Source organism: Camellia sinensis, unplaced genomic scaffold (genome assembly GCF_055761805.1).
Source record: "Camellia sinensis isolate YWXY unplaced genomic scaffold, ASM5576180v1 Unanchor1, whole genome shotgun sequence".
Taxonomy (NCBI): Eukaryota; Viridiplantae; Streptophyta; class Magnoliopsida; order Ericales; family Theaceae; genus Camellia; species Camellia sinensis.
In genome coordinates, this window is record NW_028128987.1 from 7,734,840 (window position 1) to 7,806,928 (window position 72,089).

A 72,089-nucleotide genomic window follows, 5' to 3' on the forward strand; every position below is an offset into this window, starting at 1 on the left:
CTAACATTTTTGTTAGAAAATGAGCCTTTAACTTTTAAAAAAGCTATGTCCAGTCCTGAAACTCCTTTATGGAAGAGACTGTCAATAGTGAAGTTGAATCCATCTTGCAAAATCACACTTGGGAATTTGTGGATTTGCCACCAAGTTGTAAACCTCTTGGGTACAAGTGGATTTTCAAAAGAGAAATGAAAGCGGATGGATCAATTGATAAATACAAGGCAAGACTTGTGGTCAAAGGTTTTAGACAAAAAGAAGATCTTGATTACTTTGACACATACTCACCGGTTACTAGAAAAACATTTATTAGAATGCTAATTGCTATTGCATCGTTGTACAATCTAGAAATTTATCAAATGGATGTAAGAACCGCTTTCTTAAATGGTGAGTTGGATGAAGAAATTTACATGGAACAATTAGAAGGTTTTTATGTTCCAAGAAAAAAAAATGTGTAAATTGGTTAAATCATTATATGGTTTAAAACAAACGCCAAAGCAATGGCATGAGAAATTTGATAAGGCAATGATGTGAAATGGATTTAAAATTAATAAGTGTAACAAATGTGTTTATATTAAAAACATAGAAAAATGTTATGTTATAGTATGTCTTTATGTGGATGATATGATCATCATATGTAGTAATAATGACATGATTAAAACTACCAAGAAAATGTTGAATAAACATTTTGACATAAAAGACATGGGCATTGCTGATATAATTCTTGGTATGAAAATTACCAAAACATCAGAAGGATATGCTTTGTCACAATCTCATTACATTGAGAAAATACTTGACAAATTTAGTAAAGATGATGATTATCTTGCTAGAACACCTGTGGATGTTAATTTGTTTCTTTCAAAGAATGTATAAGAAAGTATTTCTCAATTAGAGCATGCCTAAATTATTGGAAGCTTAATGTACTTGATGAATTGCACTCGCCCAAATATAGATTATGCAGTAAGTAAATTAAGTAGATATACGAGTAATCCACGAGTAGAACACTGGAAAGCAATTATAAGGGTTCTAAGATATTTCTGATTTACTCGTAACATTAGGCTAAATTATACTAGATATCCAGCAGTATTTGAAGGATGCTATGATGCAAACTGGATATCGGATACTAGAGACTCGAAGTCCACCAGTGGGTATGTCTTTACCCTTGGTGGTGTGGCTGTATCTTGGAAATCTTCCAAATATACTTGCATAGCTAGGTCTACTATGGAATCAGAATTCATAGCTTTAGATAAAGTTGGGGAAAAAACAGAATGGCTTCGTCACTTCCTTGAAGATATTCCAATATGACCAAAACCAGTGCTTGCTATATGCATACATTGCGATAGTCAATCAGCAATAAGTAGAGCACAGAGTCATATGTATAACGGTAAGTCTCGACACATTCGTCATTGACATAACACCGTGAGACAACTACTCTCTAATGGAATTATTTCCATTGAATATGTAAAGTCTGATAACAACATAGCGGATCCACTAACCAAAGGGTTAGCAAGAGAGTTAGTTGAGAACTCATCGAGGGAAATGGGACGTAAGCTTATTAAATAAGACTTACTACAATGGCAACCCAACCTAGTTGACTGGAGATCCCAAGATCTAGATTCAAAGGGACAACCAAGTTGTGTATGACTCAGAAGGATCACTGGGGATTCAAACTCTTACCCATTTCTATGATGAAATAGTGATGTCTGCAGAGTTTTAGGTTAAGTAATACTTTTAATGATTCTTATATCTAGGTATACCTAGTGGAGTATGGTATGATACTTTTCATAAGAATCACCTATGTAAGTGTGAACTAGGCTGGTTCTATGAGATTTGTGAAGGGCTACAATTCTCTAGAGCACTCATGAAAGACCAAGTTGTTCAGCGCTAAAATGAACACAATAGTAAGAACTAAACTGTGTCTGGGGATATACTGTGCGAGTTCTATTGTTTTGGTTTACACAAACGGCTGAACATTTCAAGACATCATGTTCACTGGTTAGCTAGTAAATCTAATAGTGTCTCACAAGGGAAGGTTCAAAGCCAAAAGCTACCTATCATTTGCAGAATATTTCCAATTTGTGTACTCTCTGTAATTAAATCATATTGTTGCATTTTCTTTCTGTCAAATTCCATTCATGTAGGGGATTGTTGGAAAATTGGTTTTATAGGCTTATTTTCGGCCATCTTTGAGCCCAAATTGATTAGGCCTCAAATATCTTTTGGGGTGGGTCCGAAGAGGTGACGTGTTCCTTGCCGTATAGCAAGTCACAAGGTGAAGACAGTACGTCAAAACCATTTATGGGTGAATGAGAACTTGACGTCGTTTTCGAGTTCGTGGAATGGACAATTAAAGAATTAAATGTGGGTTTCCTTGAAATGGATTGTCCCACATTGAAACTTTAAGAGAGCTTTTGTAAGTATATAAGCTCTTAGTTTACTAACTTGGGGTAGGCCCCGAGGGGCACCCCAAGTTTGTAGAAGGGAGGAGTTATGGACAAATTGAACCTTAGCCCAAACCACCACATATGCGCGCCGCCGCCGTCGTCCGTCCGTCCGGTCGAGCCTAGCCGTGCCGGGCGCGGTTGTGGATCGGGTCGGTTCTAATATTAATTTTTTGGACAAAATTTATTTGAATTTTTTCCAAATTTCTTGTGGAAAAAATTAATATAAATTTTGCATCTTGTAATTTGAATTTGAATTCAAATTTTTGTCCATAATTTTGTACCTCTTTTCAGATACAAATTCCACAAACAAATTTTTCAGTCCAAACTGTTTTTCAATCAATTCATATCCGGACAGATTCATAATTGTCTAGACAGATTCAAAATCTGGACAGTTTTATAAACTGCAACAGTTGCAGATCTGTTCGAATTTTGAATGATATCTGTTCAAACAGTTTCACATCTGTTCATTCAAGAACTGCACTTGTTTGGACAGCCTTGGTTGTCTATAAATACTACCATTTCCAGCAGTCATTCTGATTTGAAAAATAGTCTGAAAATTACTTGTTTGCTCTCCAATTTTCTACTATGTTTGCATAAATTCTTCATATTAATTTTTAGGAAAATTAAAGAGAGTATAGAACACAGGTCCTAGTTCGCCAGACAAATTTGTTTGGAGTGCTACTACAAATTTGTAAAGATCATTATATCTTGGGATATAGACGTCATTATTCCGTAAGCACCGTAGCGGAACGAATCTGTCTTAAGGACAGAGTGTTACACACTCGACTTGATCTTTTTTTATTATTCTTCGATTCGGTAAAATAATTTTGGTACGTTATTTATTTTATTTGTTTGATTTGGTTTCAATTTATTTATTATACACAGAAGATTGTTCCTACAACTTTTACCCTTCAATATAATATGAACAAATTAACTAATTGGGACTAGTTAGTTGGTTAAAACTCTTACCTCGTACTAGATGTCAATATAATGCGTTCAAATCCTCTAGATTGAAATAGTAGAGTGATCTAGTGGAGTGAAAAGCTTAGGGCACGATACCTATCCCACTAAAGGTGTGAAGGGACGAGATCTTCCCTAAAAATATTTCCTTCATTTTAGTTTGCCCTATGAGAGAAAGAGTGAAGTAGTTTGCCGCCCCACCGACAGAGCCATTTGCCACCGAGTAAAACAAACACAACCCCTGCCCCTCAAAGCCATCTCTATCGCAGCCTCCTCCTCCTCTTCCTCCTTCTAATCATCTCTTTGTCCCGCCATCTGCCGCCCTTTCTTCTCTCCTCCGCCTCTTCTCTTTTCCTCTTCCTCTCTTTTATTTCTTCGGATGACAGTAATGCACCCTAACCAGACTCTGGTTGTCGGCTACCCCTCCTATCTACTGTCGACCACCTCTTCAAACACTAGGACCCCCATCATCGCTAAACCCAAGCATGAGAGAGAGAGAGAGAGAGAGAGAGCACCAGATCGCTGCCATTACTGTCCACCACCACCCTTTAAAAACCGTAGAGGATCACTCTAAAGGATTCGAACACCAATACAATATGAATAAATTAACTAATTGGGGATTTGTTAGTTGGTTAAAACTCTCACCTCTTACTAGAGGTCAAAGGTTGACGTCTTGTCACAAGTAAGAAATCACCTCCCCCTAATTAAGATCAGGTTTGGCAAATCCAAAATAATCCAAAAAGTCAAAAAGTTACACAAAAAAGTAAAAAGCCATTACTATTCACAAATAAAAAATATTTTATATATTTTTATAATACAAAAGTTTGATGGATGTTGTCAGCCGTACTTCTGAAGCAGGCAGGAAGGCCATTATACACTTTTTTTAGCCAAAAAAAAAAAATTACATATGTAAAGTCACAATTTGATGGTAATGTTAGGCCCTTGGGGGCCCACTAAGGGTTCCGTTTTGATAATCCGAACCGTTCAATATATAGAACTCGTCGAGTTATATATGCCTATAAAAAATCACGTTGATCGAATATCGTTAACTATATGATCAAATCAGTTTTGTATAAACAAAACGGATGGTGTGATAGCTAACTGTTGAAAAAAACCAATCCGATCATATAGCTATTGATATCCGATCAACGTGATTTTTTACAAGCATATAATACTCGACGAGTTGTACATATTGAACGGTTCAGATTATTAAAATGGGACCCATGGTGGCCCTCACGAACCGACCATCACTGTCCAAACACTTTGCCTCAAATAAGGCAATTATTTTCTGTGTAAGACATGCTGGGACATCAAGGCAGCTATACATCCACTTAACTTTCTTCCACTATATACTTTATTTATACAATTTTTTATTCCATATTTTTTCGTAAAAAAACAAAAAATTAACTCAAACATCCATCTTTTTTTTCTCAACTTTTTAGTTCAAAAAGATAAAAAGTACACTTATTTAAGACATTCCAAACAACCATTCTTCATATTTTAACTTTTAATTTAATATAATCCTTCACATTGAATTTTGACTCAGCATCCTCAAATTAATTGGATTTTTGATGTAATTTGTTTTCTATTAAACTAGGATTCGTAGGGCTAAGGAAAGTCATTGAATGTTTTGATGTTCGGAAAGTTTAATTTGCCAATTTTAGAGAGCGTGGCCCGCTGTCATACTTGAAATAGAATGGTTAAATATTGTCATTTCACTAGCTTTGCATAACTTTACAAGGCAAGAAGCAACATCTAGTCAAGAATGATAGATGTTATACTGATGATAAATTGAAAACTCAAAAACTATTTTTAAAATTGCAAAACCAAACATTAGTTCTTTATTCTCCGAACCTAAAAACTAAAGTTGATGAAATCTCATGTACTCAAATTGTAATTAAATATAAAACCCTAACCCTTAACCCCCTCACCATCTTCCCCCAAATCCTAACCCACAATATAAATAACAATAATAAATCCTAACCCACAATATAAATAACAACAATAAAAAAGAACGTAAAATTACATTGGACCAGACACAAGATTATATTATCAATACTAATTTTGTAAAATTTTAAAAACATAAAAGCAACATAGATGAATGAGAAGAAGATTTAGCAGAACAATATTTAAAACATCAACAAACAGCTGAAACAAGGTATTTTAAACATTTGAAAAAACAAAGCAAATGTTGTCCCCCAAATCAAACCATTCAGAAATTGACATAAATGTACTCCACATTGAGTCATTTTTCATTATTGAACCACGGAAAGACACAGACATAGGTCTTTTATCCACACGCACGCACACTTCTAAATTAACTAGATAGATATACTGCTTGGCTCTTTATTCCACTATGATCCTGTCATATCTGGTTCAAGCTCAAATATTACCCAACTCCAACTCCACCTTAGCAAGCGAGCATACCAGACATCGAGCGCTGATGCTTTCTGGAACAACATTTGGCCAGTAATAGCTTCCAAAGAACCAATAACGCGGTGAGGGTAACTGTGATGAGGATATTGACATGACAAGACTAATCGGACAGCTAGACAGAATGCTATCACAGTTTAGAATAGTGTGTGTACAACCCTTATTCCCACCCAACTGTCCTTGAGACAAACCCCCCAAAGCCAATGGATGCTCTTATTGACGTCTACTTATCTCTCTCCACCGATGGGATTTACACATACGGACTGCGCATTGTAGAAATGTTCACAATTTTGCTTCCTCTGGTCTGAAGAGTGCTGCATGACCTGCAAAATTACCCTGAATTTCAGGACTTATAAAAGAATACCACCATCTACTTGGATATATATATTTTATATATAAATTATGTGGAGATGCGGGCCAGATGTGATTTCGAACACTGTAGGAGAAAGAAGAGAGAAGAGAACAAGGGCCACAATCCTAACGCAAATGGTGTTCTGATTTCTGATGTGACCAACTCAGGGTACAAGGGACTTTTCCTGCAACTTCAATATATGTGTATATATGTGTAGTGTGCATACATCTATATGTATTAACTTGAGATATAGTTGAGTTAGAAACTAGGTTAAAAAAATTAGGGATATCTAAGATATAATTAAATTGGAAAATAAGTTTAAAATTTTGGGGACGTGTATATATCTATAATGCAGGAGAGAAAGACGAGATGAGAAAAGACCACAAAATAAATAAATGAGAGAGACAGAGCGCGAGAGAGAGAAGTATAGAGGTCATTTTACAAGCATTGCACTTCATTCTCAAAATCATGTGAGGCCTTTTGGTTATTTTTAGATTTTGCCATTAAACATATGCTTGATCTTTTAAACATTTTAGGAGTATACCGACCAAGTACTTTACATTAGTTGAAAACCATGAAGTTGCAGGGATTTCGATAGTTCATTAAAACAACATCAGTTGAATAGACTAAGTATAAGTTTGGAAGCCTAAAACAAAGTCTATGATTCTAACAATCTAGAAGTTTTTTGGGTCAAATGGAAACTGCCCACCATAGCATCGAGTGCCTTTGCTGACATTCACTCTAAATTAATATGTTGCTGGTCAATTTTTAGTTCCATGTGCAGCTTCTTTTTATAAAAATATTTTGGCAACTGCAAATTTTATGGGGATGGGTTGTAGTTTGGGTCAATGGGCTGTGGCATGGATCCATAGATCTTGTTTGGGTCAAATTTTATAAGTCACCAAGTGTCCAAAAGGATAGAACTTGGCCTCGAAGTTTGGCTTTCTATTAAAATGTGGTGTAAGGTGTAATGGCCTCAGTTTGGTGGGTTTGAATACTAAGAGAACTCGAGTTTGTGTTGTGAATTTGCTCAACTCTTGCTAGGAAAAATCCTTCTTCCTATGCCCTACATCAATCATTTTCCCTTATGTCTAATTTCGATGAAAACACATCTCAATGATTATGAGAAACTCTAATAGTCATATAATGATATCAAATATATCTACCAATAACTAGCACAAATTTTTAACTGTGTGTGTCAATTTTCAATGTCGGTTTTCTTTACATCAGAACAAATACAGTATCTTGATTTGGGGGTTGGGATTGATGACCAACATATTGTAAAGGTGTCTGATATCTAGAAGACTCAAACATTGGTGTCGTCCAAACATTTCGATCAAAGGAAATTTGGAATGTTTCCATGTCATAAAGCTTCTTTGTCAAAAGAATATTCATAAAATAATAAATATAGCATCATTGATCAGCTGATATGTTCGTTCTCATGGATTATTAGTTATTGAAGGTTGCTCTAAAGACAATCACACAACATAAGAGAGCAGTCACATGTGAACACACGCGCGCGCGCGCACAGACACAGAGAAAGAGCAGATACTCACTTGTTAACTAGCAAGAGCCTGCAACATGCCAACACTACCATGCTCCAACAAAAACTAAACAAAATTAACAGGACCGCCAAGTTGGAGTATCAATATGGTACCAGCAGGACGCAGGACATCCACAACAATCATTCTTGAGGACCTCAATAACAAAAATACATTGCATCAGATAAATATTCTACCAAATAAAATTTGACAAAATTGCAAATCAGGACATAAAATATCAATCACAACAGATGCAGTGTATACAGCATTAACTTACCATCTGATGCTCTCAAAATGATTCACACAGGGTGACGAGCCCCCCACATCGACTGTCCTTGGAATTGATCTGGCAGTGGGAACTGCTGACTTCCTTTCATGAGCTGCTCCAGCTGCAGTTGTTCATGGTGTAAATTTAGATGTTCAAAAGTATGGTTATCCTCCCAGCCTTTCTGTTTTTCCACAGGAAACTGCTTTGGTGGAACTTGTTTTCCAGGAAAGGGAAAGCTAATTGTCCCCACAGAGACATTGTTGTTACTGGTATGATGGGGACTTGACTGGGATGGATGATTAATAGATTGATTGAGCACTGAGCTATTCATTGGTAATGGCAACTTATATCCATCCAACCAGCTATAGTTATCTATGAGTAGATTATCAGCCACCAAATCTGACCCAGATATGAGCTCATTTACTGATTTAGGAGGAACAGCGCTAAAACCAGGTGGAGGGACAGCTCTAAAACCAGGTGGAGGGCCAAGATGCCTTACTGGTCTGTTTACTGGACTTCTTCTCGAACTTGCTGACAACGGTGATGATGTATTTACAGCAAAACTGCCAGAAGTAACCCCAGAAGAACCAATAATATCAATCTCACGTTGCATCACCATTTCTGACGCCTTTACCTGACTATAAGATATACCACTTGCATTGACATTGATAGATTGTTGGACTGGAAGAGAAAGTGAAGAATGGTGTGAAATGGGTGTATCTTCTGGCATTCCAGGTTTCATTACGTGCCCATTTTCCAAGATGTTCAAACCTTTGAAGCCATTAGCAAGAGAAGCTTGCTGGTCAAACCACATTGAAGAGTGTGATGGAATTGGTTGTGGATGCTGCAGTACATGGTTGGCAACAGAAACAGGTGGTTGTGAACTTGCATCAACAGCAGTCCGCTGGTGAAGATCGCTGTGCTGGGCTGAAACAGAACTGCCATGAAACTGAGAATTACCAGCAACAGCATTTTTGCTAGGCTCAAGACCCTCATTAGGCATCCACTTTGAAACAATCAAATCACTACATTTTTCCATCACTGTTGGCTTGAAAACAATCTCTTCATCCTCCTCTTCCCCTTCCACATATAGCTGTGCATTTGTCTGCGCAACAAAGGCATTGCTCATAGTCTCTATTGGAGGTTGGCGATTCACACCATTTAATTTAGGACTGCCCAAAAAGGGCATAAACATGAAATCATCTGATGTTTGAGGTTTAACACTCAAAATAAATTTCTTCGCCTTCAAACCAAAAATTATTGTTTTTTGCTCAACTTTAACTACATTTTCTAGAGCCTTTCCTGCTGCCAGAATCCTTTTAACACGAGCAATTTTCTCCTTGTTGCCATCACCTCCAACAGAATGTTTCCTTGAAAAATCCAAAATGGTATGTGCAGGTTGAAGGGGCAAGAATCCTCTCAACTCGAAGTCCTCCCACAAAGCAAGCCGATTTTCAGTTTCACCTTCCTCATACCTGCCCATATTGAAAAAGCAGGTCTCGTCTTCATCATCCATCACCACTAGCCCACTTGACAAAAGCTTATTTAAGAAAGATATACAATGATTCCAAAAAACTAGTCTAACAGTTGCTTGTTTATCTTCTCTATCACTGCCTGCTGCAACATCAGGAGAACAAGCCAACCATTCCACAAAAACTAGAATGCCAGGAAGGAGGTAACTTGAACAAGGATCACTCAACTCCACACATCTCTTCAAAATGTGCCCCACTAATTCAAAAACTGCAGCAAGTGCATTTTGAAGCAGAACTGTACGTTGTACAATATCCGCATAACTCTGACCATCACCATCCTTATTCACATTGTGAACCGTGAATATAAGAATGGCAATAAGGCGAACAATGACCAGACCATTCTCAACAGCATCTGTGCCAAAAGTCAGCTCTTCTTCTGACCCAGAAGAAAGAAGCTCATTCAAAGTACTGCTAACCAGAGAAAGAACTTCTGCAAACGTTTCCAAGCTGGAGGGAAAAGTCATCTATATAAGCAATTGCATGAAGCTTGTCAAATATAGCACAACAGTAATGTTCAAGATAAATACCTAGTGCGACTAAAAAGAATGCCAATTAGACGAACAAAGCGAATGCAGAAAGCTTTATAGGGGTCATGGACACTGGCTGCTTTTTTTGCAACAAGGCTGGCACCAACGTTGGCATCCTTAGGTTGGAGTTTGTCTTCTGCTTTCCCTCTTCCTTTGGCAGTTATCTGCGCAGGTGATTCACTGATCACAGAAGCTTTCATATCCCCATGCAGCTGAGAGTAACTCTGGCGATTCTGCAGAGAAAGCAGGTACATAAACAAATACAGTAATACACTATGAATCAGTTGATTTCACCATCAAATCATAAATTGACTAGCCCATAAACAAGAAACAAAAACCTAAACCTAAACATATATATTGATAAATATAAAAATGGCACATACACATACCAGCTCATATTGCAATGAGTAAATAAAAAATCTTACAGTAAACTCTCACATTATTTTTTTCATTATTATTATTATTATTATTATTATTTGGATAAGTAAGGAAATTATCACAAACAAACCTATAAAAAAACTGATTAACCAGTCATCAGTTCTGGCCCTATGCCAAATTTCCATTCCGTAAAAGGGATAAAATAAAAAATAAAAATAAAAACATAAAAATAAGGCATAGTTCCCCCACTCCCCACCAACCCAAATATATATAAATAAGTAATGGGAAAGAAAAAGGAGGGGGCGAATCAACCTTGCATCAAAAACTGTATTTTAGCAAATAAGAACTACTTCCTCAAAGTAAATGGAACAAAACATATCCCTTGAGTCAAACCAACTATAAATGATGTACAACCAAAATACATGGTCTCACAGCCAACTTCATCCGGACTCGAGTAATATATTGGATGCGTGATGAACATAAGTGAATTTCGCAAAATATAAAAGCAAATATTTCATAGGGAAAATTATAATGTGAATTTGTAAGTGTTTGCATTAAGCCAAGAACCTCCACATTTGTAGGGCTAGACCATACCACTATATACCATAAATTCTCAGACAACCAAAAACATGAACAGACCATAACACTGAAAAAGTAATCCAAACAAGTTTAGTAATAATACCTTTTCAAATGCGACAATCAAGTTATCCCTTGCAGTGGAAAAGGGACTATCCACTGCCAGACTCCGAAAATAACGGTATACAGCCGCTAATTCATCCCCAGAATAGGTAGCCAATATGGCAAGCTGAAAGAACAAACATTTTTCCCATCATAAAGATCAACCTCATTGTAGAACTAACAATCCAAGCATGGAGAAAAGATGATTGAAGGAACACACAAAATTGACAAAAATAACCCAAAAAGGAAAAAATGAAATGGAAAACCTGGTGATGGGGATTCCCGCTTGATGGCCAAAGAGATGCAGCTTGCAAGTAATAACTCGAAGCTGCAGCATAATCACGGCTTTTGGAATCGCCCTCCCCATACAATCCTTTGTAACGAGCAAGGTCACCCAGGTATATCAAACAACGATGACAAGATACAATACCTTTCTTCATCTCAATAGATCTATTGCCATCTTTCTCCATAACAATTTGATACCCTGAATCCTCAGAGAGATAACCAAGAGGAAGCCCATATTTTGATCTAATTTTCAAAATTAGATCATGGTAAAATCCAGTAGCTTCTGAAAGGAAAGTTTTAAACTGCAGACGTATTTTACTAATTCGATCAGGTCGCGGGGGACCCTTTACAATCTGAGATGTGCTTGAAGTTGTAGAAGCTAAAGCAGCATTGGTGTGGGCTCTGAATTCCTCGATTCGCCTGTAATGTAGCTGCCACAGAGCATATTCAATATTGTGCTGCTCAGAAAATGCATGATCCTCGAGTATTATTGCTTCATAGTTCTCACGCATCTGCTGCCAAGCATTTGGATCTGAGGGAACTCTTGCCTGGGCCGACCTACGACGCCTATTCTCCAACTCTATATTCTGTAGGAGTAGCATATGTCAGCAATTTGTGTGGGTATGATTTTGCAGGTACAGATGGCTCATACACACGAGCGCTCACACACACACACGAGTCATCAACGATAATGTTTAATATGGACCTTGGAAACCTAGAATTTCTTTCACAAAGGGATGCCCAAAATGCGGAGTTTATAGTTTACTGTTGCCATACATTGGTTCACCATAAAGAATCAAACTGAATTTCCATTGCATTCATGCTTGATTTTACACTACTATATATTATTGTTTAAGGGCAGCTTGCCTTTTGAATAGAAGGAAGGGGGATAACATATATGATTTCAGTTAATAGAAGCAAGAGGCTAGCTTCCACCTCCCACCACCTTCCATAAAAGACGGATCATGGAACATGGAACAGCTCACAGGGATCCTTCTAGATGACCTTCATCCTAACTTAAAGGACTAAGATGCATTTTGTTTGAATCTAACTAGATATTTCCTAAATCTTGAAAAAGAGTTCTCCTGTTTGTGCAGACAAAATTCACTGAGAAATAATTTTGCTACAACAAGAATCATTCCATACTACATAATAAACAGCTTCAAGATGTGGTTGGTGATTGGTTGATGTGAAAGGTACACAAACTTCCTTTCTTCCAAGTCCCCTTTCTCCTACATTTAATTCATTACTAGGAGCATCCATTTTGGACTTAGAACACAAAATCTCAATGTTGAACCCCAAACTAATTTAAGAGTAAAGAAATTCTCAACAATCTTAAGGCTAGTGCAGTCAAAACATTACCATCATCACAACACTCAAAACTTAACAATACACAAAGTGATTAATAAATATTAACAATGCTTCAGAAGTTTTTCAACACTTACTTCAAGTTTAAATTAATTATAAATGGTTTTTGACAATTACAAGGACTCCCATTATAGTTTCTGAAATTATTGCCCTCACCTGTCAGTGTTGCCAAGTAACAAAAATTAACAGAATATGTGATTTTAAATTTTTTCCCTAATACTTCTAAATATTTTCTTGAAGCCAATCAACATTAATCTAAAACAAGGTTTCAAGAAATGGATGTGGTTGCCACAATGGTAATGGTGCCAGTGATACGGTCATGAGGTGTAAAAAGCGTAGCATAATTGTTGTTGCAACTGGAGCAGTGAAATTTTTCATTTTTCACACATCTTTGAGAGTCACATTTGTTGGGGTTTAAATTAATTTTTGGAAACAAACTAAAATCATGTGATTTATATCTTCAAGTTATACAAGCAACATAACATACAACTTGCCATTTTTGGAGGTATTAGTATATTTTAGAGCAATGATATTCGCACTCCACTTCTAGGAACTCAAGGAACTCACACTCCCCTTGTGATAAGCCAAAAAAAAGAGTGAGGCTAAAAGTGGAGTATGAATATCATTGCTCTTATTTTAATAAACAAACAAAAATCATATGATTTATATCTTCAAGTTATACAAGCAACACAACATACAACTTGCTAGTTACAATTACATATAAAAGTTAAGTTCAATCTTTAATGCTGAGTGAATAAATAATAAATAAAAGCTGAAAGAGGAAATGGGCAAAAAATTGGTTTTTAAACATAGTAGACGTCACCACTATTACGTAATGGCATTAACAATTGTAATAGTATCATAACAACCCAGAATTCTAAACATCCCTTTTATCTTTTCAACCAACATAACCATCACATTCCCTTTCCCTTCCCTCCCCCCCTCTACCCCACAAACTAAAGAAATCATCCCCAACATCACGGGTCACTTGCCACCACATGATGTATACACACATAGACATACAAATATACAAGTGATCCACATTAAAATGAACCACTAATCCCATTAAGCAAATGTTGAACTCCAAAAACTCTTTTACCATCTCTTTCATGCTTGTATATGCATCTATAATGTGGAACATGTGTGCCACAGTATGCATGCATGCTTTACATGCTTGTGTGTGCTGTGAACCATTAAGAGCATCTCCAACGGTAATAGGTATTTTACCTATCTAAATATTACTATAAAGTATATATTTTATTTTGCCTATCAACTATTTCATATTTCTACTCCAACCATACTCTTTATTTTAGCTATTTATTTAAATACTATTAATTTTAGAAAATGCCACATCAGCAACAAAGATGGAGAGAAATGATCCTAATAATTAAACTCATTTTGCCTAGCCTTGAAAGCTAGCTACATGTAGCTAGTGAATATGAGTTGAGCTAAAATGCCTAATCATATGCCTAGTGCATTGGAGTTGAAAAAAATGAGTTATACTAGGCATTTTAGCTAACAAGCATTATATGCCTAGTGGGTTGGAGATGCTCTAACTACGTACTTATACATTCCTTTTCATTGAAGAATGTTGTCATTCCAACAGATAAAAATTCACTCACAAAAAGAACTTATCTAGACTATTACAGGGTGTATTCAATTATGTACAACCAAAATGAATGCCTGCTAAAAAAAGAAACTTTTGATATCCTATTATATCATAGATTGGTTAAAGGCTTCAGGAACCATGTGGAATATGATTACTATTTGCTGCAGTCCCAACAATCATGTCATATAATCTCATACATTTTCCAATAAAAAGTCTGAAGAGAATCAGTATCATCAACAGACCACTGGCTTCAGCCTTGATAAATGAATGGAGACCAATTTTTGGTTTAAAAAACAAAACAAAAACACACACACACTGTGCAGGCATGCATATGAACCCAATGCTGAATTGACTCTTATTATTTTATTTTTAAGCGTATAAAACATAACATAGAATCACTTCAGTATAAGAGAAAGCTACAAAAGAAGGGATTCACGAAGGGGAAAAAGTATCTAATGACAAGAATACAACATACCTTGTCATAAAGTTGTTGAGCCACCTCCCATGATGGAGTAGTAGACATTTTATCCATCTGTACAATCATCATCCACCAACTATTTTGGAGGATAACCTGCAAAATAACAGGATGAAACATCAACAGCAAAAAGATAACCCAAAACATTTTCGTCAATTTTAAATTTAGAAAAGGGATTTTCAATTATTTTCTTTGCAGGAATTCCTACTCCGTTCTGTGCAGGATAAATTTACAAAACAAATATAGAAACACATTCATTCTGAAGCCTCAATAAATTTTCAACCAACAGAATCACACAGATCGACCATGACTTCACACTCAGTTGACTGTTTCTCATTCTAAGATACATGGGATGTAATGGGTAACAAACTAATCACGAGATAAGTGGGGGATAAAATTGACAAAATTCCCAAACTAACCTAATTAAATAAGAAAAGGTATACATGGGGGGAGAGAGACAGAGAGAGCATACAGCTTGTGCTAGACACATATAAGTTAAATTCTAAGCAAGTAGATGAAACGGAAAAGCTAACCTTAGTAATCATGCCAACGACAACATTATACATGACAATACAATTCAAGGTCAAGTGAGCATTCTACATGATTAAGTCTTTACGTCCTAATTTAGTCGACATTTCATAATGATACCCTATGGTACACAAACTCGGGTGTAAGTATAGGGTGTGGGTGTGTATCTAAGAGTTGGACACTAAAAAAAATTGAGGATACATGGATATAAATCCAAATTTGGATAGGAATACAGGATACATTAAATAGTTATTTTTAAATATATTTGTTATAGGAAGGTGAGTTAAAAAAAGTTGACCCATATAACAGCCCATGTAATTAATAGAGATGTGGGAAAACACCAAAAGGCCTAAGTTTTTATTGTTGAACAAAGTTTATAAGTAGGTCCAAACTATTATTTTATTTATTGGGTCTGGCCAACTAGCCAAACCTAGCAAAAATGCTCACCAGTTGAATAACATGTAATCCCTCCAACTGCATTGCAGTCTCATAAAGACTGAAACCAGCCGATCAAACTCTCTCTCTCACACACGCGCGTAGCACGATCGACACTCAATAACCCAAAATCTCATGCTCCCTCTTGGTTCAAACCCTAGATTATGACTCTCTCTCTCTCTCTCTCTCTCTCTCTCTCTCTCTCGATTCGAACTCTATATTATGTCATTAATGTAGCCGACATTCAATCGTCGATAAAGCTATGATTCAAAAAATCTAGATCTCGAACCCAATACATATCGAAGTATCTCGACCTTCTTCTTTCTTTTCGATTAGCCATGTCCGAGAGAGAGGAGGCAAATCCGACACAGATCCCACACCCGCATCCATGTCATGTCATGTTGACACAGATACTTCCCCAAACAGTCGAGTCCATGTAACGGAAAGATGATACCAACAACTGATATCAAAATGCAGATGGTTCAACACCCCCTTATGTCAACTCACTTAGTCATCTTGTTTTACTTGGTTGTCTTCAAAGAAGCCGATAGATCAACTGGGAAAGCTACCATAGTTCATTCCTAATACAGTTGTTATTTGTTAGTGTTATCATTACAGATATGAAGTTCTTTACCACATTCAACTGCCCAAATCTGCTTCAAATATTAAAACAATGTGATTTTCAGGTTGAAACACAATACAGCACTTTTAAGTGATAACTGTGGATGTGCTCCAGTTGCTTTGTCTTACAAAAATTCAAATCTCATTGGTCAACCAAGTAAAAGCATTTGACCTAATAGCTTTCTTCTTCTCGACTGTCTAAATCACATCTACCAGTCCGGAAAGAGGGTAATATCTCAACAAAACCCCTATGTATGCACCAATCCAATTAGGGCAACAAAATCAAACCCCTTTCATGCCAACAAAGATCAATCCAAACTAGGTAGAGACGTAATATTATCAAGAAGCCCTCACTAATTAGCATAGTATATATGATTCTCTACCCGTTACTTAGCAAGTAGCAACTGGGTTTCATGGGTTTGGACTGATTAAAGAGAAACACAAAAAATAACCAATCAAAATCCTTGCAATCCAATTATTTTACTTGATGAAAAAAAAAAAATTTTAAAACCCAACAAAAATATCAATTAGTTGTTCATAACCAAGTCAATAGCTTCCCAATTAATGAGACCATGACTAAATATAACAAGGTCAAAACCATCGATATATGTGGGTAAAAAGTAAGACAAGAACTTTCCGAAACCATGAAAACAGATCGATGAAAGACATCGAGAATTCTTTCTTAATTCGAAGATTAAAATTAAATGGAAAAAATAAATAAATAAATAAATAAAAGAAGAAAGAGAAGAGAGAGAGAAGGAGAGAGAGAAACTTACTTGGTAGAATCAGATCTGGGGAGTGAATTTTCTTTGTACATGAAAGAAATCCGAATTAGCTTTAGCGAGAATCTATAAATACATACATCACAACAATAATCTGAGATGATAGAATCACCGACAGAGACACGAAAATTGGGGCAGAAGAAATCTAGGGTTTCTTTCTGGAGTTATTATAATTAGTGTTTTTTTTTTTTAAATAATAATAATTTGAGGAGGGGGATGACATGGGATTGGGATTGGGAATAGGGATTGGTTCCCAATCCAAGGCGGCCGCGTTTACCTTCGATGATGATGAGGATGACGATGCGAATTGGATTTCATAGGCTTTTCACGCGCTTTTCAATGCTTGAAATGGATACGCCGAGCTTTTCCTTTACTTTAAAAAATATAATATATTAATAATAAAATAAATAAATAATTTATGTAAACCACTTATTAAAGAGTATTCGTTGGATAAATTTAAATTTGAATTTTTCTTTAGGGCAAATTACATATACACCCTTCGAGGTTTGGCTAAATTACAGATGCCCCCTGAGGTTTGAGAAATTACGAATTCCCCCCTGAATGCTATATTTGCATAAGAAATTAGGGGGTAATTTGTTATGAAATATAAACCTCAGGGGGCAAATTGTTATGAAAATACAAACCTCAGGGGGCGGGATGTAATTTTCGAAATCTCAGGGGGGTATCTGTAATTTAGCCAAACCTCGAGGGGTGTATATGTAATTTGCCCTTTTCTTTACTTAAAGGTTTAGGCGGTGAAATACTTTATTAAAAAAGATAAATTTGAGCAAAATGGTCAAAATATCTAGGTAAATATATATATGATATATATTCTCTTAACCTCATTTCACCAAATCTAACTTTCTTCAGCTAGGTTTGGAAAGATGGTTTGTGGCTGTTTTAATCACAAAAGACAAAATAGACTATTTTAGTCATAACAAACAAAACATCATATCCAACCCATAATTATTACAATCTTCTCTCACAAAAAAAAAAAGTTTAAAAAGCTAAAAAGCCCTTCCCAAACTAAACTTTTTAACCTCGGCTAAAATAGCCAAAAAGCCAAAGAACCAACCCACTTCCCAAACGAAGCTTTCATCTCTCTCTCATGTCCCTCTCCCCCTCTCTTTCTCTAGGGTTTTCAAATTTCTTATTCTTCTTGTTCCGAAATCGTCTCCACCACCAACACCATCACCATCACGTACAGTCTTAGCCTCTTTGTTTGCAGACACAACTGGGGCACGTGTTCCAGTAGTGTATTTGTCTTTTCTTATAGATTTGCGTTTGGTTGATTCTAATGCTTGGGGTGCAGCCGGATTAGCTTTTTTATACCGACAATTGAATACTGCCACAAGGTATGCCATAACACATATGGCGAGATACATGACATTGTTGGAAGCTTGGATTTACAAGTATTTTGTTGGTGCTAGACCCCATCCCAATTTGGACTATAAAAAAGAGCAGTCTCATGTCTTTCGTTGGGTTTCTCGCACACAATATGGTTTGTCATCGTTTATTTTACAAAGGTTGCAAGAGGACCTTGGCAGATTAGGGGCTCATAACGTAAGTGTCAGTCTTAACTTCGCATATGTATATATTACTTGTTATTATGCAACTTCATTCATAACTCTCGTATAAATATTTGACTCTTGTAGGTTATTTGGGATCCATACCATGATAAGCGTATTGAGCATCCTTTTTTTGACGTTGCTAACTGTAATGGATGCTTAAAATGTATGCATATTGTTGAACCATACCATCCGAACAGGGTGTTGAGACAGTTTAACAGTGTGCAAACTATTCTCTCACAGCTCTTTACTCCAATTCAAGCCTCTAGAGGATCTATTGCAAAATAATACATCATTGTCTATAAATACTTGGATATGATTTGGGAGAGTTGGAAAATCACTTGTTGTCTGAGACAATTCGTAGAGTTCCAACCTTGCATCCATGGGATTGTATGCCAGGTTACTTGGAGTGGTTTACTTCCATTTCACACATGCAAGTTCAAAACCCGACACATCGTTCTAAGTATAACCCACGCTCCGAGACATCAACTGATTATCATCACCTTCAATTCATATGTTTCTTGTGACTAGTGTACACCAAGTTCTTCAATGGGGTATGCTCTTCACTGGACTGTTGGTCTTTCAAGACTTGTGTTATCTATTTCATAGCATTGCGTAACATATCTCGGGTGGGAGCTGCTTTATTGTATCCCATTTCGATCATTGAACGTACTTAAGGCACTGAAGAAAATATACATGGACCAACATCTTAGACTTCAGTATTTGTTGGCTTGAAATATGCTTTTTGAAATTTTAGTTTGTAACATATGTTAAACTTCATTACATAGGGTTTGAAATCTTAGACTTTATTACATGTTAGACACAAGTATAACAAAGGTCAAATAACACTTAGTATATGTTGGTTGTTTTGAGAAATATTTTGGGCATATATTTTGATGGTGGTTTTTATATGACACAAGTATGGGTTAGGTTCGTATATGACTTTACCATACTTTTTGGGGACTCAATGAATTAGTTTGATGGTGTTTGATGGTTTGGCAATGATGTTGAAGTCAATGAATTTGTTTTAATTAGTTTGATGGTTTGTTTGTTTGAAATGTTGATTTATTTGTTGTAATGACTAGGGAATAAACATAAATTTTATGTTTAGCACTAACTAACCGAACAAATCCTTTTCATTCAGCACTGTAAAATCAATTCAAAAAACTCGTTCAGTCCTATAAAACCGAATTAAAATGACTCGTTTAGCACTATAATGCCGAATAGAAATGATTGCTGACCCAATCACTTTAGCACTATAAAACCAAAAAAAAACAATTTGTTCAATATTGTATAGCCGAACTAATCTTCTGCATTGAGGACTTTTTTGCCGAAGTTAATTGATTCTGTTAGCACTATGAAACCGAACAAAAACAATTCGCTCTTTTCCATTCCAATTCAGTATAACAAAGGAAATAACACAACTTAAATCCATTCCAAATACATAAATTAAATCCATTCCAATTCACTTTTTTCCATTCCAATTCAGTATAACAAAGAAAATAACATAACTTAAATCCATTCCAAATACATAAGTTAAATACATTTCAATTATGTTTCATATCTCACTCATATGACATTAGTCCTCATCTAGGTCTACTGTCTCAGTTGTGGCTATGTTTGGACTGATGAGTGATTTGAAATGTTATACTTTGGAGCTATATGCAACCTCTCAGCCTACTGCATAAGGGTCATGGTACCTTTACCAGTTAGTTTCTATATGTGGAATAGGATGACCAGGCTCCAAAAAATAAATAAATAAATAAATAAAATCAAAAACATTAGAATGTACAAAAATATTGTCGTTGTTAAGTTCTAAATGTTTTAAGGAAGAGTAATGCTAGAGATCATGAAAAAATATCATGAAGATGATCATAAAAGATTCTCCACCTTTGGATTACACATACAATAAAACACTACACACTAATCAAAGGATGAAAAATCTTCATAATGCATTCATGATATTTTTTTCATGATCCCTAATATTATTCTCTAGGGAAAGGTGTTGAAACCAATACTTGAACAAAATGGTTGTTGTTGATAAAACCAATACATATCTCCTTATGAGAGGCAACAGACATCAATATTGACCTAAGAGGGAGGAATGTCAAACATTGTTGTATAGACAAGTGGACCAGAATGACTTGGTAGAAAGATGATATAAGATGACCCATATCAGGCATCGTCATCCATCGATTCAACCTAGGGTTTTGTTCAAAATATACCAAGATATTGGTAAGGTCATTGATTCTCTCTTATGATCCAAATAATTTCCTGTAGTGGTCACTATGCGTGTGCAACTCTGTAAGTAAATCTTTTCTCACTCGTAACCATTATTCTTCTCCAAAGCCCATCAAACCAATAATAGCTCGAAACCCACGATTGTCATCTACTGCAACATCCTTAACGTATTTAATATATTGTCTCAATTCTGAAGGGAATGCCTCAAAAAAGGAATTTGGATTCAATATCACAGCCCAATGCTAATGTTATACAATAAAGTAGACAACATGACACAATTACGTACCTCACTAGTAAGTCACGTACCTTTTCTATCTTCTTTGGTTGTGCCTTTTTTGTCTACACCTTTTTTGTTGTTATACTCGCCTTGGTAGTGACTCCGGGTGAATAACTATCTTGTGCTAATGCAACTAGTTCAAACACAAATGGCTCATGACAAATGAAGGTATCAATCTTCAATTTTGGTTGACCCCATGGATTAAACTTCACTTTCGGCTCAATAAAAAATGTACAATCAGGTTTGGCTAACTCCTTTAATTTCTATAACAAAAACCTCTTCACATCTATATCTACCTCTTCAAATCGTTTGGCAAACAATTCTAACTTAGGTGTACAAGTCCACTATTGACTTAAAAAGTGTGGGGTACTCAACATATCAAGCTTAGTCTAATAGGAATGAACAAAAGTGGGGGAAATTAGCTGATTTTCTTTCATGTAATCTGCTATCTCGTGCGCACATGGAAACTGTGAGTACGCTGAACGATATATCCACATGCAACAATATCAATACCAACAGAAGATGCTCGTTTGGACTTTGCCAATATGATCTCTAATGCAGTAATTGAGACATTACCATGAAGCTCCTTAAACTACGTAGGTTTGAAATCATGTTGCACAACTATCTTGCTATTCTCAAATGATAATTTTGTTTCACTATATTGCAACTCAAGTAAATTGTGTATCCTTGTCCAATTCTACTCAAAATTTCCTTGACTTGATCCAACATATCTTTTAAGTTTTGAATGTAAACTCTCAACCGTATACATGAAAACAAATCTTTATAAAAATAATGTTATAAAAAAATAAATAACTAATCAATTTAAATGCTCGTATTTACCTATTTGTTGTAGAATTTCCAAAGTGCATAAATGTGTCAGTCCAAGTAGCCACCAATTTCAACTTGTATGTATCCAACCAAGATGAGATAACATAATGAAGTGTATCTTGATAAGTACTGAACTCACTATATAACAAAGATAGTCGTTGCATGTATACTTCTTTAGAGGATGACAAGACCAACATATTCTAACTCATTATAAACATTTCACATTTATCCTTTGTCTCAAACATCTTTTGCAATTAGTAAGTACATTTTACTAATGTGCCATCTACACAACAAATTTGTAGTTCTAGGAAACACCGTATATATGGCATTCATAAGGGGACAATTCTCTATTTGTGACAATAAAACAAGGAAGAATATTTTCATCCATAACACTACGCAAAATACCAAGTGCCCATGCGTAGTTATCCTCCTTCTCATATTGGAGATACGTAAATGTAACTGAAAAGGTTATGTCTGTCGATGTCACACCTATAATCTCTAGAAGGGGCAACTGATATCAATTGGTCTTATAAGTACAATCCATCAACAACACTTTTGGAAATGCACATAACAAATTCAAAATAACATGATATGCAAAGAACAACCAGTCACTATCTCAATATTTGCACAGCTCCTATGTCACTCAATGTATTTGTTGACTGCTAATTAACCCAATAGTTATTCCATTTGAGATGCCCCAGCTTTCTCAGCAACTTTATATCTATGGCATATATTGTAAATTGTCTTAATTGTGGAAGCATTTACATCATCACGTTGTTTCAATGTAACCAATATCTCACTCAATTGTACTATACTCTTCGACATGTCTACCAACAAAGGGGTTTCCTCATATGACAACCTTTCAGCATAAGAATAACCTTCAAGATATTTCGTAGTAGAATGATTATGCACACCACAAACAATCATTAAGGTCCAGTCATCATTTGTGGCTAATTTTTTACCCTTCAATAGAAAAGGACATTCACATTTTTAATACTAGTCAGTTTTGCTTCTTTTTTTTTTTGTCTTAAGTCTGCTATTTTTTCGAGTGTCCCTATAAGATCCACTTCTCTCACAAGCTAGGTTTAGTCTTGTCTTCCTACCACAAATACCACCCTATATGATTTATGCACAACAATAACGAATCCATTTCTTCTCCCAACTTGAAGAGCCCATCAACTTACCTCATTTCGACTCTTGAATATCAAAAATAAATAAATTAAACTAATCAATTATTGCACATAAAAGAGGACAAAAAAAGGTACATTGTTTATAAAACAATCAAAGACTCACCTCATGAGTGACAAATTCATTACTATAATCCATTACAAATTCTGAATCAACCTTATTGCCTCTAGTCGAAGCATCACCCTAAAAACACATGTTGTCACGCCTCAAATTTTCAAGATCCGACCCATGAGAATAAACAATTAAATAAAGAATAAAAGATAATAATAAGTTAAATAAACATAAGGTCTCTCGTGCAAATGGATATAATAATGACATATATTACATTAATTATCTAATTACATACACTCTATATCAACATCTAAGTGATATGAACATTCTCAATGTAGAAATAAACAATGATCTCATATATTAATTGAAATGCCCACAAGCTCACATCATTTACAAAGGGTACAACCTTTACAATAATGGCACTCGGCCTACAAGTAAATAGCCCAAGGCCTACAAATAAATAGAGCAACCACATCCAGCTCCAAATACACATCCAAAGCTTCATCTCCAAATCTGGCATGACATAAATACTTGAAAAAGATTTCAAGCACATAGGGTGAACATAAAGCCCAATAAGGAACATTTCAAAAACTAATACAACCTCACAAGTAGAGATGATCATGATGTAATACATATATATTCAATTCAAAACATTTTCTTTCTTAAGATAAGTTTTCATTCAATTACTCCATTCTCCATTTATCAACTCTAATACTTAGTGAAACCTTACATACACACACACACACACATCTCATTGATCTAACCGTGGTCATCGCTAAGCACCACCCAAACCAATGCACTATCAGAAGTCGCACTCTACCAATGACCATTACTAAGCGTCACCTAATCCTATGGTTATCGCCAAGCACCACATATAGTAGTGTACAATATGAGTTACACTTCACAATCATGGCAATCGCTAAGCACCACCCCTGGTCATTGCCAAGCGACATTTCCAACCATCACAATATCATTTTAACTACTTAATTAAGATCAAGTTGTTTTTTTAATTATAACCAATGCATCAAAGCATTATCCAATTCTTATAAAATGTGCACCTTGCACCTCCGTTCAACAACGGGTTTTCATTCTCTTCAAAACCTCTGTATGTTATTAATAGCCGTTAACAAAACCATTTTCATTCCCAATGGGTACATCCTATTCATTAACAATATAATTTCACAAATTTCTCAATTCATTCTTCTTTCACCAATGACATTCTCATAACACAAAACTCATTTCGATTCTATCAACCACATCACAAGCTCAAAATTTTCCTAATTCCCAAAACATAAACACTTAAGCTGTGTTTGGTTGGAGGATTTAGGAAAGGATTTGGAAAAGGAAAAGAAAAAGGTAAGTGAAATGTGAATAAAATATAACTACATTTCACCTAATTTTATACACACCATTTCCCTTTCCCTTTCCCTTTCCCTTTCTCTGTCTAAATCTTTTCCCAAATCTCCCAACTAAATACAGCATTAGGATTTTTAGCAAAATTGGGGCTTTCATCTACAACCACCCATATGCAATTTTATATATACAGAAAATAAGTTTAATAGTTAGAATATCCATAATCAACACCTAATTCAATCAAACCCTCAATCCGCAACTCATGATTTCAAAATCAAAATAATAACTACATCAACAACAACTACAACATGGTTTTATACCCAAAATACCACATATACACTAGCAAACTCATGTTAAGTTAAAGAAATAGAATCCTACCTCTTGAAGAGAAGAGGAAAAGGTAGAAGCACCATCCGAGATCTAAATCAAAATTTGGCCTAGATAAAAATGAAGCCCCCGACAAGATCTACAAAACTCACGAAGGAGTCAAAGATCAAAACCAAGGCTAAAGGCCTCAAAATCAAGACTTAAGCCCAAGAATGTTAGGGCAAAAGTCTCTAGAAAAGAGAGAGAAAAGAAAATGGATCAAAAATAAATATTTTCAGGCACAAATTGCCTTATAAAGACGAATCAAATCGCGGCCGCGAACTTAAGACAGCTATAGACACCCCATTTTTGACCTCCCTTACGACTTGAGTGCCACCAATTGCTCACCTGATGATGAATTTATACATTGTTGTCGAATGCTTGAAATCCTCAGCAGATAGCCTCAGCTTTGAGCCTCAAAAACATACAAACCTTATGCCTTGTTTTGGACCAAAATAATAGTTTTTCAAGCCTAACCATTCAGGGACCTACAGACCCACTAGCGGCCTGCTGCCCCCTATTAGTAGCCTGCAGGCCACTAATGCAAAAACTAGATATTTTTGGCTAGCTATCTCTACAGATACATACATCATTCCTGTTGTGTTTGTATGGATATTTCTGAGGGTCTCTTATATATTTCTATATATAGATACCCTCTCTTATGATAATGGGTTAGAAAAAATTTTGGAGAAAATTTTGTGAAGCAAAGTGGGGAACTATTTCTCTCTCTACAATTCTCTTTCTCTCTCTCTCTCTCTTGCACCTTACATACTCTTAACTTATACTCTCCAAAGAAAAAGCTAAAGGGTTCTTTGCTGAGGTGCTTGGCTTGCATCTTAGCTCTTGAGGGTGTTGGATTGGTGGCTTGTAACTTCAAAAGGGTCATTCCTCTCCAAAGGCCATTAAAGGTAGAGGGGTGGCTCATCCTTCTTTGCACCTTACTTCTTAGGTCTTTACCCTTGTGTTTCCCACCTTTCCATTATATTTTGTTGAGTTTTTAATTTTCAGGGGCCAAAATCATGTTTTGAAGTCCCAAAAATGGACGGGTTAGCCTCCCCTCCTTGTGTTTGTTTACTAGCTTAAATTCTTCCATATTGTAGCTAACTTTTTCCAAGCCATGTGAATTTCAACACTGTTTTAGTGTATATTAGGACTATTTTTATATGTTACCTTCATTCATGCTTTGTACAGTAGGATTGTAGTACAATGGTCCTTATAGGTTTGGTGTTTTAGGCCTTAGTATTTGAGTTGATAGCATTTATTTCAAGCTTTCCATACTTGTGATCATCATTAATCACCTCTGCACCCCTCTTATTTCTTGGTTGTTGTTTTAAACCAATTGCTTGTTTAAGTTTGAGATAGAGGTATTGTGCTTAATGGTTTAATACCTTTGGGGGTTCGTTACCAACGGCATGGTGTCTCGCTCATGCCCAAAACAATCCTTTGTTTGACACTTCTTTCCATTAGTGGACTTAGTGCTCATTATTGGACTTAATGAATTAATGAATGGAAAGGTAATATAAAAAAGATTAATAAAATTGGGCTTAAAGAGGTAATAAGTTAATAACATAATTTGGTGTTCAATCGGACGTTAATTGAACACATGGAGACTTGAGTCATTTCATACTTGTTAGTGATGAAATGGTTCAAGTTTCCAAGGTCAACCACTTCCATTGATCAAATCATGATAGGAAGGAGGTTTTCGAGTCTTTCATTGTGCATTTATTGAAATTGTATCCCTTGGTTCATAAGTCATCACACAATGAAATTGCGCCGATTGATGGCTTGCAAATCGAGCCTACCTCTCCTTTGAGCTGTTTGATGATAAGGAGAGGTAGGGTGGATAGACATTCCCTGAGAATGCCTTGTTTGTGCTCTGTTTGTTATTTGTTGCAACAGGAGAAACCCAACTTTACGGGGCGGTAGGCCACTTTTAGGGGGCAGTTGGCCACCATTTCTAGCTTGCCGGCCACTTTTGTCCACCAAGCAGTACATTTTTTTTTTTTTAACAGAACAGAGCAGAGGCTGAGGCAAAACAGTACAAGTTCCTGGCTGCAAAATAGAACCCTCTTGGCAGCAAAACAAAGGCATTTTCGGGTGGAAAATCCACTTACATGCATAAGTCCTTTCATTGATCCTCGAGACCCGCTGAATGGTGGATTTGTAATTAATTATCTAGTTTCAATTCCCTAATTTTGGTATTGTAATAATTAGTTAGAATAACTAGTTATGTGTTGCATTTAATTAATTAGCTAGAATAGTTAGTTAATTTGTAATGTTGTAATAATTAGTTAATTACTTAGTGTAGCTAATTTATTTTGGGTATTGTAATAGTTAGTTAATAGGCAATTAATTAGCTAGTCCATTTATTCAGACCCTCCTGCGTAATGGCAAAATATGTAATAATGTGTGTATCTTCCAACCCCACGTCTTTCTCCTTTTTATTTATTTGCTTATGATGGATAGTGTAGCACATCACATTTCATTTAGCATTTTCCATGTTTGCATCTATTGTCTTGTATGCATTAGGCTCAGCGCATCATTCTAACAAAGCATTGTTAATTATTACTTCTTTGAAAACGTGCTTCAACTGCATGCTATCAAATTGATTTGCATGCCATACTAGTAGCCGAGCCTATTAATTGTATATTGCATGTGTTGCATTAAGCATATTTCATTAGTTAGGATCATGCATTTTTCTAACTATTTTCTCTCTTTTGGCACGCCTCCGGGAATTGGGGTAAGCTTTACTACTTTAGTATATCGCATGAGTGTGATTGGTGCCATGTCTAGCATGCTTGCCATGAGGCTAATTGCTTAAGTGCTATATCTGTTTGTATGCTTGTGGATGAAGGCTAATTGCTTGAATTTGAATAAATTGAGTAATGTACATATGAGATCACTTTTTCAAGCAGTACATATTCGAAACAATTTTCAAAACAAACATGAATCAAAGTGTTCCAATTTTTGTAAATTAGTCTATACTTATGTGCGTCACATAGTAAAATAGCCTAATAATCAGAACAAGAGCATATAATGTAAATAAAAATCATGTCATGATTAGTAGAGGCCAATCTTTTGATCGGGCGAGTGGGGTGCTCAATTCATAACCTTCCCCTCTCGTACCCAAGTTCCCGAGCTGAGACACTTTGGTGATGATGGATAAGTGGCCTTTGGCACGAGTCTTGGGTTTTCTAAATTTTCTAAAAATATTTAGGTGACGACTCTGTAATCTGGCAAAGCAGTCCATTTTTGACATTTTGATTCAAAATCGATTTTTCAAAAGATTTGTCGGATTTGGACTCTTTTGTGTTTATCTATTTCATATTGCACTTATGAGATCAGATTCTTTACCACAGGAGTCTGAACTGTAGGGCTATCGTATTTGAAAGGAGCACGAAAGTCAAGCTACAACAGCAGGCACGACTCAGATAACAAAGCGGGTCGTGGGCACGACTGTGAAGGTCCTGAGCCCTCATTGCAGGCCACACAATCCTTTGCGGGCCACGAACCTTATTTCCCAACCATCAGACCTGAAAGTGGGTTGTGGTCATGGCCTGGCCCAACCATCACTCTTTTTACTCGTGGGCGTAATGCCCATGTTCGCAGGAGTGACCAACCTAAATCAGGTTCACTCCTAAATTTCCTAGGATAGTTCCAAGGCAACAAAAACACTCCCAACAGCAAACAACAACAGAACCGAAATACATAAAAGAAATAACAACAAGACCCAAGCATTCACAAGCGTGGAAGGTAAAAAAGGTATCCATACAAACGGGTTCAAGCCATGTTTTAGAATTGGGATATTACATATGTCAATGTAATTTAAAAATTGAAAAATTATGTTCGATTGAATAGCGCCAAAACTAATGATTTTGTTCGATTCAACAGTGCCAAAAAAAAGAGGTCATGTTCGGTTCAACAGTATCGACTATCTACAAAATTGTTCGGAGCCCATATATTGAACTAAATGTATGTGTTCAGTATTGTGTTGCTGAACATAATCTTAACAGTTGGCACACCGGTACCGAATAGATTGAAAAAAACAAGAACGACTGAAAATGACCGAGAATGTTAATGCAAGACAAATAAACTTACCCATGGAACACCAACCTCATCAGAATTATTGTTATCATCCTCTATTGCTCTACAAGGTGAAATAACAGATGAAGAGTATACATTGTACTTCAAAAATGTTTTCTAGTAACAGGTTATGACAGTTTATGATGGTTCAGGAGGGTTTACGATGGTGATGAAGATGATATATTCAGGGTTTAAAATGGTTATTGGTTGGTTATGAAGAGTAACAACATTAGAGTTTAGAAAGGTGGAATATTTATAGTTGGAGGTGGAGATGAGGATGGGGGTGGGTGCCCAATATTGTAGAGTGTTAGCTCTTATTTGGTAGGTGAGTGTTTTATTAAATGATATTTTTTAATATAATTTTACTTCAGGGTATAATTGTAATAAAAAAAATAGAAATTGGGAGGTCCAACAAATTTAGACAGGTGCTAATAGCAGCACTCTAAACTATGGATGACTTACAAATATACCCTTAATATTTACTTAAATTACTAATTGTTGCTTATGATTTTAGAATTTACATCATGTTGTTTCAAATTTCTAATTGCATAACAAATGACATATTTCATTAATCAATCATTAAATTAATTAATAGTTTTAATGGTGTCATAAATAAACCCCAAGGGATTAGCCTCATGGTTAAGGATTGTGACTTAGGGGTGTGCTTCCTCCAAGATCTCAGATTCAAAACTTCATAGCCACGAACATATTGGAACCCCTGCAAGTGGATGATTAAATTGGTCTCCTGGATTAGTTGGTCCAATGGACAGGAGACCGAATTATTAAAAAAAAAATAATGTCATAAATATATTTCAATTAACAGTTTTTCTAATTTTATTTTTGTATAAGAGGATAGCTACACACTTCATTTTTTTCTTTTAACTTTAAATGACAAATTCTGACAAAAGAGTATTTGTAATATTCAGAATCATAGAGACAATTCGTATTTTAAACAAACCTTGAAAATTATTTAAGGATAACTTACAAATACTTCCCCTAAGATTTTTAAAAATAAAAAAAAAAAAAAATCTTTCTTACATATGATAAATTATATTCCATTCCTTGAGATTTCCAATCACATAACATATATAAAAATATATATTTAAAAATACTTATATTAACTTTTGTAGAGGGTTGATATCCAAATCCAGCCTAATAGAAATATGGGTCCAAATAAGATGGGTAAGCCCAGACGGATTAAGCCCAAAAAGCAATGGGAGCCGAAAACTGATCTAGTGTATCTAACAAAATAACTCTCAAAGTAGAGACTAACACCCAATAGAAGGATGACCTTCCGATCAAGGTGGATTGAACAACCAAAGATGAATACAAGTTAGCCACTATTGTAGTAACCTCTAACAGAAAGATGTTTATCCGGATCAACAGAGATCCAATGATCATCCACAATTACAAGTTTGCCTTTACATCAAGCAAGAAACCAACCGTTCGATCAACAAAGATCCGACTATCAATAACAATAGCAAGTTGTTCACTAGTAAAATGACCCCTGACAAAGAGCTGATCATCTGATCAGAATGAGATCAATGGTTGACAATAACATGCCAATCAATTATAAAAGGGAATCAAGTAAATAGGTAGAAGAAGACATATAACTAAGAAGAACCACACAAACATACCTTTTGCTTTATTTCCCTATTGCAATCATATATGACTAGAGTGCTGACTAGATCGTCAGGAGTGATTTCTAACTTTGATTTTCACTTGCAGGTGCAAGGTAAGACGCATCATCTCACTAATCCCGTGTGGAGACAAATTCATTATCCACAACTTTCATGAAATTAAACACTTTATTTTTTTTTCTTTCTTTTTCCTATCTCACTATCCTTATTTTTCATTTTCTCCAAACTAGTAGCACCACTTTGCATAACCATCACACCACTATGTTATACTCTCGATCAATATCACCTTCATTATCGTTTATAAGTATTTATAAGTATTTGGTATGTCGCCAAAGAAGATTGGAGAATATTGTGATAGTGTATATAGCGGGATTTGGTGATGGGTGGATGAAAATGAGTGTAATACGATAATTTTATCTTGATATTAGAGAATATTTGAATACTTTTATTTATTTATTTATTTTTTTTTTTTGTAGTCAGTTATAAGAAAAATTATGACAAGAGAATATTTGGCTCCATTTGGTTTAGTTTCTTAAAAGAGTTTTGAGTTGTATTTTGAAAGATAAGTTATATATATATAGATATATATGTTAGTTAAATAGATGGGTGTGAAAGAAAATTTGATTGATTGATGTGCAGAATGTAAGAGAATGAGAGATCAGAAGAGAAGTTATTTGATGGTGTAGGAGCATTGCTCGACGCCATTCATCTAAAGATAAGACAAGTGTCCAATTGTCTCCTAATAAGACACAAAAAGGTAATGGGTCTCACTGATTCAACCAATGACAACCAAGTTGGAGCACCACATTATCTTGTCCCAGGGGCAAAGAATAATTTTTCTAGAGGAGAGAGGAGAGAGAAAAATTGATTGATTTATTTATTAATATATAAACAAAAAAAAGAGAAGGAGAGAGGAGAGAGAAAAAAATAATTTTGAAACGAATTTTGAAAAGTGGTTAACCAAACATGTTTTTTGATTTTTTGATCCAAATGTTAATTTAAAAATTAAACTCAACACTATTTTTGTAATTTCTAAAACATAAAGAAATTTTTTTTTTAATAAATCTCAAAAAATATATTTATAATTTATCCTTATAAAAAAATCAAAGTTCAATATAAGTATATTTTTTTATTATACAATAACATACTATTATGAGATTACTATTTGTATGTAGCAGTTAAATTGTGATATATGTAATATTAATTCTTTATTATTAGTCGGTAATATTGAGTCAATAATCATCTTTATTATTAATTAATAATCAACTTGGACTTGTAAAATAGACTACACACATATGACACTAATTATATTGAGTCCACGAATTAATTAAAACTAGTGATTAGCTCACGTGATATGTGCGCGATTAAATAAGTAAAAATAAAATAAAATATGTGTGCCACTTAAGTGGTAAAAGTATTCTTTAAAAAACTCAAGATCTAAGATTCAAGTCTCACTCTTGCCATCTATCTAATTTTTTTTTGTTTTATCTAGAAAAATTAGGGACACGTTGCATAAGAATAAGCCTTTTTGACTGATTATATTCTCTTTTATATAGAAAAATGATGGACATGTGACATAAAGATGAGAAAGTAAAGATTTGGATATCAAATTTAGCCTTCACTTTTTCCTCTTTCTTTCTTTCTTTCTTTCTCTCTTTTTTTTGTTTGTTTTGTTTTGTTTTGTTTTGTTTTGTTTTGTTGTTGTTGTTGTCACAAAAGGGCGCCTAAGCCTAACAAAAGAAACAAGTAATGCTACGCTTCATTAAAGAAATATCAAGAAAAAATTCATACAGATTCTCCATCTTTAGATTAGTTTGTGATGTTTTATTATATGTTACGCAATCACATACACTAAGTCATAACCTATCAATCATAGAACACTACAAGACAAAACTAAATTTATACTATTTGCAAACTAAGATTTCAAAATTAAAACATACTTACAATAAGATAACCAACCTTTTTTTTTTTTTGTTTTATTACTTACTACACTAGATTATTTTTCAAAATTTCATGAGATTTTTCCTTGTATTTCTTTTATGAAACCTGACATTATTCGAAATAAACTGTTTGTATCCTTTTTGGTGGCAATTCTTCCAATTTTTAATGCCACGTGGCAATGGAAGATGGGGGAGTCAAAGATTTTATAGGACCCACCATCAAGGTTAAGTAAAATGGCAATTAGAATTGATTTATTTTAATTAATTAAATTAAACAAGTCATTGGGTTAATTAATTAATTAATTTAGATTTGATTGGATTGGATTTGATAGGATATGATAGGCCTTAGTCGTTTTTAAGATTGGGGAGGTTGTTGAGATTTATCTCCTATTTTGGTGCCTTATCTTTTAGTTGATTAAGTGAATGATAATAATAAGGTTTACATAAGATTTGAAGATCTTGCATATCAATAACAAAGCTATAAAGGTGGAATCATTTTTCTAAAATCAAGACAAGTGGGTTTTTTATGGGACACTTGGCAGCTTGTGGAAGTATGAAGGATCAACACACATTATAATCAAGGAATTAGTTTTCCAAGTGAGGCAATGTTGGTTTTGAATTTATTGAGGATAAACATGCACAATAAAGAGAAGAGGATTCTGTGCAATAACCAAGAAATCTTTTCCCCAAATCAAGCAAAATAAGTTCAAATTCAAATTTGAAGGGAGATGTGGCGGCTTTGTAGAGCTCAATGGACCAAGTCGAAATGATGAAGATAGGCATTATTTATAATGGTCAAAGTTGTTCCAACTCTTGGGGGATCAAGCTAAGAATCAAGGACACATGTCATCAGGAGAGGTTGCCACGTTCCCGACAGTTGAGCAGAAATAAGGGCTTCCCCAACCTTGTATAAAGGTCTTTAAGTACAACATTCAAAGGGTCTCCGACCAAACAACTCGACCAAGAGTCTTTCAATACATTTATCTTAGTTTCATAGTTTTACTTATCTTAACTTCATAGTTTTATCTATCATAGTTTCATAACTGTAAATTAACTTGGCTTCTTAGCTTAATTGGATTAGTCAATTGTACTTCATTTGTCAATCAATGAAAGTTCATTTCTAGTTTAGCCTATTTTTAGCATCTAGAAAATTTAGTAAAAGTCCTCTTCATTGGGGCAAGATCTGAACTATAGTAGCGGTTTCTCTAAATCACAGACAGTTATTTCTCTGTGTTAGAAATCAAAAATGGTCAAACATTCTTATACCTTGAATTAGGTTCACAAATTCTAGTACGACTGCATTCGATTCATCAACAAGTCTGCGTATTTGCACATCCTACTGGACTTTTTAGGTGACAAGCAGAAATTTCTAAAAGGTGTAAATAGAAACAACTAACTATTAGAAGAGCTAAGGGATCTAAGTCCCTCAACATCATTTGCTAATAAAGGTAGAACTGAAGATGGAGGCAATTGAAGAATTTGCCTTGGACCTTCATCTTCCTTCTTTCCTTAGCAAAATAGTCAACCCATGAGTTTCAATCTCATCACATCATTTGGATTTTGCAACTCCAACTCTGAGATTATATCGTTTGGGAACAGGCTATTTTAGTAACTTTTTGACTTTTTATAAAAAGATATGCAGAAAAGTAGAGAGAGTGATATGACAATTTATAGTGACTTTTGACTTTTTCACTAAAATACTTAGTCCCCAAATGAGGCCATATTCTCTTTTATCTCTTGATGAACGAACCTTTTATTAATAAAAATTGATATTTGATAGTGGTAAAGAAGGAAGAGATTTTCGAAAAGCAAAATTTTATAATTCAATAAAGAATTGAACTTTATTTAAATGTAAGTCTAACTATACTGTCAAAATAATCCTTGTCGGTTAAAAAATAAATTAGCAAGCAAAAATGTTTGTTAAAAAAGGGGCATTAAAATGAAATTTTTTTTATGCCTTTAAGGGCTTTTATAATGAGAAATCCAATGGTGTGCATCTCTTTAGCGGTGCATATCATATGTATTTTATCATAAAAATGTGTAACCTTGCAATAATTTGTTAGACAATCTTCTGTGTAAATAAAATAATTTGAAACTATTCAAACAAAATAAAATAAAACTTACAGTATTTATATTGTAGAACTGAATAAATAATTCGAAGACCAAGTCGAGTGTGTGACACTCTGTCCTTAAGACAGATTCGCCCCGCTACGGTGCTTACGGTTCCTAGGATACAATGATCTTAACCAATTTGTAGTAGCACTCCAAAACAAATTGTTCGGCGAACCAAACCTGTGTTCTAACTCTCTGAATATTTATTCTAAAACTAAAATGAAGAATAATGCACTAAAAGAAATCTGGACAGCAAAAAACAATATTTGCAGACTCAATTTCGGGTACAGACTGCTGGAATCATGGCTGTATATATAGGCAAAAAATAACAGTCTCGAACAGGTGCAATTTAGGACATGAACAGATGCAAAACTGTATCAACAGATACTGTTTTGAAAAACAAACAGATCCGGATAGATATACCAACTGTTGTTGAAACTGCCTGGACAGTTTTATAACTGAATCTGTCCGGTGGTTCAAACAGATTAAGGTGTCGTTTGGGAAGTGGGTTGACTTTTTGGCTTTTTTGGCTATTTTAGCCTGGGCTAAAAAGCTTGGTTTGGGAATGACTATTTGGCTTTTTGGCTTTTTTGACTTTTTTTGTAAGAAAAGAATGTAATGATTATAGGTTGGATGTGATGTTTTTGTTTTTTGTGGCTAAAATAGCTTATTTTGTCTTTTGTGGCTAAAATAGCCAAAAAAAACCTGATTTAGCTCTTCCCAAACGGTGCCTAAGACCTGTTTGGACTGTTTAACAAATCTGAAACTGAATAAATCAGTTCGGCAGTTACAGTAGGAAATTCGGACTGAAGGAGGCACACCATTTGGACAAGAATTTGAATTCAAATTCAAATTCGAATTAAAAAATTTAAATTAATTTTTTCCCGCAAGAAATTTTGGAAAAGATTCAAATAAATTTTGTCTAAAAAATTAATATTAGTACCGACCTGACTCACAACCCACACCCGCGCCCGGCTCGGCCGGACGGACGGCGGCGGCGCGTGCGCGTATGTGGTACACTTTGTCCATAGCTCCTCCCTTCTACAAACTTGGGGTGCCCCTTGGGGCCCAACCCAAGTGTTGTAGGCTAGAATTTATATACTTAACAAACCTCTCTTAAAGTTTCAATGTGGGACAACCCATTTCAAGGAAACACACATTTCATTCTTTAAATGTCCATTCCACGAACCCGAAAACGACGTTATGTTCCCATTCACTCATAAATGGTTTTGACGAACCGTCTTCACCGTGTGACTTGCCACGCGACAAGGAACACTTCACATCTTCAGACCCGCCCCAAATGACGTTCGGGGCCCACTCAATTTTGGGCTCAAAGTTGGCCCAAAATAAGCCTTAGAAAACACCATTTTTCTAACAATCCCCCACATGAATGGAATTTGACGGAGAGAAAATGCAACAACATGATCTAATTTCAGAGAGTACATAAATTGGAAATATTCTGCAAAGGATAGGTAGCTTTTGGCTTTGAACCTTCCCTTGTGAGACATTATCGGATTTACTAGCTAACCAGTGAACATGATGTCTTGAATTGTTCAGCCGTTTGTGTAAACCAAGAGAATAGAACTCACACAGTATATCCCCAGACACAGTTTGGTTCTCACTATTGTATTCATTTTGGCCCTGAACAACCTGGTCTTTCATGAGTGCTCTAGAGAATTGTAGCCCTTCACAAATCTCATAGAACCGGCCCAGTTCACACTCACATAGGTGATGCTTATGAAGAGTATCCTGCCATACTCCATTAGGTTTACCTAGATATAAGAATCATTAAAAGTTTTACTTAACCTAACACTCTACAGTCATCGCTATTTCAACATAGAAATTGGTAGAAGTTTAACTCCCCAGTGATCCTTCTGAATCATTCACAACTCGGTTGTCCCTTTGAACCTAGATCTTGGAATCTCCAGTCAACTAGGTTGGGTTGCCGTTGGGGTAATTCTTATTTAATAGGCTTAAGTCCCATTCCCCTCGATGAATTCTCAACTAGCTCTCTTGCTAACCCTTTGGTTAGTGGATCCGCTATGTTGTCTTTAGACTTAACATATTCTATGGAAATAATTCCATTAGAGAGTAGTTGTCTTACGGTGTTATGTCGACGACGAATATGTCGAGACTTACCGTTATACATATGACTCTGTGCTCTACCTATTGCTGATTGACTATCGCAATGTATGCATATAGCAGGCACCCGTTTTGGCCATATTGGAATATCTTCAATAAAGTGGCGAAGCCATTCTGCCTCTTCCCCAGCTTTGTCTAAAGTTATGAATTCTGATTCCATAATAGACCTAGCAATACAAGTCTGTTTGGAAGATTTCCAAGATACAGTCGCCCCACCAAGAGTAAAGACATACCCACTGGTGGACTTCGAGTCTCTAGTATCCGATATCCAATTTGCATCACAGTAACCTTCAAGTACTGCTAGATATCTAGTATAATACAGGCCAATGTTACGAGTGAATCGGAGATATCTTAGAACCCTTATAATTGTTTTCCAGTGTTCTACTCCCGGATTACTCGTATATCTACTTAATTTACTTACTGCATAAGCTATATCCGGCCGAGTGCAGTTCATCAAGTACATTAAGCTTCCAATAATTTGGGCATACTCTAATTGAGAAATACTTTCCTGTACATTCTTAGAAAGATACAAATTAACATCTACAGGAGTTCAAGCAAGATGATCATCATTTTTGCTGAATTTGTCAAGTATTTTCTCAATGTAATGAGATTGTGACAAAGCATTACCTTCTGATGTTTTGGTAATTTTCATACCAAGAATTATATCAGCAATGCCCATGTCCTTCATGTTAAAATGTTTATTCAACATTTTCTTGGTAGTTTTAAACATATCATTATTACTACCTATGATGAGCATATCATCTATATAAAGACATATAATGACATAACCTTTGTTTGTGTTTTTAATATAAACACATTTGTCACACTCATTAATTTTGAATCCATTTGACATCATTGCCTTGTCAAATTTCTCATGTCATTGCTTTGGTGCTTGTTTTAAATCATATAATGATTTAACCAATTTACACACTTTCTTTTCTTTTCCTGGAACAGAAAACCCTTCTGGTTGTTCCATGTAAATTTCTTCATTTAACTCACCATTTAAGAAAGCGATTTTCACATCCATTTGATGAATTTCTAGATTGTATAGAGATGCAATGGCAATTAGCATTCTAATGGATGTTGGTCTAGTAACCAGTGAGTACGTATCAAAGTAAACAAGACCTTCTTTTTGTCTAAAACCTCTGACCACAAGTCTTGCCTTGTATTTGTCAATTGATCTATCTGCTTTCATTTTCCTTTTGAAAATCCACTTGTACCCAAGAGGTTTGCAACTTGGTGGCAAGTCCACTAATTCCCAAGTGTGATTTTGCAAGATGGATTCAACTCCACTGTTGACAGCTTCTTTCCATAAAGGAGCTTCAGGGCTGGACATAGCCTCTTTAAAAGTTAAAGGCTCATTTTCTAACAAATATGTTAGAAAATCTGGACCAAAAGATTTTAAGGTTCTAGCACGTTTACTACGCCTAAGTTCCTCTTCCTTATTTTGATCTAACTCTTGTTCTTGATCATGTTCTTGATCCTAACTAGTAATAGCATTATGAGATCTTTTATTGTTACCAGTCTCTTGTCCAGTCTTATTTGGAAATACATGTTCAAAGAAAGATGCACTCCGAGATTCAATAATAGTATTTACATGCATTTCAGAATGTTCTGATTTATGATTCAAAAACCGATATGCACTACTATTCTTGGCATAACCAATGAAAATGCAATCAATAATCTTAGGAACTATCTTAGTCTTTTTAGGACTCAGAATAGCCACTTTAGCCAAACACCCCCACACTTTCAAGTATTTGTAGGATGGTACTCTTCCATGCCACAATTCATAAGGTGTTTGTTTCACTTTCTTTCGGGGTACTTTATTAAGTATATAATTAGCAAAAAGTATTGCTTCCCCCCACAAGTTCTGAGGTAATCCAGAACTTATTAACATGGCATTCATCATTTCTTTTAAAGTCCTATTTTTCCTTTCAGCAATTCCATTTTGTTGAGGTAAGTAAGGAGCGGTGGTTTGATGAATTATTCCATGTTCTTTACAAAACTCACCAAAAGGTGATTCATATTCACCACCTCTATCAGTTCTTAGTTTTTTTGATTTTCTTACCAAGTTGATTTTCAACTTCATTCTTATATTGAATGAAAGTTTCCAAAGCTTCATCCTTGATTCAAATTAAATAAACATAACTATACCTAGTATAGTCATCTATAAAAGTGATAAAATACTTTTTCCCACCTCTAGTTTGAATTGATTTAAAATCACAAATGTCACTATGAATTAATTCAAGTAGTTCTGTACTTCTTTCAATTGAATGAAAAGGAGTTTTTGATAATTTTGCCTCAACACAAATTTCACATTTATGATTTAAATCAATTGCAAATTTAGGTAAACATTCCATATTAATTAATCTATGCAAAGATCCATAATTAACATGTCCTAGTCTACCATGTAATAAATTTGAAGACTTAAGCAAATAAGAAGAAGATGTGTCTTTATTAATACCAGAGGGTACAACAGTCATTATATTCATCTTGAAAATGCCATCAGACATGTAACATTTTCCTACATACATCCTGTTTTTGGTAAGTACAAACTTGTCACTTTTAAAAACTAGCCTAAACCCATTCTTACTCAACAAAGATCCGGAAACAAGATTCTTGTGAATGTCCGATACATGCAACACATTGTTGAGAGTGAGTTCCTTTCCAAATGTTATCTTAAGTACAATCTTTCCTTGTCCTTCAACTTTGGAAGTTGAGGAGTTGGCCCTAAAAAGTTGTTCACCATTGTCTACTGTAGAATAAGATGTGAACATCTTTTTATTGGCACAAATATGGCGAGTAGCACTAGTGTCCACCCACCATTCTTTAGGATTTCCGACAAGATTTGCCTCGGAAACAACTGCAGAAAGAATTATGACATCTACACCATTGGAAATTATATCCACTTCGGTTATATCGGCTTTAGTAATCTTCTTACTTGTTCTTCCTTTGCCTTTGCAAAAATCAGTTCTTAAGAACTTCTCTGGTTGTTTACCATGATTCACTGGCATAGTCTCAACATAAGGAGATGTTGGCGTAATGGCAATCACCATACCAATACTGGTTTGAACATAAGTTTGACCAGTTTTAGTAGCCATAAATTCTAAATTATAAAATAAAATTATAATTAGAATTTTATACTACACAAAAAATTTAAACCAAAAAACACAGAATTTTAAATTCTGTAAAAAATAAAAGAAACAAGAATTGTAACTTTTATTTCCAAATAATTTGAAAATAAAATAAAATTTTATTTAAACAAATTAAACCAAAACTACAGAAATAAATTCTGTTAAAATAAAAGAAACAAAACAAAATGTAACTTTTATTTTCAATTAATTTAGAAATAAAATAAAATAAAATTTTATTTAACCAAATTAATTCCACACAGAAAACTAATCCAAATTCACAGAATTAAATTCTGTAAAAATAAAATAAACAAGAATGTAACTTTTATTTTCCAATTAATTTGGAAATAAAATAAAATAAAATTTTATTTAACCAAATTAATTCCACACAGAAAATTAATTTATGTAATAATTTCTAAAACACCAAAATTAATTTTTTGACAAAATTCCATAAAACTATATTCTGAATTGTTAATGACACCAGTATCGTACTACTAGCTGTCAAAGAAAATAGACAGTATATTACTACTATCTGTCAAATAGCATATAATCACTATTTGTTTTTCCAACCAGAATATTATTTTGTAAATCCACAGAAAATAATTTTCTTAAAAGAAGAAAGAGAAGAGGAAACAAACGAAAAAATTCTATAAACAGAATAAATCGAATCTGTCTTAAGATTGTTGGACAATCTTCTGTGTAAATAAAATAATTTGAAACTATTCAAACAAAATAAAATAAAACTTACATTATTTATATTGTAGAACCGAATAAATAATTTGAAGACCAAGTCGAGTGTGTGACACTCTGTCCTTAAGACATATTCGCCCCGCTACGGTGCTTACGGTTCCCAGGACACAATGATCTTAACCAATTTGTAGTAGCACTCCAAAACAAATTGTTCGGCGGACCAAACCTGTGTTCTAACTCTCTGAATATTTATTCTAAAACTAAAATGAAGAATAATGTACTAAAAGAAATCTGGACAGCAAAAAACAATATTTGCAGACTCAATTTCGGGTGCAGACTGCTGGAATCATGGCTGTATATATAGGCAAAAAATAACAGTCCCGAACAGGTGCAATTTAGAACATGAACAGGTGCAAAACTGTATCAACAGATACTGTTTTGAAAAACAAACAGATCCGGATAGATATACCAACTGTTGCTGAAACTGCCTGGACAGTTTTATAACTGAATCTGTCCGGTGGTTCAAACAGATTAAGACCTGTTTGGACTGTCTAACAAATCTGAAACTGAATAAATCAGTTTGGCAGTTACAGTAGGAAATTCGGACTGAAGGAGGCACACCATTTGGACAAGCATTTAAATTAATTTTTTCCCACAAGACATTTTGGAAAAGATCCAAATAAATTTTGTCTAAAAAATTAATATTAGTACCGACCCGACCCACAACAGGACGGACGGACGGACGGCGGCGTGCGCGCGTGTGGTGGTTTGGGCTAAGGTACACTTTGTCCATAACTCCTCCCTTCTACAAACTTGGGGTGCCCCTTGGGGCCAATCCAAGTGTTGTAGGCTAGAGTTTATATACTCAACAAACCTCTCTTAAAGTTTCAATGTGGGATAACCCATTTCAAGGAAACCCACATTTCATTCTTTAAATGTCCATTCCACGAACCCGAAAACGACGTCATGTTCTTATTCACTCATAAATGGTTTTGACGAACCGTCTTCACCGTGTGACTTGCTACGGGCAAGGAACACTTCACATCTTCGGACCCGCCCCAAAAGACGTTTGGGGCCCACTCAATTTTGGACTCAAAGTTTGCCCAAAATAAGCTTTAGAAAACACTATTTTTCTAACATAATTTAGCATAACAAAATGTCCAAAATTTTATAGTTGATGTTGTAAAAGTTTGTGGCTTGGCTATAATATTTTTTATTATACCAATTTGTGATGAGAGTACACATTTTGTGATTAATAGTACAAAATTTTATGATTAAATTATACATTTTTATGATATGATAACATTTCCCTTTTACAATATGCCAAACAATTACAAATATGTCCTAGTACAATTTATTTGGGTCTTTTAAAGGTGCAAATGCTTTGTCTCATTATGCCTATTTTGTGCAGTTTATTGTTAATTGAAAATTGATAATAAGAAAAAAGAAGTTAAAAGCACATTATCAGTTCTAGATAATTGGTTTATTTAAACTTATTTAAGTTATTTCTACCTAAAAAATTGTAAATAAAAGTTACATCAAATAATTTGGTACAGATTTCTAAATTAAAATAAGTTGTAAATAGTTTATTTAATTTACACCAAACACCCCATTACCATGGTATATCTTATATATGTTTTTCAAGCTTTTAATTAAGTGGCATATCACAATTGTATTAATTTTTTACTTTGTGTATTGGGCTTCACTTGTGTATAGTTTAATTATTAATTGGTAATATTATACGTCAATAACAACTTATTAATATCACCATTATACTTAATTCTTAGTTCAAGAGGTTTGTTATTTTTTTATTTTTTTTTTTTAATTTTTTTTTTTGAGATGTTGAGGTGGGATCAAGGTAGCTAACAAATTATCTTTCGCTTCGTAAATTGAGACTTGTTGTCGTGCCATGTAGATTTTCTAAAATCGTTCACTAAATTAATCTTTGTCTTGTGTATATATTTTAATGAATCATAAATATAAGTTTTTCGTATTCATATATGATATAACAATCAATTTAATGAATTACAATCTTTAATGAATTACAATCCTATTATAATAACTAGCCTTAATCCATGCTATATACGGGCTAAATAATAAATCAATGGAAAAGATAAATCTGATATACCTTGGTTATTAACAAAGTCAATAGATCTGTCATTTCTTAAAATTTACGTTCTTAAGAAAAATGTATTCACTAGAATGTTTTTGTTATCTTGTCTCTCATTAACTAAAAAAAAAATTATTTGTAAGTTTAGGAATTGTATATAATTATAAAAATTGACATTAATGCACAAATACTTTAATACCCTTTCTAATTTTATAAAACTCATAAAATTTCATTTTAATCCTTTCATATTCATATTCACATTCACATTCACATTGTAGACAAAAATTAATTCAACATACTTCATATTCAGAATCATTCATTACCTATTAATTTAACATGCTTCATATTCAAAACAAGCGATTAGAAAAATGTTAGGTCAGATTAAGAAAAAATGAACAATCCCCATCCTTCTCCAACACATATTTGGATTAGACAGTGTGCACTCTTTTAGGAGTGTATGTTATATGCACCCTATTATAAATTGGTATAATTTTATCATAAAATTTTAAAGCATCAACTTCAAAATGCATAATCTCAACATAAATTGATGTAACAAAAAATATAATAACAAGGTCACAAACTTTTGTAATATGAACCACAAAATTTTGACTATTTTGTTACTCTAATTTGTGATGAGATTTCGCGGTTAACGTTACAAAATTTTATAGTAAAATTACGCCAATTTGTGATAGGATACATATAGTATGCACCCCTAAAGTGGTGCACACCATAGGCTTTCCCGACAGAAAAGGAGAACAAAATAATAAAAAATCATAACAATTAAAAACCAAGATTCAATAGTACACATTAATGATTTAATTTGGAATACCCACTACATTTATATAAAAACCTTCACCTTTGGCTACTAATCCTTTTTAGTCGCCAAAAACCTTCACCTTTGGCTACTAAAATTATTTTAGTCGCTAAAACCCATGTAATCAGCGACTAATCTGATTTTTAGTCGCCAATAAGTACACATTTGGCTACTAAACTGTTTTAGTTGCCAAAAGTCAATTTTAGTTGCCAATTGTCCTACTTTCAGCGACGAAATTTACATTTTTGGTCGCCAAAACTGCTTTTTGTTGTAGTGATTTAATTTGGAATACCCACTACATTTATATAAAAATACCCAAAAAAAAAAAAGAAGAAAGAATAGAATGGAATAGATAGATAGATAAATAGATAGACAAAGATCAAATATAATTCAGGATTATTACAAAAAGTAAAAGAGAATTCTCAAAGTGGGAGAGAAACTCAATAAATATATAAAGAAAATGACACGCACAAATGAGAATATTCATCGCACTAACCTCTTACTAAGATACAAAAATTCTGGCCAAACAAATCCATTGGTAAAAAATACGTGTTTATAGTACCTTTTTTTTTTTTTAGTTAGATTCTCACCTCTTCATAATTTTTTTAATTACAATTTTATCTTATAATAAAATTTCAATTCTATTTCATCCCTAACCTTCCAAATATTACCCTAATCTTCCACCACTCCAGAACTCACTAACCATCACCAACACTTCTTGCAACCATCCTTGTTCTTACCCAGTTCATCCCTAATTGCCTCCACCTTTTCCCAATCCATTCCTACCCTCATTACTCATCCTTACCTTTTTTTTCCCTACATTCTCTCACTCATTCCCACTCTCCTCTACCACCCATCAACCCCCCCATCTTCCTTTTTTTGACAACCCCCTATCCACATCTCATTTTCCCACTAACCGACTACTAGAATGGCTAGGGAGTGATTCGTAAGAATTGTGGAGTGGCTAAGGTTTGGGATTGTGTAGTGGAAATGGAAAAAATGGTTGCAGTGGAAATTTTTTGGGTGAAGGAGCTGATGATGGTAAGGAAGAAGACGGGGCACATGAAGGTGGTGGGCTAGGGTGGTGGAGCATGAGGTGGCAAATTAGAGCATGGATGGGCTAGGAAGGGACGACAAATAGTAAGAAGGGGATGCTAGATGCAGTAGTGTTCACAGCCAAAGATAAAGGTGGAAGCGGAGGTTGTGGTTAGGGTTTCGAAGGATACAAATGAAGGTATAAATATGATTAAGATGGATGTTCAAAGAAAAAATAGCGAGGATCAAATTAGGTATTTGAGGGTCCAAAACATAAAGGTGGGGCTATTTAGCAGCACTTTCAAAATATAGGTAGCATTTGTTAACATGTTGTGACAACCACCTCCATGATTAGTACTGATGAATGACAATTTTGTATTGAATTCTATTTCAGAAAAAAGTCATTAGTTTTCAATTACACATGCATCATAGATTTAAAAAAAAAAAATTCTTTCAGTCGGTTCTTAAACCTATTCGGTTCATTCGTTACTTGTTCATTTAGTTATTTCTATTCGTTCTCTAACTTCTTTTCATATTCATGATATGCATATGGATTTGAAATACACCAGAAAATCATGCGAATGAAGGCCCAAAAGTCAGAAAAACAGAGAGAAAACGAAATTGGGACTGGCCTAAAAATTGCACGTGCAGAACCACCACTGCATGTGTGCCTCGCATATGTAATTAAAGCAGAATGTAAGCTGGAACAGGGGAGGTTGGCCGCACGTGCCATCTGGGTTGAAATTCAGTCCGAAAATCCTTTTCAATTTTGGAGCTAAGTTTTGCAACCACAAACTTCAATTTTATGCATTTCATCTCCAAAATCTTATTGAAAACAACTTAAACTTAAATTCCCAACATCAAATACAAATTAAAACTTAAGAATAAAGCTTAAATATTCAATTGAAATATCAAAACTTTAATTACATTATAAAATCATAAAACATATGTTTAAAAGCTTCAACTTGTAAATTCATGTGGAAATTCCTTTGGAATCCTTAGAAGCCATTTCTGATGCTAGAATATATCGATTAGAAAGAATTGTTGAATTATTGATAGAATCTTTGAGACGGCAACAACAGAGTCAACAACTCCCACCTCCTCCTCTGCTGCCAGTACAAGTTGAGCCAAACAACAATGATGACATTATAGCTTATCTGCATTTCTTGTGTTCTCCATTGGTCTATAAAACACGGTAATAATAAACAGAGAAAATACAGTTCTCACATTCACATTTACATTAGGTATGTACATAACAATTCCACACACACTCACACATGTTGATGTCATGTCCTAATTTCTTTTCTAGGACATCCTACAGCTTATTTGGACACGTGTGTACGGTATAACTTGTGCATTGATACCCACTCTGTCACGACCCAAACCCCATCCCGTAAGGGTCGGTGAGGTGACCGGCCAGTAATCCGAGATTACCAAAGGCCTTCCTGTACAAATCAAAATTCTCAAGGCTAGCGGAAGCTTAATACATAATAGGGTTGTTTTGTTCATTTAAGTCTTCACAGCTCATTAGACGTTATAATTTATTATTTAAGACTTCTGCCAACCCCTATTATTGTATTACTGTTAAGCAGGCCTTTGGTAATCTCAGATTACTAGCTAGTCACTTCTATAATCCCTTGGTCGGGGGTTGGGTTGTGACACATGGTTATGGTTTAATGATTTTTATTGAAATTGTAAATTAGCTGAGTCAAATCAAATTGTATGTTGCTTAATCTTAGCTAAAAGAACTTAACAAATTTCAGAATGTATTTAAATTTGACTTGTTTACTTTTGGAATCAATTTCAAAAGAGTTGTAAAAATATAAGTTTATGGAGTTGAGTTTAATATGAGCTCAAAAAATCAAAGAGCTTTAAAATATATTTAAATTTAGATTGTTTACATAATGAGCCGGTCATAAATAAGTATTTAACAAATCAAACATGAAACTAGAGAAGGAGCTAAAACTAAGTTGGAGATTTTGAGAAAAAGCACTTAAATCTAAAGGATTTGGGATAAGCAGAATTAAGAAAGAATACATGAAGTATAATTTTAGTAACAGTAACAACGGAAATATAAGAGAAGTGAAGATTGAGAACTAAGAACTACCTAAGAGTGAACATTTTCGTGATTTAGGATCGATTATCACAATGGATATGGAGATTGGAGCAAATGTGGTCCATAGAATTAATGCGGGTTGACTTAACTGGAAGAGTGCGTTTGGGGTACTTTACGATAAACGAGTACCCACTAAACTAAAAGAAAAGTTCTATAGAACGGCTATTAAACCAATGATGCTTTATAGGATGGAATGTTGGGAAAATAAGAAACAACATGTAGATAAGATGAGTGTTGCTGAGATGATGATGCTAAGGTGGATGTGTTGCAAGATTAGAAAAGACAGAGTGAGGAATGAGTATATTCGTGAATGGGTAGGAGTAGCACCGATAGAAGATAAGCTGAGAGAGAATAGATTGAAATGGTTTGGTCAACAGAAACCAACAGAGCCATTAGTGCAGAAATGCAATACAGTGACGGTAGATGGAAGTGTTAGGAGAAGGGGCAGATCTAAATTCACGTGGTCTAGTATAGTAAATAAGGACATGAATCTCCTTAATTTGACTAACCTAATTGTATTTGATAGAGTCGAGTGAATAAAAATGATTCTTGTAGTCGACCCCATTTGATGGGACTTGAGGTTTGGTTGAATTGGTTGGTTTGGTAACGTTTATGGTTTGTTTGGTAATATTTATGTTTACAATTTTTGTTTATATTTAAAAAAAAATTGAAAATTGTGAACAAACCCATTTGATATTTACTTTTGTTTTAAAAAACTAATAAACAATTTATTAAATTCTTATAACCAAAAAAATGGGTTTCGTTTGTTTATAGTTAGTGTTTGTTTGTTTGTTTGTTTGTTTTTTTTTTTTTTCATTCATTCATTCAATCCTCCGCTCACCCCATTTAGCCACCACCTACTACTCATCACCACCACTGGCCACTACACGCGACCACCATTGCCGATGACTTCTGTAATGCTCCAAAATAATAACAACTACCCATCTCATGATATTCAATAGAATCACAACAAGCGAAATGATAACATTTCATTTATATTCTTTTACCGTACAAAAGATGACATATGCGAGTATACATTCATAAATTCTAGATTCTGAATCTATAGCATATGCCATATATGAGTAAATTGAAGTAAAAGGCTATACAGATAAGTTAATGCCATAATGGCTACATCTTTCCAAAACAATGCTTGAGTACAATAAAAGTGAGTTCTACTCAATACAGTTAAAACCCAAGGCTTGTACAAAAATAATTACAATAAGAAACCAAAAATGAGCCTTTAGCTTCACGGTCCTCCCAAGCTAACTCCTTGGTGGATGCATATCATCAACACTTGAAAGTTGTTTTCCACATAGGGTGAGCTAAAGCCTAGTAATATACTTTAACACAATGTATGGAACTTAGCAAAGTTATAAGGTGAATGCACATGCATGCCATTTGTCAAACATTATACTTTTCCATCTCAAAACAATGCAATATTTTATTAATATATTTCAATTCATGAAAATACACCTTTATATCATAAAATAAGGTAGTGGATAGAAAACACTATGATCTCTACATACATGTCTGCCAGTAAGCGATACAAGCACTACCAAAGCCATTCTACTAGTACTAATCGAAAGGATCGACATCTAACCGTACAGGTTTCTGGACTTTCACCAATGACACACAAGCCAACATAATAACCACAACCATACCCCCTAACCAAATTCACCAAGGTATACACCCATTTTTCTTAAAAACAATGCATTTTCAATGTTCAAGTATGAAGCAATGCTCGATACAAGATGTATGAGAAATTAGTTTCAATTTAACCTAATCCTCATGCAATTTCTACAATAATCAAAACTATCTTCCACCGCCAAAATAGATATTTCTACTTAACAAATAATTTTTCCAACAATAGTTAAAATCTCAAAATTTCAAAATGGGAGTGATAATAAATATCCAACTCCACTCTCATTATCAACAGATACCCTTTTTTGTATCCTTACAAAATCTAACACTATTTCATTTTCCAACATCAATGATTTCTCAACGAAACCTTCTTTATTTTCAAAATCACATTTGAAAGGGAAGTTTTCAACACAATCAAACAATATATACACATCTACAGTCTTTCTCAAGAATTTATTTGAAAAATCCCTTTTTTACACTTTTCAACACCAAACCCTAGTGTCACGCCCCGAGAATTTCTGTGACACGAGGAACAGTATTTGAAATGGCCAAATGTACTGGAAGGTTCCGGAAGGAGCAAGAACGGGCTAGAGTATGTTGGAAGGCTTTAGAACGTGGTGGAAGGGTCTGGAGTGGCTTGGAAGATTCTGGAATGTGGAAGAACCTTGGAGTGTCTACAGGAGTCTGGATGAGTCTGGAACATCCTAGAATATCTTGGAGAAGCCTACCATGTACTACACTAGTGTAGAGAGTTCTAGAATGTAGTAGGAGGGGTAGTTGTCCTAGATAGTTCTATGGAGAGTTCTAGATGAGAGTTTGTAGCCCTTGGATCAAAATGATCCTAGCCGTCCATTAGGAAGGAGGATGGCTATATAAGGACGGGGGGTCTCATTTGCTAGGCACCTAGAGACCTGGAGATCCAAGAGAGCTCTAAGAGTGAAGCACTTGTGAGTGTGAGTGTGAGAGGCTTGTAAAGCTTTGTACACGACTATACTTGTAAAGTTAACTTATATAGTGAAGGCATTCTTCCACCTAAACTTTGTGTTCAAGTTAGTGTGGTTGAGTGGGTAAGGCTGACTTAAGCGCAACCAAGAGGATTGAAAAGCATCTAAGGCCGCACGGTTGGCTTGCGAAGTCTAAGGCCGTGACAGTTGGTATCAAAGCAAGGTTACGTAAGAAAGTAACCGAGGAAGGTGTACATGGCTACGTTTGGCGACGAAGGGAACGTCCCCAGGGTGAGGAAGCTCTTAACAAAGGACTCGATGGCTGTATTGGAGGCACGACTCGAGGGGATGATGAAGAGTGTGAAAGAGCGGTTCACTAGACTTGAGGAAGCGCTAGTTGGCCCTGGTAAGCCCACATCTCATATCAGTGACTTTTCTCCTATTTTGCTAGTTTGGTTGTTAGGGTGGAAGAGCTGGAGGAGAAGGTGGACTGCTTCGAGGGAAGGGTGAATTCGTCTCACTTCGAGGTAGCTAGAGACAGTCCAACCCAGCAGAAGGCCCTGGAAGCAAGAGTAGCTAGCTTGGAGTTAGAGTCGAAGTTGTGCAAGAAGGCTATCGTCGCTGGCAATGGCGGAGGTTTGGCTCTACCGAAGAGGAGGGTTCGTGCACCGGAACCTAAGAGCTATGATGGTGCGAGGGGTGCCCGAGAGAGCCATGCCAAAGGTGAGAGGCAATCTCCTCAGACCACCGAGGATGAGCACAGTGATGGCGAGGCCCAAAAGAGACGGGAATGCCGAGGGAAGGGGTAACGCACCGGATCTCCGAGGAAGAGAGGGCAGCTTGAGTGTTTCCTGTACAACGGACCGCACATGGTGAGAAACTGCCCGAAGAAGAAGAAATAACTGAGTGCCATGGAGAAGAAAGGAAAGAAGGAAGCGAGGGACTCCGAGAGTGAAGACCTTTTAGAGAAGGAGGCACAGCTGGAGAGCATCCAACTTCTTGGGTCGATATCCCAGAAGAGTGGGGAGATGCCAGAGTCGAGGAACATCCAAAAGAAAGATGAGCGGTGTGCAGAGGTGAAGGCTAAGGGGAAAACTTCACATGCGCAGAGAAGAGAGGTGCCACTCTAAGCTTTGAGTGCACTAACGAGGCTAAGAGGCTGGGCTTGAAGAAGAAAGGGCGGCTCGAGTGTTTCCTGTGCAACAGACCGCACATGGTGAGGGATTGCCCGAAGAAGAAGGCACTTGTAGGGATGCAGCAGAGTGGGCTGCATGGCAAGGACAACGAGAAAGCACTTGCAGGGATGCAGCAGAGTGGGTCACATGGCAAGGGCAAAGAGGAGGCAAGCACCAGCAGCAGCGGACACAGATCATATCGAGACGTGGTGGCTCGGTATGCTTCTGCGTGACGAGGGCGTCACGGAATCGGGTGGGAGAGAGTGTCATGCCCTGAGAATTTCTGTGACACGAGGAGCAGCATTTGAAGTGGCCAAATGTGCTGGAAGGTTTCGGAAGGAGCAAGAGTGGGCTAGAGTATGCTGGAAGGCTCTAGAACGTGGTGGAAGGGTCTGGAGTGGCCTGGAAGTTTCCAGAATGTGGAAGAACCTTGGAGTGTCCAGAGGAGTCTGGATGGGTCTGGAACATCCTAGAATATCTTGGAGAAGCCTACCATGTACTACACTAGTGTAGAGAGTTCTAAAATGTAGTAGGAGGGGTAGTTGTCCTAGATAGTTCTATGGAGAGTTCTAGATGAGAGTTTGTAGCCCTTGGATCAAAATGATCCTAGCCGTCCATTAGGAAGGAGGATGGCTATATAAGGGTGAGGGGTCTCATTTGCTAGGCACCTAGAGACCTGGAGATCCCAGAGAGCTCTAAGAGTGAAGCACTTGTGAGTGTGAGTGTAAGAGCCTTGTAAAGCTTTGTACACGACTATACTTGTAAAGTTAACTTATATAGTGAAGGCATTCTTCCACCTAAACTTTGTGTTCCAGTTAGTGTGGTCGAGTGGGTAAGGCTGACTTAGGTGCAACCAAAAGGATTGAAAAGCATCTAAGGCTGCACGGTTGGCTTGCGAAGTCTAAGGCCGTGACGCTAGGGTTAACGCAAAACCCCCAAATCACCCAACATTTTTTTAAGAGCAAATAACTAAGCTAAGAAACATATAAGAGGCTGAAAAAATCCCTACCGTAAGAGTAGAAGAGGAAGAGTGCAAGAGTAAAACTTTGATAGAGTCAAAAATGAGATTCTCTCCGATTAGAACAAAACTTTTGACGAGCTTCACCTTTTTCTCCAAGGAGCAATGGTGGAAAAATCAACGAATGATGGAGTGTTTGAGGTTTTAATCAAGAACTAGAGAGAGTGTGTGAATAAATTAGGGCTTGGGAGGGTTTAGAGAGAGAGAGGAAACGAAAAAAATGATTCAAAAACCCCTTTTCCCAAACCGATATAGACTGCTCGAGTGACCAAAACCACTCGAGCGTCAGACACAATAAGTGACACTGTTCGAGCGACCAAAACACCGCTCGAGCAAATAATGACTCAATCCCAAAAGTATGACGACTAACAAGACAACAAAGGATATGAACAATAATTAAAAGTACTGAATTCTAGATTTAAGAGTATGAAATGGGTCGGGTCTAAACTGGAACTGTTATTATCTCCCCTTTAAGAAATTTCGTCCCTAAAATTTAAATCAAACTAATAACCACCGGGTTTCAATTCCATTGATCACCAACATTAGTAATAATGATAAAACAAGGTCCTCCAGTACTAAACACTACCATTCAAATTCCCAAAACATTTACAATGTTTACATGTTACAACATGAATAAGATTTTGAATACAAGTATCAAATATTAACATATAGGTCAGGATACTTTTCACGGACTTCCACCTTACATTCCGAAGTCGCCTCCTTGACTCCATGGTGTCACCACAACACCTTAACCATTGGGATGGTTTTGCCCCTTAAGACTTGATCTCGAGTATCTAATATGCGAACGTGTCTCTCTTCATACTCCTCATCTACCTCTAACTCGGTCCAATCCAGTACGTGTGAAGCATCAGGCTTGTATTTCTGGAGCATACAAATATGAAACACGTCATGAACCCTGGAAAGTTGGGGCGGTAAGGCCAAATGATAAGCTACCTTCTCAATTCGCTTTAGAATCTTAAAAGGTCCAATGAATCTAGGAGACAAATTCCCGCTCTTTCCAAATCTCATCAAACCCTTCTCGGTGATATTTTCAGAAGCACATAATCCCCCACCTTAAAAGACAAAGGCCTCCTCCTACAGTCGACATAACTCTTCTGGCGACTCTGACCAAAACCAATCTCTTACAAATAAGCGCAATCTTCTCCGTCGTTTCCTGGACTAACTCTGGACGTAACATAAGTGCGTTACCCATATTGTCCCAACACACAGAAGATCTACAAGGTCGGCCATACAAGGTCTTAAAAGGAGTCATACCAATATTCGTCTGAAAACTATTATTATAGGCAAACTCTACCAAGGGCAAGTGTCTCTCTCATCAACCCTTAAAATCGAGAACACAAGCTCGAAACATGTTCTCTAATATCTGAATGGTGCACTCAGACTAACTGCCAGTCTGAGGATGATAGACATTACTAAAGGTCAACTTAGTGCCCAAATGACTCTGTAGGCTATGCTACAACTGAGCCGTAAAACGTGGATCCCTATTCGAGACAATTGTCACTAGGACCCCATGAAGTTGCACTATATCTCTAATATACAGATCGGTAAGGTTCTTTACCGACTCGCTCGTGTGCATAGGTATAAAATGTACAGATTTGGTTAATCGATCGATTACTACCCATACCGCGTCATTACCCCAATGAGTTCTCGAAAGACACACAACAAAATCCATCGTGACATGCTCCCACTTTCACTGGGCTATAGATAAATGTTGCAACAAACTTGCTGGTCTTTGATGCTCAGCCTTCACTTATTAACAAGTAAGGTATCTCAAAACAAACAAAGCTACCTTTATTTTCATCCCCCACCACCAAAACTGGCGACTAAGGTCGTGATATATCTTTGTGCCTCTTGGGTGCACTGCAAGGCGTGAATAGTAAAATTCTCAGAGTACCTCCTCTTTACAAGATTCTGGCACATAAAAGAGGTCTAGATATCTTACGCTTGAGTCAAAATAAACATTCAAGCCCTTCTCTACCTTCCCACTAGAGATATTCTCTCGGATGACCTCTACTTCAAGATTACCCTGTTGTGCTTCTATAACTCGACTAACTAAGGTAGGTTGTGCAACTGTAGTAAATAAGGTGGCCAACTCAACGGATTTGCCTAGGTGCAAGTCAAACTCGCCAATAGCAGCCAATATCTCCCACTCCCGGATGGCAATGCTAGACACTGCTTACGGACTTCCTACTCAAAGCATCGGCTACTACGTTGACCTTCCCCGGATGATAGTGCAACTCAAAATCATAATTTTTCATAAACTCCATCGACCTCCTCTGCCTCAAATTCAAGTCCTTCTATGAAAAAAATACTTCAAACTCTTATGATTGGAAAACACCTCAAATCTCTCCTTGTAAAGGCAATGCTTCAAGATTTTCAAGGCGAAAATCATCGCTGCTAACTCTAGGTCTTGAGTAGGATAGTTTCTCTTATGAGTCTTCAACTAGCGTGAACCATACGCTACCACTTTCCCTTCTTACATCAATACACAACCCAAACCTTCCCGAGACACATCACAATAAACCGAATAACCTAAACCTTTCTCCAGAATAATCAAAACTAGAGCAGTGGTGAGTCTAACCTTAAGTTTTTGAAATGACTTTTCATAAGTCTCACTCCATACTAATTTAATTCCCTTCCTCGTTAATCTAGTTAATGGCGAAGCCAATTTAGAGAAATCCTTCACAAAACGTCGTAATACCTGGCTAAGCCTAATAAACTCTGAATCTCAAAGACATTCTTAGGTTGTTCCTAATCGTGCACTGCATCTATCTTTAATGAATCCACGGTCACCCATTCCCCAGACACCATATGACCTAAGAACTTAACTTTGCTGAGCTAAAACTCACACTTCCTAAACTTAGCATATTATCGATGTGCTCTAAGCAACTCAAGTACAACTCGTAAGTGTTCCTCGTGTTCCTCATTGGAAGGTGAGTAAACTAGGATGTCGTAATAGTCGTACCGCATATGGAATACCATTTTCTGAATATCCTCCTCCTTCACCCTCAACTGGTGATTACTCGACCTCAAATCAATCTTAAAAAAACAACGAGACCTTTTCAACTAGTCAAATACGTTATCTATCCATGGTAGTGGGTGCTTGTTCTTAATAGTTACCCGGTTCAACTTTTGATAATCGATGCACAGTCGCAACATGCCATCCTTCTTCTTAGGAAAGAAAGTTGGTGCTCCACAAGGTAATGTACTAGGACGAATGAAACCCTTATCTAACAAAGCCTGAAGCTATACTTTCAACTCATACAACTCGGCTAGTGAAAATTATATAGTGCCATAGTAATCGGAGCCGTGCCTGGCGCTAAGTCAATTGAGAACTCAATCTCTCTATATGGTGGCAACTCTCTGAGATCCTCCGGAAAACCATCCAAATATTCTCGAACTACTCTCGGCAATTCACTCTGGGTCATATTACCCTCATCAGCTACCGTGATAACAAAAAGAAAACTCAATTCTCCTCGACCCTTAAGGTCATACAACGGAGGGGTAGGACTAACACCTCGGTCACACATAAAATAGTAGCACTCTCCTGATGGCGTACACACTAATACCCTCCTACGATGGCAATCTATCAAAACTCGATAATGAGTTAACCAATCTATATCCAGGATTATGTCAAAAGCATGCATGCCAAGAACAATAAAATCGAAAGAGAGCCGACGATCCACGACCTTAATCTCATAGGAGCGGCATACTCGACCCAATGTCACTTTACCCCCAACAAGCGTCTCAACCAAAAGAGAAGACTCCAATAATTCAAATTCCAAACCCAAAGCAGATGCAAAATAAGACGATATGAATGAATGAGATGAACTAATATCAACCAACACGTTGGCAATAGAGTTGAACAACCAAATGTTACCTCTCATTACATAAGGTGCTAGTAACTGATCCGGCGTGGGAACAACATACACATGCTATGAAGGCCTCTATTCTACATGCTTACCCTCGGAGCATAGGACTGATAGACAGATTAAGTCAACATGGCTCTCTAATTGGCCTTCGAGGCCTGTGCTGACTGATGGCTCTGTGTCTAACTTGAACCAGACACACTAGACGTGTCACCAGACTGAGAACAAAACCTCCTTAAGTGCCCCGACTGCCCACACTGATAACAGGTAGGAGATTGACCTCTCCCCTGACTCTGTCTTTGAGGACGGGCTAAAGACGGTGCCGACTGTTGCCCTTCCCCCCTCTACGGGAAAACTGAAGACTTGTGGCCTAATTGACCACATTTAAAGCAAGTGAACCCATTCTGATTACATTTCCCTAAACTCGAACTCGGTAAAGAAAAGGTATATCTAAATTGTGTAGCCTGGGACTGTTGTGGGGTGGAACCCCTTACCGTTTGTTGTCCCTAGTGTCCCCCTGAACATCCTAGGGCCTCTGCCTAGAGTCTCTCATCTGTTCCTCCTCTACTTGGATCACAGTCTCTAAATAGGCCACCGACTCCACAAGACGGTTGTAATCCTTAATTATTGACCCGACCACCTTGAAAAGGAGCCCGATCCTCAATCTCTTCTCGAACTTGATGCAACGACATTTTTCTGTCACTACAAGTTCCAGTGTAAACCTCGACAAACTAGTGAAAGCCGCCTCAAACTCGGCTACCAGTGTGTTTAGCTGCTTAAGCTTAAAAAATTAGGCCCTTAACTTCTCTCTTGCTATAGGTGGCAAAAACTTATTTCAGAAGGTATTGACAAAAGCCTCCCAAGTCACTCCAATACGCCCTTACGCATACTTCCACCACTGACCCGCATCTCCCTTAAGTTGGAAAGCTGCCAAGGTCATTATCAATTCGTTGTCCTTGATGCCAAACATCTCGAATATCTTCACCATCTGTTTAAGCCACTTGTCAGCCTTCAGTGGCTCTTTCGGATCCCCTAAAAACTCATCTGGATTCGACCGGAAGAATTCTCTCTTTAAAAAAGATGGCCCTGTTTCTACAATGTGGGCCTGGACTTGATTCTTAATCTTAAGAATGTCCATGAATTCTCACCATGCTCTGGCCATTTCGCAGGCTAAGGCACCCATGACTTCCTCACCTACTGGCTCGACCACGTTGGCCCGACTAACTCCCTCCTCTTGTGCCGAAATTTTATCCGGTATTGACACCTCCTACCACCTAGGCCTGCCACACCTACTACCACCACGTCCTCGTCCTGACATTCTAATAAAGGTAACATAATAGTTTAGCACATTTACAAATATGTCGAAGCTAACTCACTCACGTCCTAATACAGTGGACAACAATTAGTTCATTCCACATAAGCACCAAGTCATATAATCACAAACAAATTTACTTCCCAGATAATTATATGTTCCGTGACATTACAAAGTTCCAGTTAGAATAAGCTGTGATCAAATACTCTTCTAATAGGACTTCTAGAAACTCGTAGATCTAATCAATATCTTAGAAACTAAATCTCATACTCATCTAGCCACATAAACATTTTATCACATAGCATGCCGGGTCACCTTCTAATATTATCTGGCGAGAAAAACCTATGGTGGTAAAAATCACGTCCCACCATCCTGAAGTATTAAAACTCTGTAGCTTTGATACCAAGTTGTAATGTCCCAAAATAATAACCACCCATCTCATGATATTCAATAGAAACACAACAAGCGAAATGACAACCTTTCATTTGTATTCTTTTATCGCACAAAAGATAACATATGCGAGTATATATTCATAGATCTTAGATCCTGAATCTATAACATATGCCACATATGAATAAATTGAAGTAAAAGGTTATACAAATAAGTTAATGTCTTAATGGCTACATCTTTCCAAGACAATACCTAGGTGCAACAAAAGTGAGTTCTACTTAATACAGTTAAAACCTAAGGCTTGTACAAAAATAATTAAAACAAGAAACCAAGAATGAGCCTTCAGCTCTACGGTCCTCCCAAGCTAAGTCTTGGTGGAGGCATATCATCTACACCTAAAAATTGTTTTTGTTAGACTTATTTATTTTGATGATTTATTTAATTATGTTTTAATTTATTTGAAAGAGAAAAATAGAATCCAAAATTTATTTTGAGGATTTATTTAATTATATTTCAATCAAAATTTGTTTTGATGATTTATTTGAAAGAGAAAAATAGAATCAAAATTTATTTTGTCCCATTATTTCTCACCTAAACCTTTATCATAAATGTTGTTAGAATGTATTTAATATTTGATTAAATCATAAGTTAAAACAACCCAAAACAAAGGTTCAAACAACCTAGCACAACAGCAGGCCAAAAGGTTCAACAGGTTCAAGTGGAAGATATTCAAATTAGTAATGATGGAAGTACAACAGCTATAAACGGCTACAAATGTTCAAAAGGCCAAAAGGTTCAAGTGGAAGATATTCAAATTTGTAATGATGGAGTGGAAGATATTCAAATTAGTAATGATGGAAGTACAACGGCTATAAATTCAAATAACTACAACGGCTATAAACGACTATAAATTCAAATGAATACAACGGCTATAAACGGTTATAATTTTCATTATATATACCAATGCCTCTAATGTAAATAAGTTACAAAAAAAACTTGAAAATATTCTTTGATCTATAATTACGCATATTTATTCTCAGAAATTATACACCGAGCCTTATAGCTTTATGCCCATCTTTCCTGTGTGAGGTTTACAGAAAAACCAAAGTTTCATTTTATATATTTATCATTGAGAGATATTTATTGTAAGCTTTCTTTGAAAGCAAAAATATCATTTCATCTTGTAAAAGTGTTGCATACATCGTGTTCTTGAAATCATGAGAGTGATTGTGAATCACCTAAAATTTGCAAGGGTTTGGGCTTGTGAAGTCCGTGTAAAATCCGTGGAGGATTACTCCATTTGTAAAGAGGTTGCTAGCACCCCTAAGTGAAGCTTGAGGAGTGGACGTAGACCAAGTTGAAACCGAACCACCATAAATTTGTTTGCCTCTCTCTCTCTTATTTCTTTATTTTATTTTAAATTGCCATAGCTATATTTCACATTTTTACTGTGCTAAAATCATTAACTGACATAGTTGTTAAGACACTTGTTTTAATTATTTTTATTTCATTAATTATATTTATCTATTGTGTTAGTCATAATTTTTATTAGGGTATTATTAATTTTAATTGTAAAAACATAATTCACCCCCTCTTAAGTTGTCTTTTGGGTAACAATTGGTATCAGAGCCTAGACTCTTGTTTTAGATTTAACTATCTAGGAGTTTCAATCTATGACAACCTTAGCTAAAGGGCAAGCCACAAATAGGCCACCATTGTTGACGGAAACAACTATAGTCATTGGAAGGATAAGATGACCCTATACCTACAAGCCACTGATTATGCCATGTGGATTATTGTCACTAAAGGTCCAAAAATTCTTACCAAATTAGTAGACAATATTAGTGTACCTAAAACTGAAGATGAATGTGATGAGAGAGATTATAAATTATTGCAAGCCAATACTAAAGCTAAACTCATCCTTGTTTGTGGATTAGACTTTAAGGAGCATAATAAAATTTCAAGTTGTGATTCGGCAAAAGAAATTTGAGACAAACTTGAAGTAACTTATGAAGGTACAAACCAAGTAAAGGAATCTCGTATTGATATGTTTGTTCATAGTTATGAATTGTTTAAAATGAACTTTGATGAATCCATTTCAAGTATGTTTACTAGATTTACTGAAATTGTAAACTCTTTGAAATCTCTTGGCAAAACTGATACTAATAGTGAGTTTGTAAGAAAAATTCTTAGGTATTTACCAAAGAATTGGGAAGCAAAGGTCACCGCCATTATCGAAGCCAAAGATCTCTCTACACTTAGATTGGATGAGCTTATGGGTTCTCTTATGACTCATAAGACCATCATAAAAGGACATGAGGATGTTAGAAACAAAAAGGCCATGGTAGCAGCTTGGGGAGAAAGTGAAGATGAAAGCTCAAGTGATGAAATTGAAAATGAAGTAGCCAACTTATATCTCATGGCTCTTAAAGATGAAGACTCTACTCAAGATGAGGTAACTACTCTTTATGAAGAACTTGAAAGTGCATTCCATGAACTATCAAATGGATTTAGAAAAGTTTGTGCCAAAAATAATGTGTTAAAGACATCTGTTTCATCTTTATCTATTAATGTAGAAGAATTAAAGAAAGAAAAAATTATTTTCAAAAATGATTTTGATACTTTCTCTAATGAGAAAACTATTTTAAAAAACAATGTTAATGATTTAACAAAAACACTTGAAAATTTTATAAAAGGTAGAGATAATCTCAACATACTTCTTGGAAATCAAAGATGTGTTTTTGATAAAATGGGTATTAGATATGACCCTATTAAGAAACAAAAAAATCTCAATACAATTTTTGAAAAGGCACCTCTCATGACACACTCTCATTTTACTTGTCATTATTGTAGAAAGAAAAGCCATTATATATCTTATTGTCCATTCAAAAAGAATATAAACATGGGAATTAAAAAGATTTGGATTATTAAGGGATCTAACAAAACTAACCAAGAAGGACCCAAGAAACTATGGGTACCAAAAACCAACACTTGATTGTCATCTTGTAGTTTTGCTTTAAGTCCAAAGCTAAAGAAGGGAAGTGGTACCTTGATAGTGGATGTTCCAGACACATGACCAGAGATAAATCATTCTTTACTAAACTATCATCGAAAGATGGAGGATTTGTTACTTTTGGAGATAACAAGAAATGAAAAATCATTGGTATTGGTAGCATCGATATTTCTCTTAACCCTTCTATTGAAAATATTTTACTTGTTGATGGACTTAAGCATAACCTACTTAGTATTAGTCAAATATGTGATAAAGATAATCGAGTTATTTTTGATAAATCACATTGCACAATTGAAAGCACAAATGATCATAAAGTTTTATTCGTTGGTAATCGTCATGATAATGTTTATGATTTTCATCTTAATGATCTCTATGCCAGTGATGTTAAATGTTTATATGTTAATAATGAAAATAGTTGGTTATGGCATAGAAGACTTGGTCATGCTCATATGGATTTAATTGCTAAACTTTTGAGAAATGATTTGGCCATTAGACTTCCAAAAATTAAATTTAAAAAAGATCTTTGTAGTGCTTGTCAACAAGGAAAACAAACTAAAACATCATTTAAATCAAAATCTCATATTTCCACAACTAGACCTTTACAACTATTACATATGGATTTATTTGATCCCTCAAGGATATCTAGTCTAGGTGGTAAACGTTATTGTCTTGTTATTGTTGATGATTATTCAAAATTTACATGTGTTATGCTTTTAGCACACAAAAATGAAATATTTTCTTCTTTCACAAAACTCTCTCGTAGAATTCAAAATGAAAAAGGTTTTCTTATTACTAATATTCGAATCGACTATGGTAGAGAACTTGAAAATGAGAAATTTGAATTGTTTTGTGATGAGCATGGTATTGCACATAATTTTTCAGCACCTAGAATCCCTCAACAAAATGGTGTAGTAGAAAGGAAGAATAGAATTTTAGAAGAGATGAGTAGAACAATGCTTTGCGAAAATAATCTTCCTAAATATTTTTGGGCCGAAGCCGTTCACACCGCATGCTATATTTTAAATCGTGCATTAATTATACATATTCTCAAAAAGATTCCTTATGAACTTTGGCATAATAGAAAGCCCAACATTAGCCACTTGCATGTTTTTGGTTGTAAATGTTTTGTACATAATAATGGTAAGGATAACTTAGGTAAATTTGATTTAAAATCTGATGAAGCAATTTTTCTTGACTATTCCTTAATTAGCAAAGCTTATTGTATTTTTAATAAAAGAACTCTTGTTGTGGAAGAATCTATACATGTGTCATTTGATGAAACTAACATCTCTGCTCAAAAGCAAATTATTAGTGATAATATAGATTTGGAACCAAATATGGAAGATTAAAGTATCTACAAAAACCAACCATGTAAGTTGAACAAAGAGATTGAATAACTTATTCTCCCACCTCAAGAAGAAGAAGGAAACAATGATGATTTGCCAAGAGAATGGAAGTTTGTTCATAATCACCCTAAGGATTTAATCCTAGGTGACCCTACAAAAGGTATTGAAACTCGCTCTTCACTTAGAAATATTTGTAGGAACTTGGCTTTTTTCTCAAAGATTGAGCTTAAAAATTTTCAAGAAGCCAAATTCGATGAACATTAGATGATAGCTATGCATGAAGAGCTTAACCAATTTGAGAGAAACAAAGTGTGGGAACTTGTGCCAAAACCTAAAGATCATACCATTATCAGTACCAAATGGATCTTTCGAAACAAGCTTGATGAATCCAGCACAATTATAAGAAACAAGGCTAGACTTGTTGCACAGGGATACAATCAAGAAAAAGGCATTTATTTCGATGAAACCTTTGCTCCGGTTGCTAGATTAGAAGCCATTCGCATGTTACTTGCATTTGCATGTTTTAGAGATTTCAAACTTTATCAAATGGATATAAAAAGTGTCTTTCTTAATGGTTTTATAAATGAGGAAGTTTATGTTAAACAACCCCCAGGTTTTGAAGATCATGCTTTTCCAAATCATGTTTTAGATTATCAAAAGCTTTATATGGTTTGAAACAAACACCTCATGCATGGTATGAACGATTAAGTAAATTTTCGATTGAAAATAATTTTTCTAGAGGAACGATTGACACAACACTTTTTGTTAAAACTAAAAATGATGATTTACTTATTGTACAAATATATGTGAATGACATTATATTTGGTACTACGAATGAAACCTTGTGTAAGGAATTTGCTAAGTGTATGCAAGGTGTTTGAGATGAGCATGATAGGAGAGCTAAATTATTTCATTGGGCTTCAAATCAAACAATGTAAGGAATGGATTTTTATCAACCAAGCTAAGTACACAAAAGAACTACTCAAAAAGTTTGGTATGCATAACTCAAAAATAGCTGGAACACCTATGAGCACATCCATTAAGCTAGACAAGGATGAAAAAGGTAAGTCCATTGATCAAACAAAATATCGAGGTATGATCGGCTCACTTCTTTATTTAACTACAAGTAGACCCGATATTATGTTTAGTGATTGTATGTGTGCTAGATATCAATCAAATCCTAAGGAATCACATCTCAGTGCTGTTAAAAGAATTTTTAGATATCTTGTTGGCACTCAAAATTTGGGACTGTTTTATCCTAGAGATGTTGCATTTGATTTAATTAGTTACTCGGATGCAAACTTGATAGAAAAAGCACCAGTGACACTTGTCACTTTCTTGGTAACTCATTGGTATCTTGGTTTAGCAAAAAGCAAAATCATGTTGCTTTATTAACGGCCGAAGCCGAATATATAGCTTCCGAAAGTTGTTGTGCCCAAATACTTTGGATGAAACAACAATTGGAGGACTTTGATTTGCATTATGATCATATCCCTATTAAATGTGATAATATTAGTGCCATCAATTTAAACAAAAATCCGATTCAACACTCATGAACAAAACATATTAAAATTCGACATCATTTTTTAAGAGATCATATTCAAAAAGGGGATATTGTACTTGAATTTGTAAACACCGACAAGCAATTGGCGAATATTTTCACAAAACCCTTAAGCGAGGATCGCTTCAATTTTATTTGTGACAAGTTTGGAATGTCGATTTCTACTTAAAAAGTTTTGTTATGACTGTGAAACTTGAATTTTTGTTAAAATGATATATGTGTATTGCTACATTAAAATGGAAACATTTATATCAGTTGATGTTCTCAAGTCCTTAATACATTTATTCTCCTTAACAGTTTGCTATTCTCAACTGTGTAATTGTTTTTGAGTTCTGCATCTTGAGGTAAAATTAACTTCGCATATATTGATTTTTTTTAACCCTCATGGTATTTTTTTTTACATTACCATTCCAGCAACACCAACGTCCCATTAAGTTTAATTTTTGCTGGTATTATTTTATTTTAATTTGTTTTATTTTTTTATTTTTCTATTAGGATTAATTTGTTTTATTTTTATTTTTTCTCATTATTATTATTTTTTTTGTTTGGGCTTAATTTTTTTATTTTTATTTTATTTTTAATTTCATTTTTCAGTACTTAAACATAAAAACAAAAACAAATCAAAATACAAATATTTACATAAAAAAAAAACACCCTTCATTTTTTTACAGCCACATGTCGATCAAAATAAACATAAAAAAAAAACCTTCATTTTTTTACGGCCACACGCCGATTAAAATAAACATAAAAAAAAGCACCCTTCATTTTTTTTTCGGCCATACGCCGATCTTACTTACTCGCTTCTTTCATCATTTTCTTCTTCATTTTATCACCTTGGGCGACCCTTGACGCCCTTACCCCCGTGCTTTGACGACTCTCGCTGACTATCAAAGGCCAAGAACGACGTTGCTCCAAATCGGGCTATGGAGGTGGTCTTCCGTTTAAGCTCTTTATTTTCGGCCTTCAGTGTGCCTATTTCTGCTCGCGCATTGTAACGCCCTCAAAATAAACCCATAATAACCATAACATTAACATGCATTTATAAAAGAAAACGAATCATTTGAGTTATTCATCAGAGTATTCTTATTGAAAGACATCACATGTAACATCCTGCAACATCAAAATAAATGCCCTAAGGGCTTACATCTTTCCAAGCTAACACTTGGACACAAAAGGGATGAGTACTAACTCATTTACAAGTTAAGCCCTAGGCTTGAATGTTTACATGAAATCTCAAAAATAACAAAATAAAACATATAACTAAAGACGAGTCTTCAAAATCCCAAACATCAAATCCTTCCAGGCTAAGTCCGTGGAGGTAGCTTATCACCTGAACCTGAAAATGATGTTCCCATAAAGGGTGAGCCACAGCCCAGTAGAAAAATACTAAACCAAATATAAGCATTGAATAAAGCTATAGCATCCAATAGATGGTTAACCAAGATAATCAATTTTATCATTAAACAGTCTCATGACACTAATGTCTGAGACACATTTCACTTTCCATTATTATCAACATGGCTCAGAACCTGGCCAAACTTACAACAGTGAATTATATATCATATTCACATTACTTCCAATATCAACAAAACAAATGAGACTCATGCTCATATCAAAACACTTCATACTTCCCATTTGATACACATTTTAGTGCTGTATCAATAATCATGTAAAAACACTTCAATATAATAAGCACACATAAAAATGGTGCTAATGGAGTCCATCCCCTATCTCCTCCCAAACAAAAATCCGGTTTAGAGGTCCATCTCCTATCTTCCCCTAAACCGTGGAGTACATCCCCTATCTCCTCCCAAACAATATGCATATGCAATGCTCAATCAATACATGTAATTTCTGTATTAATTCAATAGTCAAAATTAATGACTTAACCAATGTGATTAGTTTCAGTTATTCCTAATCCACATGCAATGTCTACAACAATCACGACTATCCTCCACCGATAGCCCAAAACAGTTATTTCTAAACTGAAAATAACTATGTCAACAATTCAATAGACAAATAATTCAAATTATCCAACTACGCCATTTAATCAATGAATTCCCCAATTCCATGAATTAAACCATCTTTTCCCAACTCCATGAATTAATTATACAAATTAATTTAATAATACAACTAGGGTTTTTCCCAGAATTTACCAAAGTATCCCCAACATATCAAAATACCAAAACTTAGAACAAAACCTATAAAATGGAGTAGGAAATCCCTACCTCGAAGAAAAATAACCCGTACGTAGAAGATGAAGATGAAGACCAAAGACCAACGTGCTCCAAATCCCAAGTTTCTCAGATTAAAACGAAGCCCTCAACTCACTCTAACTTTTTAATAAAGGATCTAAGGTAGAAACTCACTCTAAGTAGATCAATCGAAAGAGAGAAGGTGTGTAGAGGGAGAGAGAGAGATAAAAACACTCCAGGGGCGGTTTTTAAAAAGTTATGTAGGAAAAGTAGGTCAAAAAGTGATCCAAAAAGTGAAATCACGGACTGATATAATTGACTCTACGCTCGAGCGTAGAAATCCCCGCTCGAGCGTAAGACACAGAATCATGCTCGAGCGTGAAGAAAGCCGCTCGAGCGTCGATTGCACCCTTCCAGAAGTTTTGCAGGCGCTGGCACCCGCTCGAGCGTCAAACTCCCCGCTCGAGCGGAGGAACAAAAACAAGGGATCACGCTCGAACGTAAAAACTACCGCTCGAGCGGAAGAACTGCAGAGCAAAATACTGGGAGACGGAAAATCACGCTCGAGCGTCAAAATTCCCGCTCGAGCGGAGAAGCAACAACGAAGGGACCGCTCGAGCGTTAAAACTTCCGCTCGAGCGTGAAGGCCAAAATCTGGGCATCACCTATTGGCATCTAAAATCAACCAACCTGTAACAGACCCGCCCAACACAACCTATACTTCAAATACAAAGAGATTAAAGGACAACAACAACCAATAAGTAATGACAGGATCCACGGAACCTAAGTCCGGATACAATAATTTAAAGAGAAAAGACCGGGGTCGCTATACGCATCCTTGCACATGCGCTGGAGCAGAGAGAGTTGGGCGTTGACCTGGTGAAGCTCACTCGTTCTATTCTGCAGTCAATGCACCAATTTTATGACTGCAATCACCGTCTCCATACAGGACGTCAGTGTGAAATGATTGGCTTCAATATCTGATTGCACTGCTATTATTTGCTCAATCGACATCATAGAAAGGTTGGGAAGAGTAGCGCCGGGGCACTCGGCCCAGCAGCGCTTGAGGGGTCATTCAGGTCCGGAAAGAGAGTAAGGGGACGGGACGAGACCATGTAGTAAGAGAGAAAGATGTACTCGAAAGGAGGGTCATTTTTGGCAGCCTTTCTGCTCTGCTCAGTCTCTCTGTTTTGTCTCTCGAGGAAGAAAAAGATCGAAGAGAGTGATGCAGAAGAGATAGAAGCGAATGAGGAAGAAGAAGGCGAAAAGAGTGATTAAGAAGAAGACGGAGGAGAAGACGCAAGAGGGAGAGAGAGCCGAGGCAGCTGATTGACTGATTGACCCGTCTCGCTTTTGTCGGTCGGCTGACGCAAAAGCGAGGACGCGTGTCTGACGTGATTTTCGACAAAAAAAAGGAGACGCGGGCGAATCTTATATATATATATATATATATATATGTATATATATGTTTTGATTCTCTATTTTTTGATGCCATTTATCACTATCATTTTTCTCCTCCCCCTCCAGATTCTTATCCATGATTTCTTTTTGATAATGTCACAGGGGGAGAAATTATATAATGTCATGTATTATGATATTATTTTCAAATTATGGTATTATTTGAAAACTAATCTGATAATTATGTATTTATAATTTAATATCTTAGTCTCATATAATGTCTCAAATTAAAACTTATTTATTACACATGTGCTAATCTATGTATTTAGAAATGAATTTAGGGAGTATGACTTGAGGTTGAGCCTTTCTTACTCCCAAATCAAATCAAAACATCATTGTGTGCCATCATAAAAAATGGGGAGATTGTTAGACTTATTTGTTTTGATAATTTATTTAATTATGTTTTAATTTATTTGAAAGAGAAAAATAGAATTCAAAATTTATTTTGATGATTTATTTAATTATATTTTAATCAAAATTTATTTTGATGATTTATTTGAAAGAGAAAAATAAAATCAAAATTTATTTTGTCCCATTATTTTTCACCTAAACCTTTATCCTAAATGTTGTTAGAATGTATTTAATATTTGATTAAATCAGGAGTTCAAACAACCCAAAACAAAGGTTCGAACAGCCTAGCACAGCAGTAGGTCAAAAGGTTCAAGTGGAAGATATTCAAATTAGTAATGATGGAAGTACAACAGCTATAAACGGCTATAAATGTTCAAAAAGCCAAAAGGTTCAAAAGGTTTAAGTGGAAGATATTCAAATTTGTAATGATGGAGTGGAAGATATTCAAATTGGTAATGATGGAAGTACAACTGTCACGACCCCAAATCGCCCCTAGTAGTTTAGTGCCGTGATGGCCAGTAATCCGAGATTACCGAAGGCCAACTTCCGAAATTCACACACAATCAGAGTATTATATATGGGGCTAACATGTGCGGAAGCAATATATATATATACAAATTCAATTAGTCCATAAGAGCAGTGCATAAGTTAAATGGAATGGCATACATCGTTACATAGCTTTAATACAACAAAATGAAGTACAAAAATACATCTTGACCAAAAGGCTTCTCAGCCATCAAATACAAGTGCAACAAGCCCGCGGGGGACCTCGCTACAGCTCGGACTCGATTTGTGTCACGGTTCTAAATCTGAACCAAAGAGTCCAAATCCGGCAAATCGTTTTGAGAAAAAACAGATTTTTTGAAAGAAGTGCCAAACATGGACTGCTTTGCCAGATACAGAGTCGCCACCTAAATGTTTTTTAATGGGAAATTTAGGAAACCCTGACTCGGTGCCAAAGGCCACGTGTTCGTCATCACCAAAGTTGCCTCGGCTCGGGAACTTGGGTACGATTGGGGAAGGTCAATTCGTGAGCACCCCCGCTCGCCCGATCAAAGATCGGCCTCTACTAACCATGATATCTATTTTTGAAAACATTGTGTGTTCTTATTCCGGTTATTAGCCTAGGTTACTATGTGATGCGTGCAGCATACAAGTATAGATCGGGTCGCCCGAATTGGAACAGAACATTTTATGTTTGCTTTTTTGGAAGATGGTTTGCTACTCGCAAGTAGGCTTAAAATGCAGATTTTGCCACTCTCAGGTGGGCTTAGAAAAGATGGTTTTGCCACTAGCTAGTGGGCTTTAAAACTAACAGTTGATGATTTATTCAAATCCAAGTAACCCAACCTTCACCCACAGGCATTCAGGCAGTTGTATCACATAAGCAATTAGCCTCATGGTAAGCATGCTATTCATGGCAGTCACTCACACGCATGCAAGGATGCTAAAGCATAAAACTTACCGAGTACTCCAAGCCAAAACAGAAACTTATTAGAAATCATGCATGATTCCTAAGTATACAGAAATGCCTAATGCAACACACGTAAAAATGCAAACTATAGCAGGCTCGGCTATTCAAAACATGGTGTATGAGATGCTACAACTATCAAGTATTCAACTTTAGAATTGAAATACAATGCAGTTAGTATGGTGCGCCGAGCCCGGTGCATGCAATACAGATGAATGATGCAAACATGCTGTCATACTGTATGCTAATTGAAATATGCCCTAATCTAACCATCATAAGCAGATAAGTAAAAGGGAAGAAAGACGTGGGGTTGGAAGACATACATCACACTCACGCACACTTATTACAGTATTGCCCTCGCGCAGAGGGTCCAAATAAATATACAGTCCCGAATAAAAGAATATTACAGTCCAAATATTATACAAATTCCTAATTAATTATCAAATTAACTAAGAAAACTGTAAAACTGGCATGCAAACCAGGGACTGCCTTGCTTCTGATGAATGATGCATGTCCGGGTTGTCTTGCGCGGAAATCCACCGGGATGCCCCGATTAGCCTCTGTTTAGCAGTTTATTCTTGGAAAGCGCGCCGAGCCCCGGAAGACTGCTGATTCCTGATTTTGCTGCAACAGAGAGCAAGAAAGGGGCATAGCAGTGTATTTTCACAAATATATGCATGCCTCGATCCTCGTGCCACCAATCACGCATACCGAGGCATGATGGCCGAGGAGTCGAATTGCACAACTCAATATAGAATGAATGCACATGAAAACACAACAAGACCTAACTCCATCATGGATGATCCGGAGTGTCGGTGACTGGGGAATTGAAACACATTCCGTCACTCGGAGTACGAAATGCACCTCGTTTCCCGTGCCCGGGCTAACTCCTATTCCGAACACGATGCAATATGCATGACATGCATGAAATGAAACTAAGATACAATCCTAACATACACAATGCTATGGAATGACATGCCTCGAAATGCGTGCACACGGGCACGCAAACCGAGAAAATAACAGAATGCGATCTAAGATACAACCTAGTATGCACTATGCTGTAAAGATGAGATGCCTCGAAATGCATGCACACGGGCACGCAAACCGAGGCAATGTCATATGCAATGCAATGGCATGGAAATGGCATATAGAATGCAACATGGACTTATACTAACATGAGAGAGCCTCAGCCACACTCACATAGGATGCCGGTGAATGAAAATTAAGTGCCTCGAAATGTGTGCACACGGGCACGCAAACCGAGACAATGGCATATGCAATGCAATTGACATGAAAATATGATATGGGCTTATACCAACATGAGAGAGCCTCAGCCACACTCACATAGGATGTCGGTGAATGAAAATGAAGTGCCTCGAAATGCGTGCACACGGGCACGCAAACCGAGGCAATGGCATATGCAATGCAATTGACATGAAAATATGATATGGGCTTATACCAACATGAGAGTGCCTCAGCCACACTCACATAGGATGCCGGTGAATGAAAATGAAGTGCCTCGAAATGCGTGCGCACGGGCACGCAAACCGAGGCAATGGCATATGCAATGCAATTGACATGAAAATATGATATGGGCTTATACCAACATGAGAGAGCCTCAGCCACACTCACATAGGATGCCGGTGAATGAAAATGAAGTGCCTTGAAATGCGTGCACACGGGCACGCAAACCGAGGCAATGGTATATGCAATGCAAATGCATGGAAAACATGATATGCAAACATGTTAATGGATTTTCAGCAATGAAATGTGGGAGAAAACAGCCCCGAAATGAGGCGAAAACACACCCGATGCATGGAATCTCTCCCGAAATGCAAATCAGGCGCATAGAATGAACTACAGCTATACAAAGCATGCATAATTGGTACACGAGATGAAAAGACAGAAGCAAGGCAGCCTCAAAATAAGCATTTTTACAGTACAAATCATGGCCAAACAGCAAGCAAAGATAGGGCAACAATGGCATGCAAAAATGGGGGCCAAGAGAGGGCAATGAAACAAGTGGTATATGCAAAGCCCAAACTGAAAAATTCCCTTCTACAACATTAATGAGGGACCAAAAATAAGCATATTTACAGAACTATAAAAATCCCCAAAACAAATATAGATATGGCTAAGCTTTTATGCAAGAAAACGGGCCAAAAGGTGGCCAAAGAGGCAAGTGGTATGCAAAGCCCAAACCGAAAAATTCCCTTTTACAACATTGAAGAGGGACCAAAAATATGCATATTTACAGAACTGTAAAAAAACCCAAAACAGTATACAAACATGCTAGAAATGCAATGCAAAATGAGGCTCAAAAGAGGCTATAACATGAAGTATACAAAATATTCATCAAACAGCCAAAGACTCTTAATGAAATATGAAGAATGGGCCAAAATAAGACTATTTTTAGTACTATAAAAAGGCCAAAAACCGAAGCACAATAGGCTGCCAAAGCATGCAAGAAAATAGCATTTAAGGAAGACATTGAAGCAAGTGCAAGATGGGGGGCTCAAACAGGGTTGAGCCCTTAAGAAAAAGTGAAAAAGGGCTCAAAAGAAGGCCACTTTCAGTTTTGGTCGGAGCTCAAATATACAAGAAAGAGAGGCTAAGAAATGTTGCAAAAATGAGCTAGAAAAGAGGGAAAGTGAACTTACCCTTGAAGACTTGACTTTGGTTGCCTCTTGGCTTGAGTTTGTGGCTCCTTAGGCCTTGGAGAACACCTTCAATCTTCTGGAATTGAGGATGGAAGGGTGGGGGGTGGTGGTGTAGAAGGAATGGTGGTGTAGGACTTGGAAGTTTTTCAAGGAAATGAGAGAGATGAAGAGGGATTCTTGTATTCAAGCTTGAAGAGCAAATTTTCTAACCCCTAAACTCTATGTTGCCTGCTGATTATATGGACAAAAAAGGGGGAGTAGAGGAGGGGCAAAGGTGGGGGAAAATTAGGCAAGTTTTCCCCCACAAAATATCCCCCGGATTGGGATATTTTCTGGGGGAAACAGCTATACAGCTGTAAAGTGGATGTTGTAAGGATCATGGCCGGCTGGTTTTTGGAGCTCCAGGTGGCCGGCCGGCCACCTCCCCTAGCCGGCCGGCTAGGGGTCAAAAGGGTCAAGTTGAAATAGTGGCCGGCCACCACTTTTTAGGGTCCTCCCATGTGTGTACAACACAACCCTATGGTTCAAAATTCAAGAAAAAGGGCCTAGACTGTTCAACATTAGCCCGGAAGGAGGGGTTCAAAAGGGTCAAGCAACATTACTGGCCGGCCACTAACTTTTAGGATCCTCCCAAGTGTGTACATCACAAATATGTGGTCCAAAGTTCAAGAAAGTGGCCCCAAGGTGTTCAACATTAGCCCGGAAGTGTGAAAAACGGGCATCGGAGGGCGTCAGAGGATATATAACTGGTTGCTGCAACAATTACTGG

The 72,089-nt window shown here is 36.0% G+C and overlaps 1 protein-coding gene across 3 annotated transcripts; it reads right to left on the reverse strand.

Moving 5' to 3' along the window:
- Nucleotides 1-5,511: 5,511 nt before the first annotated feature.
- Nucleotides 5,512-17,615, reverse strand: LOC145788678 (nonsense-mediated mRNA decay factor SMG7-like). 3 transcript variants are annotated; one of them, XM_082910901.1, is made up of 9 exons: nucleotides 17,488-17,615; nucleotides 17,205-17,276; nucleotides 14,845-14,940; nucleotides 11,374-11,979; nucleotides 11,112-11,234; nucleotides 10,052-10,284; nucleotides 8,002-9,971; nucleotides 7,740-7,881; nucleotides 5,512-6,154 (listed from the first exon to the last, which is right to left on the reverse strand). In XM_082910901.1, the coding sequence occupies exons 3-7, from the start codon at nucleotides 14,914-14,916 to the stop codon at nucleotides 8,024-8,026; spliced, it is 2,982 nt and encodes a 993-aa protein (XP_082767027.1). In that variant the 5' UTR covers nucleotides 14,917-14,940; nucleotides 17,205-17,276; nucleotides 17,488-17,615; the 3' UTR covers nucleotides 5,512-6,154; nucleotides 7,740-7,881; nucleotides 8,002-8,023. The 3 variants fall into 3 exon arrangements, with proteins under 3 accessions (XP_082767027.1, XP_082767029.1, XP_082767028.1); XM_082910903.1 differs by lacking the exon at nucleotides 17,488-17,615 and having other exon boundaries at nucleotides 7,740-7,872; nucleotides 17,205-17,484; XM_082910902.1 differs by lacking the exon at nucleotides 17,488-17,615 and having other exon boundaries at nucleotides 17,205-17,476.
- Between the last annotated feature and the right edge of the window lie 54,474 nt (nucleotides 17,616-72,089).

Coding starts and splice junctions, on each gene's coding strand:
- LOC145788678 (XM_082910901.1), bottom strand. CDS start 14,916: ATGATGATTGTACAGATGGATAAAATGTCTACTACTCCATCATGGGAG. Junction 11,980..14,844: donor CTCAACAACTTTATGACAAG/GTATGTTGTATT, acceptor CTACTCCTACAG/AATATAGAGTTGGAGAATAG. Junction 11,235..11,373: donor GCGGGAATCCCCATCACCAG/GTTTTCCATTTC, acceptor TTGTTCTTTCAG/CTTGCCATATTGGCTACCTA.